Raw genomic sequence first — 72,089 nt, forward strand, 5'->3', positions numbered from 1 at the left:
GATCATGATGAAAAAAGTGCAAACATCTCTCACAAGAACTTTCTACCTAGAAACTCCTAGTTTGGATCTCAGGAATATTCTAAATCATTGTTCTTAAGGGTCAAAATAGAGCAAGCAAAAATAGGCAAAAGTCTTTCAATGGATTCCATATAGTCAAGATTGTACTGAAGAGAGAAGAAACTGGTTGGCTCATTCTGAAAGCACTTGGCCATGTCTATAAATGCCCACTGGCAGGATAACTTCAAGTAACTATGTCCTTCATGACATTTTCCCAGCACCATTCTCAGAAGTGACATCCCAGAGGATCAAGTTATGAACAGAGATGGAGAATCAGTGAGGCCCTATGCTTAGAAGTATTTGCAAATGTATAAAAAAATTTGGGTAGGTAGAAGAACATGTGTACTGAATAAGAACAGCGTGCCTACCTGAACCCTCAGAGATACTCTGAAAAAGCATAATTGCTACAAAATGTGAGATTTTGCCCAAGAGAAGGAGAAATAAAGTATTTTCTGTGTTAACCAATAGCTCAGCATGTAAAACATGATCATTGAGATTTATATGTGTTTTTTACAGCTTATAAAACATTTTAACACAAAGCTAATTTGATTTTCAGATTATGAAACATTTTAATTCAATTATCTCATAGTAGGCTTTCCATAAATATTTGTTACAATGATCTAAATTGAACAGAGTTAAGAATTGTTGCCCATTTAAAACACTTGAAAAAATGGAGGCTCAGTAAGGTTAAGTATCTTTTCTTGTGTCAAATATAAGCTCTTGCATGTTGGATAAATTATTTTACTCTTTTGTGGGTCTTTTAGAAACTATCCAACTTCATATTGTTATCAAGAAGTAACATTAGAACATATGATACACATTCAGGTGAGTATGTGTTACAACTCTCCATCTTAGTAAAAAAACCTGGATTTGATTACTAGAATTAATTTCTATTCCAGAATAGAACCCCTGAAGAATTTAAATCCAAATATTTGAATGATTCATGTATCTGAATCAGTGTGTCCTTGTCAAACAACATTTACCTCATGGCCCAGATTTTCATAATTAAATGAGGTCAAATAAGAATATATCCTAGCATATGTTGTCACAAACATTGGGACTGGCGGTTTGATGTGCTGAGCCCTCGAGCATGGGACTTGCCCTTATGAAGCTCATTACCACAAAGGAGAGTCTAAAGTTGTATGTAATGGTGCCCAAGAGTCTCCCCCTGAGTACCTCTTTGTTGCTCAGATATGGCCCTCTCTCTCTGTCTAACTGAGCCATCTCAACAGGTGAACTCGCTGCCCTCCCCCCTACGTGGGACCCGACTCCCAGGGGTGTAAATCTCCCTGGCAACGCAGAGTATGACTCCCGGGAATGAATGTGGACCCAGCATCGTGGGACTGAGAGTATCTTCTTGACCCAAGGGGGATGCAAAATGAGACGAAATAGTTTCAGTGGCTGAGAGATTCCAAATGGAGTCGAGAGGTCACTCTGGTGGACATTCTTATGCACTATATAGATAACACCTCTTAGGCTTTAATGTATTGGAATAGCTAGAAGTAAATACCTGAAACTACCAAACTCCAACCCAGCAGTCTGGACTCCTGAAGACAATTATATAATAATGTAGATTACAAGGGGTGACAGTGTGATTGTGAAGACCTTGTGGATCACACCCCCTTTATCTAGTGTATGGATGAGTGGAGGAATGGGGATAAAAACTAAAGGACAAATGGGGTGGGATGGGGGGATGATTTGGGTGTTTTTTTTCACTTTTATTTTTTATTCTAGTTCTGGTTCTTTCTGATGTAAGGAAAATGTTCAGAGATAGATTGTGGTGATGAACGCATAACTATGTTATCATACTGTGGACAGTGGATTGTATATCATGGATGATTGCATGGTGTGTGAATGTATTTCAATAAAACTGAATTTAATAAAAAAAAAAAGAAATTAAAAAAAAAAAAAGAATATATCTGAATTGAAAAGCACTGTATTAATATAAGCTGTTATCTGTAAAATGTCTTTCTGTTAAAATATAGAAGACAGCAAAGGATTTCTTTTTTTAAAAAAAGGAATAAAGAATTGTCTGGTCAGCAAAAAAAAATGCATTATTGCACATCTTGGACTCAAAATTGAAAGAAATGTAACTAGTGATAGCACTGTGATTACATTAGACTATATCGCAAAATACAGGCTGAAAGTTTAGAGTTTGATGCTAGAAAAGGCAGTCAAAAGTTGTAGGCAAAGAAACTTCTAGGGATATGGTCCATTATCAGAATAAAAGATTTATTCAGGCATAATCCTTTCACAATATGGTCAAATGGTCTTCTCATATTACAGCTCTTCCTGATGTCTTCAGTTTTTAAAAAGCTGATGTTTTGAAAGTTTTTTAAAGGCACTTGGCATGAATAAAACCTAAATTATATTCAAATTCAGAGGATACTTATTGAATGCTTACTAGATATATAAAAGGCTCATTACTATCCTCATTTTACAAAGGAGAAAACTGAAGTTGTACTGGTTAACATACTTGTCCAAGATGTTGAAAACAATAACTGACAAAGACACAAATCATGACCAAGTTTTCCAATGTTGAGTCCTATATTTACTTCTCTAAACTTTTTTTTAGGTTGCAAGATGGATCCATTTATGGATCCAGGGTGACAATACTAACATTCTTTTGTTCTTCTTATCATCCTTTTATTAATGCAATCATTTTTAATATTAGCTTCCAACTCAGTCACCTCTATTCTGTATTAAAGGACCATTAAGTTTAAAGGACTATTAAGTTACTAACATAACACAGAGATTTCTGATGTTAAGGCATCTTCTTTTTTCAAAAATCACTCCCCAAACAGCAAGCATGAAAGACAAAATGTGAAGTCCTTCTTTGGCAATCAACTGTACATGATTAAGAGATGTCCAAGTGTCAGATTAGCCCAAGAAAATAAGCTGCAGATCCTAAACAAGTCAGATCCTAAACAAGTGATGATGCACTATGAGGTACAAAAACAATAATTGTATCTTTGAAAAAAAATAGGCATGAGGTGCCCAAGCAACAAAGACCAGCAGGAAATAAGCAATGAAGCAGAGAGACATGCCGTTTTTGCAGGTAACAGTCTGTGGGTAAATCAAAATGGAAGACAAACTTCACAGATTACAGAAATAAAAAGGTTTACAAAGGCTTAAACAAATAGCACACACACACACATACGGGCCCATGTGTACCACACAGAGCTTCATATACACAATCTTCACTGTGAACCAGGGAGACCTCCTGCTGGTCTGGAACTCAACTTCATCTCTTTCCCATAAACCTCCTCTCAAAAATGCGTATACAAAAGGCTCACTAGAAAAAATGAACACAGATAATGATTTTGGTAATTTTTTTTTTTTTTTTTGATCTTGGTAATACTTATTGCCAAGAATCAAAGAGCATAAAATAAAGGCAAAGGAACTTAGGAATGAAGTGAAATGATAGAAGATAGTCAAACATGAGAGGCCAAAGCTAAGAAAAGAAGTGAGAGAAAAAAATAGAAGCATTAAAGTAATGAAGACCACATAATAGACAGCACACACACAAAAAGAAGAGAGTCTTAAGAAAACATGGTAAAGAGTAAGGAGGATAAGATTGTAAAAAAGTAACCCAAACTAAAAAGAAACAAAAAGTTTGTCAAAATAGCATAGAGAAAAGATATATTCATAGGAAAAACACCAAGGAGACCTTTCATACATATGATCGATGTTTCTGAAGAAGAGAATCAAACACAAGGAAAAAATAAAACTATGCTTCAAGAAAACTTTCTAGAAGAAAAATATGACTTGAGTCTACAGATTTCTTTCCCAGAAAATAAATACATTATAGGACAACTAACTAAATGCATACATCTGTAATGTTATCACTTCAAAGGTAAAGAAACTCTGGGAAATCAAAAATATTATCTATAAGGCTAAAACATACCAACCTGTTCTCAGGGTTTTCCATGGAAAATTTCAAGAATAGAATACAGTTACACTATGTTTGAAAAATCCGAGAGGAATAGCATGTATTTCAGTAATAGTATTATACCAAACAGCACTATGTTATAAGTATAAAGATAACAGAAAAGCAGTTTTAAACTTGCAAAAACTCAAGAAATTTAAATATAACAAGCCCTTTTGACAAAGCTACTAGAGAAAAACCTAAGTAAATTAAGAAATGAATTTAAAAATTACTACAAAAGATCTGGCAGTGAGCACTAAACTAAGGTAGCCACAAGCTTGATACTAAAAAAGTTATGGAAATTATAAATACAAAATATAATTATTATAAATTATTATAATGTAGAAATAATATAACTGTTAAATGTTTTATATATGTATATATAGGGCTGACAATTTAAGATATCATATATATATATCATATATATGTAAAGTTTAAAAGACAAATATCAGAAGACTCAAAATAGAAAAGTGAGAGAATAAGGGTACAAGGAAATGAAGAATGCTACTTCCATCATTACTTATAATAGGCTTTTAATAGCTACTACTATAATCAAAATGTCAAATGATAACAAGTGTTGGAGAGGATATGGAGAAATTGGAAAACTGTTACACGGCTGGTGAGAATTTAAAATGATGCAGTTGATCTGGAAATAGTTGACAGTTTCTCAAAATGTTAAGTACAGAATTACCACATGACCCAGCAATTCCACTCCTGATATCTACCACAAGAAATGAAAATATATGTCCACACAAAGACTTATACACAAATGTCTATTGTAGCATTATTCATAAGAGCCCACAAGTGGGAACAACCCTAATGCCCATCAATTGAAGAATAGATAAATAAAATTTAGCATAACCATATATGCCAGTTTGGATATGTTATGGCCCCTCAAAAGTCATATTCTTTAATGCAATCTTGCTGGGGCAGACATTAATCTTTTTGATTAGGATGTGACCTCTTGATTGAATGTTTCCATGGAGATTTGACCCCACCCATTCAGGGTAGGTCTTGATTAGTTTACTGGAGTCCTGTAAAGGGAGCTCACAAGCAGAGCAGCTGAGAGAGACTTTTGGACAGACACTTGGGAGCTGACACTTGAAGATGCTTGGAGACGTTTGGAGATTCTAGCCCAGAGTTTGCTCCAGAGAAACTAAGACAGGGCCCCCAGACAGATGTACAGGAGCTGAAGAGGCTAAGAGAGACAAGCCTGGAGATATTTTGGAGAAAGCCATTTTAAAATGCAACATGGGAGCAAAGGACAAGCAGATGCCAGCCATGTGTCTCCCCAGTTGTCAGAGGTGTTCTGGATGCCATCAGTCATTGTTCAGTGAAGGTATCCTCTTGTTGATGTCTTAGTTTGGACACTATTATGGCTTTAGGACTGTAAACTTGTAATCAAATAAATCCCCTTTATAAAAGCCAATACATTTTGGGTATTTTGCATGATGGCAACATTAGCAAACCAGAACACCACATAAAAGAATATTATCCACCAAATAAAAAGAAATGAAGCACTGATACATTATACAACATGAATAAACTTTGAAAAATGAAGCTATCTGAAAGAAGCCAGTCACAAAGATCACAGTGCACGATTCCATTTACATGCAATGTCAAGAGAGGACAAATTTATAGAGAAACAAAACAGAATAGTGGTTGCCTAGGTCTGGGGGAAGAGGCATTGGAGAGAATGGGGAGTGATTGCTAAATAGGTATGTGATTTTTGGGGGGATGATGAAAATGGCCTAAAATGTGGTGATGTTTGTATAACTCTCTGAACATACTAAAAACCATTCAATTGTACACTGTAAATGGGTCAGTTGTGTAGTGTATGAATTATATCTCAGCAAAGCAGTTAAAAATGATAAACTATTGGCTAATTTAGTTTTCAGAAGCAGGGTAGGGAAAAGCACAAGTATACAGTCAGAGAATTAACCACATATAGAAGAATTTTAAAAGTTATAAAAGGGTACTTTGCTTGACTATAAAAAATTAACTTGAAAACCCAAAAGAAATGCATGATTTTCTAGGAAAATAGAAATTACAAAATAACAGACCTCAGAAATGTTAAAAAAAATTTTTTTAATTAATTTTCACATGATTAATAGACAAAGTTATCAAGTAATTATTCACTCCCTCTCCACTAGATAACATCAGGGTAAGTCTCTCAGCTGAGTTCCAGCAAACCTTTAAAAAAAAATGTCTCTCAAGTGCTCTTTAAATTGTTCCAGTGTCAAGAAAACAGATGCTTCCAAATTCTTTTTTGTAAAGTAGGCAAAACATTAATACCAAAATCTGGCAAAGACAGTCTCAATCTCATTAGTATGTTTTTATGAAAAAAAATCTAAACAAAATATAAGCAAACAGTTCAGAAACACATGAATGCAAGACATACCACAGCCAAACTGAGTTCATACCAAAGAAGGTCCAATATTAGGAAATATAATGCATCATATTAAAAGGGGAAAAGTCACATGATCATCTCTGTTGGTGATAAAAAGGCATCTAAGAAAAGTCATTTATTATTGCTTTTAATAAATTTTATTAAAACAGAAATAGAGACTTAAATGACATAATGAGAGAGCAAGTGAGAGATCAACCATCAAGTTTACAAATAAAATACTAGAATCATTCCTATCCAAGGCAGGAGTAAGACAAGGATTAGAGAACATTATCAGGTTCTCTAATAAAAAGAGAATAAATACAAATTTAATATCATGTTGTGTTTGTACACCAAGTTAGTAAATGTAGTAGAAGAAAAGATCCTATTTACAATAGCAAAATATAACCACAAAGGTAAGAAACTAGAGAAGTGAACTAAAGATATATTTACATCAAAGAAACTTTAAAACTTACAGCTGAACCCAGGAGAAGTCTTGAGTAAATTGAAGGATATTATATCTTGTTCTTAGATAAACAACATAATATGGTGGAGATGTCCATTATTCTAAGTTTATTTACTCTAAACATTTGATCTGATCCCAATAAAAATTATCAACAGCTTTTTGTTTTGTTTTGTTTTTTACAACTAGACAAACTGTTTCTAAAGTACATTTGGGAAAATAAGGACTCAAGAATATACAAGAAAAAACTGAAAAGGAAAACTAATGAAGGAAGACTACCCCTAACAGATATTAGAACATATTTAACACCAGGATAATTGAATTATTGTGGTACTTGGCATGAATAGAAAGTCTAGAAATAGATCGAAATGTATACAGAAATTAAGTGTATGATGAGGTGGGCATACAGGATAATGAGGAAATGATGGCTTGTCCAATAAACGGATAACCTTCTAGTAAAAAATAAAGATCCTTGTTCCAGGTTGCTAATGCTGCTGTTATGCAAAATACCAGAAAATGGATTGGCTTTTATATAGGGGGTTTATTTGGTTACAGATTTACAGTCCAAAGGCCATAAAAGTGTCCAAATTAAGGCATCAACATGAGTATACCTTCACTAAAGAAAGACCATTGGCGTCCAGAAAACCTCTGTTAGCTGGGAAGGCACGCGGCTGGCATCTGCTGGTCCTGAGTTATGTTCCAGCACCTCTCTCAGCTCCTGTGCATTCTTGGTTCTTTCTCCCAAGATATTTCTCTCTAAGCTCCTGGAGGCCCTCTCTTAGCATATCCCCAGGCAAACTCGGGGCTTCATCCCTCTTAGCTTCTCCAGAGCAAACTCTGGGCTAGCAAAAGTCTGCTTTCAATGGCCATCTCCAAAATGTCTCTCTCAGCTGCAGCACTGAGCTCCTTCTGTCTGAGCTCCTATAGAGCTCCAGTAAACTAATCAAGACCCATGCTGAATGGGCAGGGTCATACCTCCTTGGAAATAATCTACTCAAAATGTTCCAACCTAATCAACACTAATACATCTGCCTCCACAAGATTGCATTAAAGAACATGGCTTTTTCTGGGGGACATAATATATTAAAACTGTATAGTCCCCCATCACACAAAAATTACAGATGGATAAATTGCCAGACATAAAAAGTAAAACCATAAAATTCCAAAGAAAACATGGATTTTAAAAATAATCTTAGAGGTTATGAAGATATTCTTGGTGTGAAATAAAACACAGTAATCACAAAAGATTGCTATATCTTTCAAATTTTTATTCATAACAAGTAAAAATAAGCAAAGTCAAAGACAAACAAAAAATTGAGGAAAATCCACAATACACACAAAGGGCTAAATTTATGTATACAGAAAGAGTTCCTGCAAATTGTCAAGAAAATGACCTACCATCTGACAGAAAAGTTGGCAAAGGACATAAAGAGACTGCTCACAGACGAGGAAACACAAAACTTGTAGACATTTGAAAAGGTGCTCAAATTCACTGACAATCAAAGATGCAAATTAAGTCTAAAATGAGGTACTATTAGACTGACAAAGATGAAAAACCTTTCTAAAATGCTATATTGTTCAGAGGATGGTAAAATAAGAAAATTCTCCTATTTTGTTGGCAGGAGTTTAAGTTAGTACGAAGACAATTTGAAAAAACCTATTAAAGAGACACAATTAAAAAGATACAATACTGAAGAATAAAATTCTATACTGCAAACTGCTAAAGATTGCTGAAAAAAATTAAATTAAGAGATATACCATTTAATGGATTGGAATATTCAATATTGTTAGGATGTTAATTCTCCCTAAATTGACCTATAAATTATTTTCCTTCTTTCTTTCTTTCCTTCTTCCTTCCTTCCTTTCTCTCTTTCTTCTTTCTTTCTTTCTGGCAGAAAATGACACATTGATTCTAAAATTTATAAGAGCAAAGGACCTAGATTTTAAATAAAAAGAATAAATGGAGGATTCACACTATCTGATTTCAGGACTTACTATAAAGCTACAGAAATCATTGGCCTAAAGTTAGGTAAACAGAAATGGAACAGAATAAAGTATCCAGATATATACCTACTCTTAAACGTACAACTGATTTTCAACAAAGATACCAAAGCAATTCAGTGAGAGAAGAAAGGATTTTCAATAAGTGTGGCTGGATCAACTGAAGAAACAATCAAGTATGTGGGGAGGACTACAAAACATTCCTCATATCACATAAAAAAATTAATTTGAGATGATCATAGACTTATATGTAAAGCAAAAATTAATATATCTAGAAGGAGACATAGGATAATGTTGTTGCAAACTTTGGGTATGAAGACAATTTTTAGAGAGTGCCCAACCTATGGTAATAAAAGAAAAAAAAATATTGGTAGACTGGACATCAAAAATAAAATTACCTGCTCTTCAAAAGACACTGATAAGAAAATGAAAAGACAAGCCATAGATTGAGGTAAAATATTAATAATATTTATATCTGACAAAGGACTTGTATCCAGAAAATATAGGGAATACATACAAGTCAATAGAAAATGATAAAATATCCCAGTTTTTAAAATGGCAAAAGACTTGAACAAACACTTTACAAAAATATATGTATGTATGGCCAATAAGCACATAACAAAGTGCTCAACACCATTAGCCATCAAAGAAATGCAATTTAAAACCACAATTAGATCCCATTTCATACTCATTAATATGAGTGTTATAAAAAAGTCTGGCAATACCAAATATTGATGAGGATGTGGAGAAACTTGAACTCTCATATATTGCTGAAAAGAACATAGAAACCATATAACAGTTTCTTACAGAGTTAAACATACATCTAGCCTCAGACCAAGAAATTCCCTTCTAAATAATTACCCAAGAGAAAAGAAACCATATTTCCACCAAAAAACTTGTATACAAATGTTCTTAGCAATTTATTCCCAATAGCTTCAAACTGGAAATGACCCAATGTCCGTCAACAAGAGAATGGATAAATAAATCATGATATATTAATACAACGGAATACTACTCACTAATAAAAAAGAATGAACTACTGATGCACTCTACAACATGGGTTGAACCTCAAAAATATTGTCAAGCCAAAGAGTAAATACGATATAATTGATTTATATGAAATTCAAGAATAGGCAAAACTAATCCATGGTGATAGAAATCAGATGGTAGTCGCCTGTGGAGAGAATTATGATTGACTAGAAAAGGGCACAAGGGAACTTTGAGGTTATGCAAATACTCTATATCTTGACCGTAGCAGTGAGTTACATGGATGAATGCATTTATCAAACTTACCAAATTTTACACTTAATATATGTGTTTCACTGTGTATAAATTTTATCTCAGAAAATCCAATGGGAAAAAAAAATACACACTTTCATTCAGCAATTCCATTTCTCAGATTTATCCTAAATATATAACACAGTATGTAGTATTCTTTGCAAAAATTGGAAGCATTCTAAATATCCACTACCAACAGGTCATTGCTTAAGTAAATATCTAATATTCATGATAAAATATAATACTACTATGAAGTCATTAAAAAGAATGAGACACCACAATTGATAAGGAATGGACTCCAACATATATAGTGTTAAGTTTGAAAGGTAAGGTAAAGAACAGTTCATATGGTCTGCTATCATTTCTATAAAAAAGCAAAACAAAACAAAAAACTACACAGAAATTATACAAAAGGATACAAAAGAGTGTAGTAACCAGTGCTGCTTCCAAGTGAACTGAATGACTGGGGGACTTAGAACTGGAGAATCTTACTTTTCAAGGTATATATCTTTTTGTATTTTTTTTTTTTGTATTGTACATCATATGCATAGATAGCCGATTTTCAAAAATAATGAATTATTTAGCTATGCTAAAATAACTTGTCACAATACAAATGCACTTACATAGTTTTTAAAAGCAATTCTGACTGTAAGTCCAATGAGAGGTCAAAACTTAGTATTATGGGTGTTCAGAAAGAAAGGGGTGAGCTTATGCACTGCTGGGAAATCAAGGAAGACTTCAGAGAGCAGAGAGGGTTTATGTGGAATTTTGAAACAAGGATCATATTTTGACAGGAGTAAAATAGAGATTAGAGGCACTATCCAGATAGCAGAACTGATAAGGTAAAGAGAGGACTGTGGGAAACCTGGGGCATATTTGGAAAACAGGAAGAGTGGAAACTATGTTTGTAGAAGTAAACGAGAGGCCTTAACCTGATTGCTAAAGGCTCTTTCAACATACTTTCTTGATTTGGTTCTAGTCCACAACCTTGTTTCTTCTAAACTAACAAGACTAGAACCTTTTCTATCACAGAAAGAAAACCAAGAGAGATGGGAAAAAGAATAGAAGAGAGGAATAAAGGAAGACATCAGCAGAACAAGTGTTAGGATAAAGAATCTAAGAAAATGTGAATGGAGTTCATTAGAAGGAAAACTGAAGCAAATTTAAAAACTGAGAAAAATAAAGAGTATAAGAACTTCTTGATTTTGTTGATACAGAAACAGAAAAGAAATGAAAGGTTTAAGGGCAGTACTTTCCTTAGAACCCGTGATATGTAATAAGAGACTAAGGGATAAAGGGACAAAAGTCATATTAAATAACTCTTTTCCATCTGCAGTTACAAATGAAGAAAGTAGATAGACAAACCAGCAATCAGGTTTCTGGGAATGAAAGATGAGGGGCAGATAAAAATCAGAGCTGGAATTAAAAGTCTTTGGAAGTTAAGAAGACACCAAGATCTCATAAAAGCATGAAACCTGTGAAGGGAGAAGAATAGAACATACGGGCAAGACTTGGCAGGCAGGCTCTTGAATTCATTTCATTCATTACAGCTCACTGATCCTGGCAAAAGCGCCTCCTCTAGAAATGAATCACACACACAGAGATGAGAACAGAGACTTCCAGAGCTACTCATTAGCTCACAGTGGGAAGATTGCAAGCTTCCACCTCTCTCCCAAGAGAAGGCCTATCTCAGGATCTGCATCTAACCTAAGTTAATATTTGCTCTGATTAGAAAGACCCTGGAATAGCTCTATCTAGTCTTTCATCTCCCTTAAAGCTTAACCCCTGTGATGTGGTGGTAAGATAACCAAGAGGACGAAAAAGTTCATTCATTCATTCATTCATTCATTCACTATTTGGACAATCATTTATTGGTTACATACTTTGTGCCTGGTGCTCTGCTAAGCACTGGTGAAATAAAGATAAATTAGATTCATTATCATTCAAGCACCTCAGTCTAGTGGGAGAAGAGAAACAAATAAGGAATTATATAAAGCAGACAATGCAAGATGTTAATTGTAAAATCTAGATGGTGGGGATATTGCACATTACTTTCAATTTTCCTGTACTGTTGAAAACCTTCATAATAAAATGGTGGGAAAAAAATCAATTACAGTACAATATGAGAAGTGCTTATTGGCACTTAACCAAACTGGGCTCACTTGATAAGTGAGGAGGTCATCATTTTTCCAATGTTTGTGAACAGGTGCATCACAAAAGCAAGTTCTGTTATCAAGTAAGTTTGGTAAACATTGGTGTACTGGTTTGAATCTGTTATGTACCCCCCAAAAAGCCATATTCTTTTAATGCAATCTTTTGGGGTCAGACCTATTATGGGTGGAACCTTTTCATTAGGTTGTTTCCATGGAGATGTGACCCACCCAATTGAAGGCGGGACCTTTTGACTAGATTATTTCCATGGAAATGTGACTCCTGCCCATTCAAGGTGGGTCTTAATTTGTTTACTGGAGTCCTTAAGAGAGCTGACACACCCAGGTGCTTGGAGATGAAGACAGAAAGACATTTGGAGATGAAGCCCAGAGTTTGCCTCAGAGAAGCTAAGTGAGAACCCACAGACACTTAGAAAGCCCAGGAATCAGAAGCTGAAAGCAATGCAACCTGGAAGCAAAGGACCAGCAGATGCCAGTCACGTGTCTTCCCAGCTGACAGAGGTGTTCCAGGCGCCATTGGCCTTTCTTCAGTATCCTCTGGTTGATGCCTTAGTTTGGACACTTTTATGGCGTTAGAACTGAAAATTTGTAATCTAATAAATCCCCTTTGTAAAAGTCAATCCATTCCTGGTATTTTGCATAATGAAAGCTTTAGCAAACTAGAACAATTGGGTTAAACAATAGCACATGTTTCTTTTCTGCTTTATTGATTAGCACCTCTAAGATGTATGAAATAAAATTCTTCAAGATTAAATATGATATGTAGAACTTTCCAGGCATATTTTACTGTGGGGCTTTTTTCCCTGAGCATTTCTCAGCATTTCTAGTATTTTAAGGAATAGATAGTTGGAAATTCTAAAGTAAAGATTAATTCCTCTGAGCTACTGCTGTCCAGTAGAAATTTAATGGAGTAGTATTATGGCAATGTATACAGGGGATCCTTTTTCAGCTCACAGTCTACGCAGGGATTTACTTTTTCCATGAACAATGGTTTAAAATCAACAATCCAGTATCATACCACAATGATCATTCATAGAGAAATTTGACAATGACCTTAAAAGCCAGGAAGATGAGAAACACAACAATGAATTGGGGGGTAAAACAAAACCCTGAACATGGTGACTTATGTTAAATAAATGCATAAGCAAAACCTAAGGGCTTTCAAAATATTATGTTAAGGACTGTTGAATGAGAAAGGGGCATCCAAGGCCAGGATGACATGGAACACACAGGAGAGGAAAAGCCAAAATGGAATGAAGCAAGTAGCAGAGAAACGTCAGTTGCCACACCAGCACAGGGTCGCTTCATGAAGGAGAACCTGAAATGGACCTCAGAACCCCACAAAAGAGCATTCTGAATTAATGCATAATTAGGACTATAGAGTAAAACACATAATTCTCATATAAGACAACATTTTCAACAAATCCTTTGGTTCTTTCTCAACATCCCAAATTAAAGAACCCATCTGAGTATTGTGAGTGGAAAGCACATGCCTACATTGGTAAGATCTTGCCAGGCAATAACTGTTAAATTTTGCTTCACCAAGTGGGTAAACTAAGTAAATGGATGACTTTAGAGAATGCTCTCTTAACAAGCCTCAGTTCTCTCTTGGAGGGCTACAATTTACATGATAACAGAAGTATTGCAAATGTCACACCTCATTATAGTTATTTTTTCATATTTTCACTTAACTATGAGAATATTTTTCAGATTGCATTGAAATTATTTGTGTATATATTAGCCTTCCTAATCAGTCTGCGAGCTCTTTGAAGATGGGACTGTGCATGTTTCATTTTTGAATCCCATATGCAAATTCTGAAGGCTTAGTATGCTGTTCTAAAAAGCTTGGATCTTATTCCAAGAGCAATTGGAAGCACTAGAGACTTTTAAATAGGGTCAGTTTTTAACAGGGTTAGATTTGCATTTGAAAGTCCTTTGGCTGGACTGTGGAAAGCAGAATAGAGGCCAGGAGCCAGGTGGCAACGAGACCAGTGAGAAGGTGACAGCAGAAATGCAGGTGAGAGGTAAGGAAGGCTGGAACGAGGGCACTGGCATAGCAGAGAGGACAGTTTTTAGGAGACAGAATGGATGGAATTTGGTGACCCAAGAGAGGACATAGATGAAGAAGAAGTGTAGCCTAAAATGACTCCAAAATTTCTAGCTTTGATGATGCCAGTGGTGGGGAAAACTGGGGAGAGAGCCAGGCTGGGGAGAAGAGAATTAACATGTTCATCACTAACAATCCTTTCTCAGAAAGCATGGCGCTGTAGACACACAGAGAAATAGAGACAATCTCCAAATTACCACCAGGCTAGGTTCCAAATGTTTGTTTATAAGTCAATTGCTTAGAATTGGAATGCATTTTTCCAAGAGAAACAATGCTTTAGATCCTAATCGGGCCTGCAGGCCATTTACTCCCCAGTGCCCATAGAGTATGGCATCATTTCTGTGGGACAGGGCACAGTATTGAGGAAAAGCCCTAGGCATGTGAGTAGAAAGCCTAGGACCTGATCCAGGTTCACCACTGACTAGTCTTGTTATTCAGATTCTTTACTGCCTCTATCAGCAAACTGGAGATACAAAATAATGCTCTGCTGACCTAGGAGGGTTGTTGTAAAGCTCAGAGGAGGTGGTGCGTAAGAAAATGCTTTGATTACTGCCCTATAAAACTAAAATCCTAAAACAGTCCTTCAGTTACCTGGTACTCTGAATGGTAACTTATTCTAGATTTCTGGCTTTAAAAGCCAGTTGACAATCAATGATTAAGGACTACAGACTGTTCACTAAGGTTCACTGTAAAGGATTGGAAATAAATGGCACAATTCTGTGTGACGGTGGCACAATATTGTAAGTGTAATTAACAAAACAAAGTATGAGTGTGGTTGAAAGAGGAAAGCTAGAGTCATGTATGTCATCAGAAGGAAAACTAGAGGATAAAAAAACTGGGACTACATAACTTAGCGAAACCCAGAGTGGACCATGATGGTGGTTAACTGTATAAATATGAGAGTTCTTACATGAACTAGAACAAACATATGCCACTATTACAAGGTGTTAATAATAGGGTGTTATATGGGAAAAAATACAATTAATGTAAACTAAGGTCTATAGTTAAAAGTAACACTGTAATATTCTTCCCTTAATTGTAACAAAGGTACTATACCAAAGCTAAATGTCAATAAAAGGGGAATAAAAGGGATATGGGATTTTTTTTCTTCAGAAGAAATGTGAATGTCCTCATATTGACTGTAGTGGTGAATGCATAAGTATGTGATTACACCATGAGCCATTGACTGTTCACTTAGTATGGATTGTATTGTGCATGAATAAAGCTTTAAAAAAAAGCCAGTTGAGAGTTTATTCCTTTAAGCATGAAAACCTTTTTGTCTGAAATACTAGCCACTTTGTAGGCATGGAAATCCTTCCAAAATATTGCTTCTTGTACAATGGGTATTGAACACGAGACTAGGAGCTTAATAACTATTTATTGAGTAAATTGCAGAGATAATGCTGTGACCTTATCTTTTAGGTGGCCATACCTTCTCAGTCTCCTCTGTTGCTTCCTCCTCATCTTCCTCTTAAGGTGGGAAAGCTCATGCATTTAGGCTCCAAACTGTTCACTTCTCTATCTGCAATGACATCCTCAGTGATTTCAGTTTCTCCCATGGCTTTAAATTCCATCCATATACTCATGGCTTTCAATTTTAGGTCTCCAGCCCTGGCCTTTCCCTTGAACTCCAATGTCATATACCCAACTGCCTACTCAGCATGGTCTTTGTATGTTCAATAAATATCTCCAGATTTAACATGAGCAGAAAGATCCTTCATTCTACCCAGAACCCAGACCCCAACTGCAAAACTTGCTCCACTCTCAAGTTGCCAAATCTCAATAAACACAGCTCCAGATGTCCATCTACTCTGACCAAAATCTCTGGAGTGAGGCTTGACTCCTTTTTTCCTCCGAGTCTGTATCCAATCAAGTAGCCAACCCTGGCTGTCCTATCTTCTCCATAAATTCATACTCCAACCACTTCTCACCATCCCCACTGCAACCTCCCTGACTGACCCACCATCATTTGTCCTGTCGATCCTTACAAGAGCCTTCTAACTTTTCCTTCTGCAGTCTATTCCCCATCGAGTGGCCAGTATGGTCACACCTATAATTCAGATCATGCCATTTCTTTGCTCAGAATCCCCCACTGGTGCAGAATGAAATCCAAAATGCTCTAAGTGACCCAGGCAATCTGATCCTTCCTCCCCTGCCCCCCATTCCTCAGATGTAGTCAGCATACAATTTGCCCCAGGATCTTGGCTCATATTGTTTCCTTTCCCCCAAACTCTCCCTTTGATACCTGCAAGGTTCGCTCTCTCACTTCATCCCATTCTCTGCTTGAACTTCCTATCACCGGAGAAGCAACCATGACTTCCCTCAAGAAAGCATCATCATCATTTTCTCTCCCACTGTTGGCCTTTATTTTTCCATACAGCATTTAACATCACCTTGCACTCTCTCTATATGTTTGCATATAATAATTCAGTGATATCCATGATCTATTAATTGCTGCCAGTCTGCAATGAGATACATACAGAAAGAGTGCTTTCAAACTTGTTTATCAATTTGACAGGGAAGTTTATGTCCATGGGATCTAATAATAAAAATTGGGGCTTTTATTTTTTAGGTCTGTTTTATTTCTCTTCAAAAAATATTGTCTGCAAGAGATTGGAAACTTAAAAATAAAAACAAAGAATAAAAAAGTCCTTCACAAAAAATCACTGGTGTACTTCAGCCCTTGGACTGTGAGCTCCAGGAGAGGAGGGTTATTTTACTAAACACTTACTATGTCCCCCAGTCCTGTGCTCACCTCTGGTACTCAAACTTGAATAGGACATAGACAGTCATCCCCTCTTGGAACTCACAGATCACTGGAGGAGAGACACAAGTCAAAACAAATGGTGGGAGAGTGTGAAAGTCCAACAGTGAAGACAAGGGACATACCACTCATGACTTTACAAGTATACATATTCGCACACATGAAAAGAAATCAGGTGTGTGGTAAGTTTAGGAATGGTCCCAAGCAGCCTCTTTTGGGGAATCCCTCCCAATTCATGCAAGTACTTTTGTGCCTCTTCTCTTAGCATCACTGTATCATCAATATAGGGTTCTCCAGAGAATCAAAATCAACAGCACATATACATGTTATAAGAGATTTATCTTAGGAATTGGCTCATGCAACCTTGGAGATTAGTAAGTCTGAATTCCAGGGGGAGGGTGCAGGTTGGGAACTCCAATGAAGGTGACATTGAATTTCCCAGGAGAAGCTGTCTGGTTGAAGTAGAGATAGAAATTCTTCTTTCTGACTGCTGAAATCCCCAGTTTTCACTTTAATGCCTCCAACTGATTGGATGAGGAGACTACCCTCATTGCTAAAGGCAATCTCCTTTGTTGATTGTAGATGCAATCAGTCATAGATACAATCAACTAACTAATGATGTAGATCCATTTACAAAATACCCTCACAGTAACAACCAGGCCAGTGCTTGCTTGACCAAACAGGTGGACACCATAACCTAGCCCCAAGCTGACACATGAAATTAACCATCCCAATCACCTGACAAATTATACAGTGCTTGTTTATTCATTGTTATTCAGTGATATTCAAAGTGTACCTTTCCACCTTTCTGCTTTTCACACACATCATGTCCATGTACCCTGTCCAGAGATGAGTCTTCTGTTTACCACGATGGTCTAGCATAAGGTTGAGAGTTCCTGCTAAGAGGCAGAAACAGGAACAGGAACTGGGAGGAGAAAGCACTGCTGAGATCCAAAAGTTTGCAAATATCTGGCAATGCCAAACTGTAGCTGGGAAACCTTTGTTTACTTCATGTTCTCTGGACCACAGTAAGAAATCACAATTTCTCCTAGCACTGCCTCTTAGAATAGGGTATCTCATTTCATTCAAAACAAATTCACCTCACTCTTTCCATGGTGAGTCTGGAAGTACATTGAAGGCAGGTACCATGTTTCTGATAATTGTCCCCATCTTCCGCACACATCACATACCTGATACAGTGCTGTGCAATCTGAGAGCTGTCAACAATCAGATATTTTAGGGCCATCCCTTTCCTTAAAAAAAAATTATTTGATGTAATGAACAGCAAAGGAAGATGGAAATAAAGACTTACTGGGCAAGGCAGGTTGCATAGCCTTAGATTACATAACCTTCACAGGGGACAGAGGTAGGGAGGTAGGTCATATCCATCTTACAAATGAGGAAACGGGTTCAGAGAAGCTGGGTGAAGAGACCAGCCTTCAAACAATATTGGTCTTATTCCACGGTTTTAGACTCAAGGATGGTACTGGAAAAAATGGGAAGAAAATATGACAAGGAAAAGGACTATTGAGTTCTTACAACCACATTATATTTGGTTACACATATTTGGGCTTCAATGTTCAGTGGCCGAGGCATCAAAAAGAAGGAGGAGGAGGATGTGAAGGAGGAGGAGAGGAAGGAGGAGGAAGCTAATTTTCATAACTTCCAGAAAAGGAGAAAGCATCCCAAAACCTCAAAGGTAAAATTCCTCACATGAGACTTTGAATGAAGGATAATGAGCTTAAAGAGAAAAAAAAAAAAATGTGGCTGTCAACAAATATATTCATTTATTCAACAATATTGAGGGCCTCCTATATATAGCATCAGGCCAAGTGCTGAGCTGCTCAAGACACAAAGGTAAACAAGGGTTCTTGGCCTCATGGAGCTCAGGGTTTTTAAACAAAAGCAGAAGGGACTACCTCTTTACTCAGTAACAATACTGTTATTTTCAACTCTCAAAATCAAAATCTTCTCTCCTGCAAAGCAGCAAAGGAGTCATAATAAATATACTTAAGTCAAATCTTCTCAGAATGCTCCTAAGCTAACATGGTCCAAGGACAGAATATTCTGGAGGGTCTATTTTGACCCAAAGATAAAATAAAGAGCAGAGAATACCGAGTGTATCCCCTTACCCTATCTTTCCCAGATTCCGCTTCTCACAGCCTGGCTTGATTGAGATCATAATTCTGACTCTGCCCATAGACAAGGTTTTCTGAGATGCTGATAGAAGGAAGACCCAATTTATTTATTTATTTTTTTAATATTCTAAAACTTTATTTATCAAAAAATTAAAAAAAAAATTTGAACTAAACAAAACAAAGGAATAAGAAAAACAAATATCCTAAAATAACTACATTGCTTCCAATATGCTCCTACCATACCCCAAGAAAATTAACAAACCATAGACATTCCTGAGCATTCCCATATCATTAAGATTACCCTCAATATCTTATCTGTTCTTATTAGATTATTATATTCTGTGAAGGGGGATCCAATTGTTTTAGATGATAAATGAGTGGCTAGAAGACCTGATACCAAGTTATGAAAGTGAAAATCCAAACCAAAATTTATTCAAATGGCCCAAAAGTAAATTTTATATTAACTTTCTCTTTTCTCCTTTGCTGCTTTAGCCCTCTCACAAGCCCACACACACACCAGCACAAAATACGTCTTAAGAAAATGAACCCGTGATTGGGATATTATGGGTATTATTTGCTTCATTTGAGGCGGTATTTCCTGGGTCATCCCAGACCTCAGTTTACTACTAACTCTAAATATAAATGAATACCTACCACGTGCTAGGCTTTATACTAGTGTTAGAGATGCAAAGATGAATGCAACAAGGTGCCTGCCCTCAGGAAACTTACAATCTAATGGGGGAACTGTGTAAACATAAAATTAAAATATCTTCAGCAAATTTCTATAAAAGAAATAGAACTAAATTGGGGAACCGAAAGAGAGACTGCAGTGATGATTGTCATATAACATATTGCACAACAATAAGTATAATCCCAACTAAAGAGTAAACATTAGAACAAACTCTATATTATCCCTCATTATCAACAAAACAAAGCATTTTTATTTCCTTGTTCTTTTCTGCCTTTTTTGATGTGCAGACATAGTTGATTTTCCCAAAGTTCATATCATTTTAAAAATTTTTGTTTAATGTTATGCAGTCAGAATATCTCTGTTGCTCTGTGTATTTTTAATTACCACATAGTAACTATTTAATAGTCTTCTAAATCAATTTATCAATGTTGCCATAAAAATTTCTCCATTATTGGATAGATTGTGTCCAAACTCTTCCTAATATAAATGACATGGAGGGAATATCTTCCTTTTTTGATGATCACATTTTCCCTAGGACAAATTCACAGGAACAAGATTATAGGTTCAAAATGTCTGAATATTTTATAATTACTGATTCACATTGTCCATACTGTGTTATAAAAAGTTTGAATTGCTCTAGCATGCCATTCTTAATGATCTAGGTTACAGATTGACTGCAAACTCAAGTAGTGTATTATATTTTCCAAACTATAACTAACCTAATAGGTATAAAATACCTGTCCTTTACTGAACTAGAATGGTTAAACATTTCTCAAAAGTTTTGCGTATTTACCTTTTGAGGATCTTCAAATTTTTTTCAACTTTATATTTTCTTTCTATAATAAAGACATTAACAATCATGTTTGTTGTATTTTCTCATATTTTGTTGCCCATTGTATTTTTTTTCCTTTAACAGATATTTTAACTAGATCATGAAATCTGACTATCTCCAACTTTATAATTTAGTGAAATTCTTTTCCATTTTCTGTTATGTCTGATTAAACATTGGTATGAGATATGAATCTAAGGTCATTTTCAAACTAAATGACCAGCTACCTAAAACTATAGATGAATTAATTCTTATATTCTGTAATTCATATTTAATAAGTTTTCTCTTCTTATTTGAGGCTTTTTTATGTTTAATTAGATCACAAAACTTCGCTATTTCAATTATTGCGTATTTTATGTTTTACTATACAGTACATTAGTCTCTTAAATATTCTTTGATTTTTAGGCCTTTTTCAGATGACTTTAATAATCATTTGTGAAGTTGTGTAGAGATAGTGATTGATAATTATTTAAATCTATAAATGCATTTGAAAGATATTGACATTATGGAGTTTAATTTTCTCTCCAAGAAGATCTTATACCCCTCTTTGCTAAAGCTAAAGGTTGTAGCTCTATAATCAAACTGCCTAGATCTAATCCTAACTCTATATTCACTTTATGTTTATTCCATATAAAGTTATACGATTTTATCAGCTGTAAAATGAAAATTTTAACAGCACCTGCCTCACATACTGATATGAACAATGCCTGCAACATGTAAGGAACGCAATAAAATTTAGATATTATTATTTTTGCTACTATCATATATATCCTTATGTTATATATTTGCTACTGTTTGGGGAATATAAACTATGCAAAGCATTTAAAATATTTATTTATAATATTTACTTATAAAAAATAATAATTTCAAACTATATTTATCATAAGAATTCAACTATGTACAAAAACTGAAAGGGAATATTTTCTTTCTGATGGTTCAATATCCAGATCAGAACTAAGTCTGGTTCTGCTGATTTCTTTGTCTACTAATTAGGTTTTTATTTCCCTTGCTTTTTCGTGTGCCTCATTTTTTGTTGGAATTCAGACATTGCATGTAAGGGCAGTAGAGACTGAGGTTTTCATGCCAGAAATGGCCATATCTTTTCTTCTACCAGGACTTTAGTATGGGCGGCTGAGTCACCCTAGCCAAGAGTTTGGCTGGTTTGAGATTGTTTTGTTGCTTTGGTTACCTTTAGTGCATCACTGCTTCAAATTCCTCTAGGCTTACCAGATGTGTAGATTGGAGATTGGTTTGCTGTTCCATCCTCAGCTTAAACTTTTCCTGTAGCAACTTGAGTGAGGTTCTCTTGCCACGCTCTTTTTCCACCCCTAGAGTAGAATACTGTCACGTGTTACTCATCTCCTGCTAGCCAGCTGGGAAGGGGCAGAGTGGTTTCTCTCTAATCCTGGTTCAGCCTGTTTTAAGTGAGGCTCAGGCCTGGGTTCTCAGAGATCCTCTTCCTCTCTCCAATGGTAGAAGACATCTAATGGTTTGGGTTCAGGATAGTATTTTTTTTGCCCCTTTCTTCCAGTAGTCAATTTTTTCTGTCCCCTTCCTACAACTGTAATGGGTCTCTACCTGAGCCCTTAGGACAGGGATTTCTGCTTTTTCTACAGTGGTGGTTGCTCCACTCCCCCAGGTCTCCACTGAAAGGACCCTTTCTTCATTATCTGGGCATCCCCATAACCTTTGTTCTAAGTACCCAGGTGAGGTTCATGAAAAAGAGGCTGTGAAGCAGATGCTAGGATCTGCAGATTCTAGGGGTTCTGTACTCTCCAGGGTAGCCTACATCCATCCTTTAGCAATTCATTAAAAATTTTAATCAAAATCCTACCAGCTTGATCTCAGCACCAGCTTCTTCCCAAGCTCTGCCCCAGGTAAGCCAGCACTCATGTCTTACGTCTTCTTGGAGGCACATGTCTTCCCTTAGATTTAAAACTAGTTGATTGCCCTGCATCCTCAGTTCTCAGATGAGCTCAAGAATAGTTATGATTTGAACATCACCCAGCTTTTTCTTGCTGTTAGGTGATTTGTGATTTTTTTATTTAATCATCTTTTTAAATGCATAAAGTATTTATTTGGTTCAAAAACTAAAATAATATTAAAAGGGTTGTCAGTTTGGGTCCTTTAGAAAGCAGACCCTAAGACATAATTATAAGTGCAAGAATTTTGTTGAGGGGGGAACTGCCTCTGCAAGATAAAGGGAAAGGGAGCAAGAGTAAACAGGGAGAACCTTCACACTACAATACAGATCTGACACCTGTTAAAGGACAGGAAGAAGGAAGAATGACTGGGTAAGAAGAGTCTCAGACTTCAGTGCAGCTGTAAAAATGTCACTGCCAGGTTAATGGAGAACATTAAAGCCAAGATGGGCTATTACAGGAATCCTGTATTGGGCAAAGATGACCGAGTTGTGGTAACCCCTCCATGCTTAGTCATTGGCTGGTAGCATCCCAGGAAAATCATGACTTTAGTATGAAAGCTGCATTGGAAAGCAAAGATGTAGCAACCAGAGATCTGAGAAGTGCCTTTCCATGCTTGCCACAAAAGATAGATGCAGAAAAATTTCACTCCCCTTCCTATCTTTTCCACCTCATTCTCAAACCCCCCAAAGGTAACCATTTTCATTTCTCTTCCTTATTTTTGATTTTTGCAAAATAACCAAATGCAAAGATACACTCACTGTGGTAGACTGATTGCATTAATGACTCCAAATTTCCTTTCTCTCTATAGCCACATGTTTTGTCATGCAACTTAATACTCTTTCTTATTCTGACTCCAGGATTGGTTATGTGATCTGCTTTGTCCAACAGGATATTAGTAAATGTGATGCAAGCAGAAGCTTGAAAAGTGCTTGTGCAACTGGGCTTTCTTGCTCTTTGTCACGAAAACAAATTTCCAGACTAGCCTGCTGAAAATTGAAAGATATATTATACAGAGCCCAGTTTCTTCAGTCATTCCATGTTAAGGCCAACATCCAAATCAGCCAACAACCAGCTGACCCCAGACATGTGAGCAAACAACCAAGATCATAAGAGCCACCTAGGCAATCTACTGCTTACTGCAGTTACAGGAGCAAGCCAAGTGAAAGGTAACTGAGTTCAGCTCTGATTAGATGAGCCTCTCAGATGCATGGGCTAAGAAATTTTCATTGTTTATACAACTGAGGTTCAGGGGTTGTTTCGCAGCATTATTGTGACAGCAATAGCTCACACACACATGCACCCATGCACACACACACACACACAAACAGGCATATATTTTATTTTTCTTTCTTACATAAAAGGTAGCATATGGTTTGTATTGTAAAATATTTACTTTTATTTACCTTATCTATTTTCTTCTTTTTTATTTTTCCTTTGATATTTGAGCAGTTTTAATTTTTGTTCTAGTAGCTGCTATTATATAATGCCCTTGTTTCTTTTATCCTCACCTATGCTTCTACTAGTTGCTTTTTCACCTTTAAATATATCCTCTGACTCACAAATTACCTACAGGTCAATCATGGAGCTTTTTCTACTTTCTATTTTCTCCCTCTCTCTCCTCCCTGTTTTAATTATACTACTCCTACTTTACAAAAATGTATAACATTCACAAATTATTCTTATAATCCTTATTTTGGTTTTAGATCTTGCCCCATACTTTTTAAAGTCTTAATTCTACAATTAAATATATCCAGTGCTCATCAATATACCAAAATTTCTCCAGCTATCACTTGGTTAGATGAAGTTCATCCTCTACTAGAGTCCTCAGGAAGGCCTCATGAATGCAGCATTCCCTGTTTAAAGTGTCTATCTTTAAAGTATGCAGCTTCCATACTTTAAAGTACCTATCAGCTAGATACAAAATTCTTGGCTAACAATTTTTTTTCTTGGTTTCTTGAAAATAGCATTCCACTGTTGCTGTTTGTTTTTTGTTTTTGTTTTTGTTTTTGTTTTTTTGTCTTTTTTAAGTGATTTTGCCTTTTTGCCTGGAGATCTGAGTGATATTTTTAAATTTTACTAGTATAAGCTATGACTCAGAGTTAACTGTTCTGCATTAATTTTCCTAGTAAACAGTGGGCCCTATTGATATATAGATTTAGGTCACTATTCCCAGAAAGATTTCTTGAATTATAATTTCAAATATTAGTTCTGCTCCATTGTTTTGTTTTAAAACTTTGTGAGCTCCAATTATAGGTATCTTTGATATTCTTTGCCTGTGTTCTATATCTATTACCCTTTCTTTCATTATTTTACCTTACATTATTTTATTTTTATTCTCTTGGCTATTTTCTTTCCATTTTCCAATTCCTCTTACAATGTTTTCAGTTGAAACTAGTCTTATACATCCTGAATTTTATCTTCATTTCTTAGATGACTTTGTCTTTGACTTCAAATACTTTTCTGAATTTCTTCAGCACTAATTCCTGTCTTCTCAGGTGTTCTGTCCACTTCAATCTGAGTTTTTTAATTTCTTATTTGAGGAAGTTTTCACACCTACCCACTTAAAGATATTCAATTCAGGTTGAGGTAATGTGTTATAGTTTTCCTATGCTTCAAGATTAGTGTTAGGGAAAGAATTTTCTTTTTAGTTTTGTTTTGTCCTTGTCTTCTGGTAGACTCCATTTTCCAGTCCTTTTGAAATGTTTTGCATTTTTCTGATCAGTAATAACTGGTTTATGTAGGCTCCAATTATAGGTATCTTGGGTTATGTAGGCAGAAGTGATGGGTTTGGATGGCTTACCAGATTACCTAGTTCAAGAATATCTTCTTCTATTACTATTTGAAGTCAGGTCCTTTAATTAGTGACCATTTATTTGGCTGGAAGATGGAGATAAGAGTTTGTGTGGTTTCTTACTTTCTGAATTTCTTTTGTTTCTGTAGAATATTTGTTTGCACAGCTTGCTTCCTTCTTTCCCACCAAGCCTCCAAAAGATATCTCTTCCCTCCAAGTCTTTTCCCTCCTCCCCAGAAGTAGGGGAAAATGGCTACCTCTAGACCTACGTACTTTAAGTCCTTTATGTTTTGATTTCCTAGTAACCAGCACTCCAGTGCATTATGTCTAAGACCCATTCACAGTATCTCACCACTTAGGATAGGTCTTTTTCATTCTGCAAGTGATTTTATTTGATTCCATCAATAACACATCCCACCAGGCCACTCCTTCTTTCAGTGAAGTCTCTTCCTCACTACTCTCTGGCATAGACTTCAGATAGTCTCTGGCATTAGAATGGTCATTTCCCTATGTATTAGTTTCCTACTGCTGCTGTAACAAATCACAACAAACTTAGTGGCTTAAAACTGCACAACTTTATTACCTTACAGTTCTGGACATCAAAAGTCCAAAATGGGTCTCACTGGGCTAAAATCTAGGTGTCAGGGGGCTTTGTTCCTCCTGGAGACTCTAGGAGAGAATACGTTATTTGCCTTTTCCAGATTCTAGAGGCCGTGTGCATTCCTTGGCTCATGGCCACATTCCCCCGTCTTCAAAGTCAGCAAGGTCATGCTGAGTCCTTCTCATACTGCCGTCTCTCTGGTTCTCTTCTCCATCCCTCTTGCTCTTATGTGGATCCTTGTGATAACATTAGGCCACCTAATAATCCATATTCACCTCATCCCAAGGTCAGCTAATTAGCAATTTTAATTTCATCTGCAACCTTATTTCCTCTTTGTCATAACATATTCACAGGTTCCATGGATTAGGATGTGGACATCTATTCTTTCGTGAGGATGATTCTTCTGTCTACCATACCTGATTTACACATAAGTTAGAGATTCTTACATTCTGTATCTCGTGTGCTTTATGTATTAATTATGGTTAGTTTTATCTTCCCTCCTTATTGATGGTATGTTTTTTGGAGGAGATGTGGGGAGATCTGGCTTCAAGCCCAAATGTCCTCTATTCTTTAGAAAACTCCAGAATCAATTATTTTGTCTTTTAGGCTCTGTGCCATTTTGGATATATTATATCCCCCAAAAAGCCATGTTCTTTAATGCAATTTTGTGGGGCAGATTTATTAGTCTTTTGATTAGAGTGGAAACTTTTGATTGCATGTTTCCATGGAGATGTGACTCACTCAACTGTGGGTGATACTTTTGATTAGATTCTTTCCATGGAGATGTGGCCCCATCCATTCAGGGTGGGTCTTGATTAGTTCAGTGGAGTATTTAAGAGAAAAGCTAAGAGCCAACACAGACCCAAACACTTGCTGACACTTGGAGATGCTTGGAGATGCAGACAGAAGGATGTCTGGAGAGCTGGGCTAAGAGATGAAGCCCAGAGTTTGCTCCAGAGAAGCAAAGAGAGTACCCCTAGATGCTTAGAGAGAAACGCCCTGGGAGAGAGAAGGACACACAAGAACTGAGAGAGAAGATCTAAGACAGAAGCCCAGAGACATTTTGGAGAAAGTCATTTTGAAACACAACCTGGGAGCAAAAGACCAGTATATGTCAGCCACGTGCCCTCCCAGCTGACAGTGGTGTTCCAGACGCCACTGACCATTCTTCAGTGAAGTTTCTTCTTATCGATGCCTTAGTTTGGACACTTTTATGGCTTTAGGACTGCAAATTTGTAACCAAATAAACCCCCTTTATAAAAGTCAATCCATTTCTGGTATTTTGCATAATGGCAGCATTAGCAAACAAAAACAGGCTCCTTTAAGACTTTGTACTTATTCTATAATTCTATTTGCTGTGTTCTGTTGGAATTATGCCTTTATGTGTCCTACCAGACCAAGAGATTTATCATGGTGAAAGGTTATTTCTTATTCACTGTTGTTTATCTATCACCTAGCATAGTATGTGATAAATGTTTTGTTATTGTTATCTACATTAATTACAATGTTAATTTTTATAGCTACTATTTATAGTATGCACTTGACACATTATTATTAATGCTCACTAAAATTCAATGACATAGGCCTTATCATGCCCATTTTATAGAAGGGACTGAGACTGAAAGTGTGGTCAAAGTCACAAAGTCAATCAGTGGTAGTGCTATAGATCTGGGTGTTCATTAGGTCTATTTGACTACAAATCTTAGGCTGTTTTCACTTCTTCCTAATATCTTCTTGCAGAGATAGAGAAAGGAAAAGTGGGGCATTGTTGGAACAGCCTATGAAAGATTCCAGAAGTGTTTCAACTCTATTGTTCCCTCTTTCTTCCATCATGTTCCAATAAAATCATCATCGTTTCCCTAAAGGTCAGGAACCTCTACTAGGTTGGCAAATATGAAACCTTCAACTAGTGTATAATCTTGGCAGTGGGGACTTGGCACTTAGCATTTGTTTAGAATAACAGGAAGCAGGGCCTTGATCATTTCCCCAAGAAGAAAGACCAGAATAACTCTGGGGGCTGTGCAGATTCTGGATATATGCCAGAGGCCCATGGAAGCTCCCAGCAAAAGCAGTCCTCGTACATGCAGGGAGCTAGAATGCTCTGAACAGTTAGTGAAGTCTTCACAACAGGCATAGAGAAGGAAGACAATTCCCTCTCTTCTAAGGAGCTGACAAAAATTGCTGCCTTGGCTCAAGGAGACCGATATTGAAATACAAAAAGAAAAAAAAAAGTTACTAAGTGAAAATTGATTTTCATGTACAGACCACCAGGAACCCACAGATTTCACTGATAAGGTGGGAAGGCAGACCTAATTGGCAGAGTAACCAGAGAAATAAGTGCCAAGCTCATGCTGACTAATTACTTGTGGGCTGGACTTGGATACCAATTTTGCAGACCTAGGGTGACACTGAATTGGGAGGGGCCAGGGCAAACAAAGCAAAATCTTGGAACTTAAAATGGAAGCACCTTCAGTTCTTCTGCCAAAAACGTCCTTGAGAATTGTTTGCACTTCTTAAGGGAAGTGATAGCGTTACAGCCCTGAAAAACAATCTTGTAACAGGTCTGATGCAAAGACCATTGGTCCTTAAGATCTAACGTTGACTCTTAATAGAAGGGGATACAGACCTAAACAAAGTAATATAAAGGAATTAGAATTATATTATAGTTATTATCTATATTATCGATAATATAAATTTTTATATCTACTACTTATACTGAGCACTTGATACATTCTTACTATCGCTCACTAAAATTCCAGGTACAGGCAAACGCTGGCAATGGCAAGCACTAACAGGACTTAGGAGTGCCAAGCAACTTTGCTCAAGTGTTCTCACAATGCTCGTATTAACCAGATAAGATCACATGAGCCAGGATGACTTGAGAGAAATGGACTCTGAATTCCACTGAAGCCAAAATGGCAGAGTCAAGACATAAGGGACTGTGGACTGACCGCACAGCTCTGACCTGTACAACAGATCCATGACTTAAAAGCAGCCATTTCCTTCAGAACACAGCAATCATGTAGCATCTCCTGTTAAACTAACAAAGACGAAACCAAATGAAGACAGAGCAGACAAAAAGAAAACCTCTCTTGGCCCCACAGCTCCTTCCAGTCCCTGCCACATTATTCTGATGAGAAGGATTGACTGCTCTCACTCTCTGCTTTCTAACCTTTCATTCTCTAATAAAAATACTCTCAGCAAGGTTCCATCCCCACCACCCCACCCAAACCACCCATAGTAAGGCCACCAATTCCCTCCACATGGATGACGACAACGGGTAGTGTTTTGCCTTAAGCTTGCTCAGTTTCTCTGCAACATTTGCCATAGCTAATTGCCTCCTCCCTCTTACAACATGTAGATTTTTTTTGTCTTCTGCAGCAGCAAACTTCCTGTTTTGTTTTGGTCTTGTTTGTTTGCTTGCTTGCTTGCTCATTTCTTTATTAAATTTTCCCTCCTATTTCGCTTGTTGTTCTTTCTCAGGCATTTTTTCTGGTAACTCCTCGTTTTAATCTCCAAATGTTGGCATGCCCAAGGGCTCATGCTTCAGCTCTCATTTCTTCTCCTTTTATATGCATGCCCAAGTTATGCTTATCAGTTTCATAAGTAAATATCATCTACCCTGTCATGATGCTTAAATGTGAATCTCCAGTCCCAACCTCTTCCATAGCTCCACCTGGTTATCTAATAAGCTTCTCAAAATCCCCATCTGGATATCTAATGGGCTTCTTAAAATTAATATGTCCAAAATAGAATTTTGATTTCCATCTCACCCCTGTGTCTGCACCCTGCACCACCCCACACTGTTCCTCTTCAGCGTTTCCCAACTCGGTAAATGGGAACACTTCTCAGGCCAAAACCCTGTAAGCCATCTAATGCATGTGCCAAATCATATTTACCACCTCCACATCCACACCTACTACCCTAGCTCGAGTCTCCATCTCTCACATGAGCTACTATGTGGCAACTGCCTCCTGACTGTCCTTCTGCCATCTTGTCTCACCCTTGAGGTACTCACCGACTACTCCCAAATCCAGCCAGAGAAATCACCTTCAAGCATAAGTTGGGACATCCCCTTGACTGAAACCCTCCAAAGGCTTCCCATCACACATAAACTCCAAATTTTTGATCTTCTTAATCATAACATATACATAACTAACACTCCTGCCCCCTTCAAGGTTTTGCTCAAATGCCTGTCTTTAAGGATGGTTATCTTGACTGCCCCATTTCAAATTGTAATCCTCCATTCCCCCACTCCTAACTCCATTTATCCTGAGCTATTTTTTAATGGCGTTTATCACCATCTAACATACTATATAATTTTCATATGTTTATTGTTTAAAATCTCTTTTCCTCCACTAAAATGTAAAGTTCCATTAAGATTTTTGTCTGTTTTATTCACTGGTCTCTCCTGAAAATCCAGGTAAATGCCTGGCCTATAATGAGCACTCAACAGATACTCACTGAATGATGACAACCACTCTGCAATGCCCTGGTGGCTATGCCCTGCCTACTTCCCTGACCTCATCTACTCTCACTCATCTCTGTTCTCTGCTCCAGCCACACTTGCCTTCCTGCTGTTCACTGAAGATACTGACTTCATTCCAGATCCATGTGCTTGCTTTCCCTTTGCCTGGAACAAGCTTTGCTCATATCTCTGTAACATCACATACTTCCTCACTTCATTCAGAGATGATGTTCCAGACCTTCCAATAGAATATGTGCCTTATGGTAGATTATATCACTACTCTTCAAATACCCCTGGTTCTTTCCCCAGGGTGTCCCACCCAGTGGGAGGATTATACATGTCAAGAGCAATCATTTAACTTGCTTTGACTAATGAAATTTGACAGGTATGATATGTACTGCCTCCAGGCAGAAGCTTTAAGAGTCAGCCTGTGGATTCACTGTGTCTCTCTTTCCTCTGCCACCATGAGTGGATATACTCCATCCATATTGAGAATGCTCCATCAGTCTGGATTCTGTAGTTAAAGCATGGAAAATGGCTGTAGCTGACTTATGGTGGACATGCAGGAGGAACAAGGAATAGGCTTGGTTGTTGTAAGCCATTGAGATTTGGGGGCTTATTTTTACTGCAGCATAACTTAGTCCATTACCCTCCATAACATTTATCATCATCTGAAAATATAATACACATTTATTTTATTACTTGTTCAATATCTCCACTGGAATGTGAATACCATAAGAATAGGAATTTTGTTCATCTTGTTCACTGTATCATTGTTAATTAGAACAGTACCTGAAAATGCTTATTATGGATTGAATTGTGTTTCTCAAAAAGATGTGATGAAGTTCTTCTCCCCCATAACTGATTTGAAGATGCGGTTGTTACAAATGGATCCAGGCAGGTTAAAATGAGGTCACACTGGAGCTGTGTGGGCCTCAAATCCAATATGGCTGGGGCTCATATAAGAAGAGGAAAATTGGACCCAGACAGAAAGACAGACAGAGGGAACAATGCCACATGATGACAAAAAGGCAGAGAATTCCATGGATGGCCAGCAAGCCACCACCAGAAGCCAGGAGAGGAGCATGGAGCAGATTCTTCCCTGCAGACTTCAAAAAAGCACAGCCTTGTCAACACCTCAATTTTGGAATTCTAACCTCCAGAACTGTGAAACAATAAATTTCTGTTCTTTTAAGCCACCCAATTTGTGGTGCTTTGTAACAACAGCCCTAACAAACTTAGACAGCACTCAATAAATATTTACAGAAATCATTAACAAAACTTCATGCCCTTGGATAGCTAATGTTGTCTGCTCCAATCTGTGTTTAGGTACTTGGGAGATTTTCTCTTTCTTAAGGGGAGGAGTGCATCGAGAATGCTAACCCAACAGTTTCTCTCTGTAAGAATCACCATCCTCCTATTCTTTCCCCCCCTGCTCCCCCAATAGTAGAATGGTACTTGGGATATGTTCACCCCTGCAAAGGGGAGATGAGAGAAGGTGGGTCTCTCCCCATTCTGACCCCCACGAACAGCAGAAGATGTGGTTCTTATAGCTGTAAGGGTCCCCCTCCCTAAGAACCTCATGTTTACTTAGCCAATCCCACCTTCCTGCTTAAAGGAGATAGTGGAGGGTTTTTTCTTCTATAGAGAGGTATACAAAAGTCCCAAAGGGAAGAGGGCATGTTGCATTTGCTTTGGGCCTGCTGAACATCAAACTTTCTGTTCCTCATCTGTAATAAAGCTAGTAGTTCTCAAAGACGTTGTTTAGATTCAAAAATAGAACCAAAAAAAAAAAAAAAAACATTAATTTCAGTTAATTCTAAAACATGACCAAAGAGAAAATTGCTTGTTTATTTAATATGATTATAGAAACCTGACTCATAAAGCCTCGGGAAAGACAATGAAAACTGATTTCTCCTCTCCTTCTCTCCCACTTCCCCCCCTGACCCAGTGTTCAAAATGCTCTACACCCTTACCTTCAATGGACTTCATCCGGTATGGCACATCCCCAAGGAGAGGGAACTCAATATCCAATCTTTGGATAGTTGTAATTGTCAGAAATTTCTTCCTTGAATTTAGCTGAAATCTGTTCCATAGCTTTTCATACATTGTTCCTAGCTGTAATCCCTGACACCCCAATCAGTCTAATCCTTCCATGTAGATCATTTATTTGGAGGGTTGGAGGAGTCAAGGTCATTTTCCTGGAGAAAGGAACATCTAAGAAGATTTTTTTTTAACACTATGTGGTAATAAGTCATGTGAAGAAGGGAAAGGCCTTGAAGGAGGCAAAAGGAACACCATGTGCTCCCACCTAGAAACAAGAAGGAATGTGGCAAGTTCAAAAAGCTAGAAGATTTAATATGGCAGAAGGACTGGTTCTGGGAGGGCTTGGGGGAAGAAAGGGGAGTAGAGAAGTAGGATGATGAAGCACCTGCAGGTCCTCTTAAGGACTCTGGATTTTACTTCAAGTATGTCAAAGAACATTGAGCCACTCGAAGAAGGGAGAGGACTGATATACATTTTAGTGTGTATCAATACCATATTGTCTGTATTGTGGAGAATGGGTTAGATGTGGAGAGTGGACAGGAAAAAATCGGGGAGGCCTTTTCGGAACCCTTGCAATAATTGATTTTCAAGATGGTGACCTATGTGGAGCAAGTGGCTATACAGTGTGTTGTGGGAACACAGGCACAGGCACAACAGAGGCTACCAGAAAATGATGACTTGATTGATTACACACCACACAGTGTCCAAACGAACAGGGAGAAGGCTCTCACCCTGGCCAGTCCCCCAGGGAGGCTAGCTGGTCGGGTGAGGGTTGGTGAATGGCAGCTCCATATGTCTCTCTTCGCATCTGAGATGAGGGACCAGTTGTGGCCAGTTCTCCAGGGAGGCCAAATGCCTCAGCAGCTCTGAATGCCTCTCTCTGAGTCAGAGATAAAGGACACCTGCACTGACCGAGTGCTGAGCTTTTCTATACTCCAGGAGGAGGGGGCTCTGCCAATGAGCAACCTTTGTGCCCTGGCACACAGCTGGGACTGGTTAAGATTTAACATCTTCCTGGCTGCCTGCAGTCTCTTGAGAAATAGAAACATGATGGCCACTGAGTGTGTCTTTGACTTCCCCAATACGCTGAGCCAGGAAAATAATGGTGAGATAGAGAAAGGTGAGCAGAATTTAGAGATTCTTAGGAGCCAACATTGATAGGATTTGGTGATTACTGTATTTTCCTTTCTCTTTAAGACTGTTCAACAGTTTTATACAGACATTCTTTCAGAGCTTTAGGATATATTTTGTTGGTTCTAAAGCTTGGAATTGACTTTGCAAGGCCAAGGCTTCTGTACCGTCTTCTCACCTCTTTGGGCTTCGGTTTCCCTGAAAGAACACTGCTTGTTCATCTTATCTATAGCAGGCCAGGGAATATTCTCCTTGTAGAAAAGAAAAAACTCAGAAAGGAGGTAAGGACACTACACCCCTTTCTCCTAGGATGACATGTTTCTCTAAGCATATGCACATAATTGGCAAAGAGCCAGAACAGGACTCCCTGTGGGTGGGTGGGTGAGGTGGGGGTGGGGGTTGTCAAAAAAAAGATAGAATGCAAAAGTGTAAAAGTATTTGTTTTCTTTTATATCGTCAAACAATGCCTCAACATCTGATAAAAGATTACCAGATGGCATGTAAATTGAACAGTATTCAGGCTTCCTTCGTCTCAGTTTTGGAAGGGACAAGGTTAAAACAGACCTGGATTTGAATCTCAACTATCTTCTCCTACCAGCAGCATGACTTTGGACAGGCCATGAATTTGCTCTATCCCACCATTTCGCATGTGAAAATCACAGTGAATAATGTTCAGCTCATATGATTGAGACAGTTAATGAAGGCAAAACGCTTAATACAGTGGTGACTGCTACAGAATCAAGCCTCAATAAACAGTGACAGTGGTGGGTTGTTGTTGGTAAAAATTGCAGGGTTATGTCTTCTTCAAAAACCCATTCTACCTACTACCAAGAGTGTAAGTTCCCACTAAGCCAAAACCTTCTTAATTTTCTTAGGGTCAACTCTAGGCACCCTGAGGAGTTGTGTTTTCTTCTGAAAGAGGAGAACTGAACCCCAGTGGTCTTATCCTCCCAGATGTGTCCCAGGACCTCACTTCTATCTGTGAATTCCAGGTGCTGCCATGGCCTGGACACTTCCCTGCCTACTAGGTTCCTAATAGTGCCTTGTCTGTCATACTTGTCAGCTCTTCTGAGATCCTAGCTCTCCTGACGGGTCATATCATGCTTCAGCTATCTCTTAGGCTGCCTCCAATATTAGTTTCCTTGAGAGATCCATAATCTAGCTTCTCTTCTAAAGCTCTAGGTCCATAGCCTCTTCCTTGGGAGGAAAAACAGGCTATGGGGTTAGCATCCAGAGGCGCTTAAAATGTAAGAGGTCAGAGTACCCAAAACATCAGTAAAATAACACTGGCTTAGATGTTACCCTAATCTCATTCTGCCTCCACTCTCTTGGAGGCAATGCAATGCAGTGGAGAAGAGGCCAAACTTGGGAATTACGCAGACTTGTGTTCAATCCCATTTTCTAACTCTGAGACCTCCCTGGGTCTATTTGCTTGTCTGCAAATGGGACTAACAGAAGTACTTATTTCTTCATGGGTTTGTTGTGAAGATAAAGAGATAATACATTTAATGTGCTTAGTAGAGTGTCTGTCACATAACATGCACTTAGCTAAAGGAAGTTTATGCTGCTATTTTTATGACTATATTATGATTATTTTTCCTAGTGTCTTTGGGCAACTAGTTGGAGTCCAGTTCGATTCATGGCCTGTAATTCACAGCTCTTATTTTCTGCCCATAAGTGAAACCTCCTAGAAATGCCTATCTCTGCACCTCATAAGTGACATCTCCTAGAAATGCCTATCTCTGCACCCCAACTCTACACTCCTATCTCTGTAAAACCCCAAAGGGATCAATTGCTTCCAAACCCCAAACCATGGCAGCATGACTATAACTTGTATTTGGTGTAGTAGACAAGTACTCCACAGCCTTGTTCTCCTCAGAACCTCACCTCCACCCTAGATGATAAGCAGAGTAGGGTAAGTACTCCTATTTAGAATGCAGCCAAGAGAGAGTAAGTACCTTGTCTATGGTCACACAGCCAAAAAAGGGAGCAGAATCAGGACTGGAATGAAAATCTTACAACCCCCATTCATGCCTCTTAACTATTAGATTTGAGCACCTCTACTCAGAATCAACCAACAATTTGGCCCAGGACTTCTGAGTCTGATGGCCTCATAGAGAGTATGTACGTCAACAGCCTGCATGTACTAGTGATACCTGGTCTCCCTGAGAAACCAGAGCAAAGAGGAGAGAAAAGGAAGAGAGCAAGGAATTTCAGTGCTCCAAAGACCTTAACATGCCAACCTCTCATTTTCTAGATAAGAAAACAATAACTCCCCAGAGGTCATGCTAAATTCATAGCAGGCCAAGACTAAAATGCAAAGGAGAAAATTAATTTAGGAGCTGACTTGAGAAAATCCATGGAATCCTCATTACCAGGTTTCAGTACTGTCATTAATTCAGCTAACATTTACTGAGCACCTACAATGTGCAAGACCCTATACTAAATGCTGGGATTCAGAGAAGGAAAAGATGTGATTCTTATGTTGAAGATACTTACAGTCTCTCTTTCTCCCTCTCCCTGTCTCTCTCTCTCTCTCACACACACACACATACAGAGAGAGACTCATGCATATTTATAAGAAATACTAATTGAGCAATTGGTGTGAGCAAAGCACCATACATTACATATAAGCACTTTACATTTTTATCTATCCCATGAAGGAAAACAATATTATTATCCCTATTTTATAAATGAAGAAACTGAGGTTTTGAGAGCCCATGGAATTTCCTCAAGGTCTAAGTAATACAAGTAGGATTTGACACCAGACAGTCAAATTCTAATGTCCATGCTCTTAATCACTACTTAGTCTCGTGGAAAAAGACTAATTCCTAAACAAAGAAGCATCCCAAAATATTACCAAGGGAGGAAAGACCAGTTCTGTCTGGGAAGTGGGGATGGGACTCTCAGCCCTGAGAATGGCAAAGTCAGGCAGCGGTTATGGGTATAAAAGAAGGCATAAGAGAAATTTACAAACCAAGCTGCTGGAATTCACTGCCCACTATCCAGGCAGTATCATTCCCTTCTCCTGAATTTTTCAAAGCAGCACTTCTTGATGAATCAGAAGCAGCCCCAGTCAGGATGACGGCAAATAGGGCACTAAAATAGGAAAACCAGGAACGGGAGTTGGCAAGGGAAGGGAGGACATCAAAGCAGCATGGAGAGAGAATTTAGTCTCATTGCTAGTGAAACTGTTCTTTATCTTTCAAAGCTGGAATAAGCAATCCAATCCATACAGTATGCCCACCCCCCTCAAAAAATCGCATTAAGAATCAACTGGTACAGGATTTATTGATCTGAATTGACAGTGAACTTCACAAATTCATACAAAAGAGTTTTCTCATTATAGAGTCATTTAGAGGACTTGTTAGTTCAGAACATTCATCGTAAAGTTCACCTGCATTATAAAAAACAAAAGGGCAGAAAATGTACAAAATGGAGTCCAGGGTGTAATTTTTTTTTCTGTCAACTTGATTTTTTCAGCATATTCTTTCAGCCACATTTCCTTCAATTTAGTAGACAAAGCCAAGAGAAGCCACCTTGACATTTTTTTTTCCCTAAGAGGCAGTGACAGAAATCTTTCCAGGGTTTTTAGCTGGTCAAAACCTGAATGCAAGAATTAGAATTGATCAATAGCTGATTCCAGGGGAAAATCCTGGCTTTGCCTGCAAGTCTCCCCATGGCCCACCTCCGTGAGGCAATGAGGTGGTCTGTCATCCGCAGAAGGTCACTTGTTGGTTCTCAGTGTTCATACGCAACATATACTCTACCGCCTACTCCTCTGCCTTCCAAAATATAAAACGTGCCCTCAGCCAAAAATACAGAGCATTGTCAGGTTGGTTCAGCCCATTCTATGCCTGTGGTCTGGGCCCTGTCAGAAGCCCCTGAGCATTTATGGAAGATATTCATAGTGTCAAACCACTTTGGGCCTTTTACCATCAAGTCAAGGAACCACCAGAAGGCTCCACATTAGGACAATCACAGATCTGCCCTGAGGTTCCCTTTAATAACACAACCATGGGTTTTGTGGGGGATTCAGATCAGGACGATCCATTTTACTTCCCGCTGTATTTATCAGAGTAGGCGTCAAGGGCACAGGCCTTGCCGTCAGCCTGCTGAGTATGATCCCCGTCTCTACTGCTTACAGGTTATGCATCCTTGATAAGTTATTTAACCTCTCAGGTTTTAGTTTCTCCATGTGTAAAATGGGGATAATAATAGCATCTAGCTCATCTCATTTAAAGAGATGAATATATGTACATTTACACCAACTCCTAGGTCAATGAATACAAGTTATTAGATTTAATTATGGTTATAAAGATTGTTGTCCAGGACATTGTACATTACGTTATTTCATGTCTCTGATATTGGGTCCTCCATGAAAACTTTTCTTATGAATTTAATCTAAAGAAAATGGAGTGTCCGCTGAGAATCACTGCTTTCTCATGGTGAAAATCTATGTAATTTGGCCTGGTTCCAGTTTGCCCTGGCAGAAAGGAATCTCAGATCCAAATAGGATGAGGGCTTCTCTTATTGCCCAAGGTGCACTTATTTGCTTCACTTCCTTTATATAGAGGTCTGGAAATCCTGTTGTAGAATGCTTCAAATTCATGTTTGGAAGAGTCTACTGGACTATCAGATTCTTAAAAGCATGGTGACTGTCGTTCCATTTGAACCCCCCACATCTAAGTGTCTGGCACAAAATAACTGTTCATAAACATATATTGATTTGCATATTTGAGAGAACTGAAGAGGACAAAAGATGCCCAAAAGATAGAGCCTGGAATGTGATTAATGTTATCTGAGGCACAATGAAAGAAATCTGTGCCCTCCTCAAAATCTGTACCTTTGTGTTTGCTGCAATTAAAAGCACTTATCTCAATGTACACTGAGTACCTGTTTTATCAGGGTAATGTGTTCCTGGAGGGACCTCGTCCTATCCATCTTTCTTTCCCTCCATCTAGCATGGTGGTTAGCACATTTGTGGAATGGGCAATGAATAGGCATGCAAATGAATAAATGAACATGAGTAATAGGGGTCAGAAAATTATCCATAAACAGTGAAATAAAACTTACACGTCACATCAAGCCCATCACAATTATAATGACTCAAAGGTGCAATCAGTATGAGTTCAAGCTGTTCTTCACCAATGGAAGAGAACGATAAAAAGAAAGATACAGAGGAGGGAGCAAGAAGACTTCTCCAACCGCATTTATCCAGTCAACAGTATTTATTAAGCACCTACAATATTCAAAGCACTGCTGTAGACAGTGGGTTAAATAGTGAAAGAAACAGACAAGGGATCTGCTCTTACAGAGTTTACATTCCAGGAGAGGAGACAAAACAAACAAGGAAACAACAAAATAAGTAAGATAAGCTTAGATAATAAATGTTTGAAAAAACGTTACAGAGAATGACTGTGTGTGCAAAGGTGGGTAAATTTAGATAGTGTGTCTAAAAAGGCTTCCCTGTGACCTTTATTTGAGTACTTCTCTGGTATAAACTATAAGTCATTAGTTACGATTATCTGTTCCAATAGTCATCTCCCCACCTCCAGTCCTTGACAGACCTGTAATATCTTAGGGCTGGAAGTATGGTGTATCTTAGTCTCAAGTATAAAGCATAGAGTCTGGTACACACTAGGCCCCAGGAATTTTGCTGGATTGGGTTTTGTTTTTTTTTTAAGGAAGTATTTCTTCAGACTCTGGGGACCCAGAAGAAAGAAAAACTATTTTTTCTTGGGAAGGCAAGTGGCCACTGAAGTCAGGAAAAACTACAGAGAGTGGTAAGGAAAGGCACAGAAACCGAAAATTACATGCCATGTTTGGAAAATAACTAGTAGTTCAGGGAGCAGCTTGGCATGGAAGTCACTGGAAGCTTAAGCAGTAAAGGCTGGCTGTGGTGAGGTTATGAAAGGCCATCAATGTCATACCAAGATGCTTGGACTTTCTCCTACAGGCACTATGAGAGCCACCAAATATTTTACAGTAAAAGGTCTGGAGGTAGAGAAATCACTCTGGTAGCTGAAAAAGAAATGGAAGGAAGGAAAGAGACAGCAGGCAAGAACATCAAGGTAATGGCAGCCACAATGGTATGGCTGAGAAAAGAGGAAGCTGGAGCTGGGCTGCGACAATGTGGATGGAGAGACACACTGTAGATTCCAGAGATACTAGTGAAATAGAACAATTGACCTTGGGGACCAACTGCATCTGAACAATGGGAGGAAGGGACTGATAACAGTGGCTTAGCTTAGGGAACTTCATTTTCTCATAGTTAAAATATGCAAGATTGAAATACATAAAATGTCTTAAGAAAACAGATATCTTGAGCAGGTGGCAATTCTGTCAACAAATATGCAACCACTTTCTTACATCCTATATGAGAGGCTGACTCAGGTGGCATCCCAAACCCTTTCTGGGTCAACAACCAGCATGGACCTGGCTCTCAGCTGGCCAGATTGATATGGTCTTTACATCTAAGGATGTCAAGCATTGCACTGTGCAGACTATCTCTGATCTTCACAAGGAGAGTTTGTCTGCACAGCAGTGCCTTGCAACTTAATATTTTGCATAAAAATTCATGAGGTGCAGTATCCATTTCAGCTATGTTATAAAGTAGTAAAAGGAAGAGAGAGGGAGGAAAAGTAAAAGTTCAGCCTTGCACTCAGATAGGGTTCATTTTTGAGTGGTGATTGCAAGCCATCCTTGGAAATTACAGATGCTACTTGGTTCACTATTATTTTGCAGCATCTCCAGTAATCTTCCGTGATCATTTATAACAGCATGTCTGATGACTTTCAAAACGTAACGGGAAAGGGTACTTCTGTGAAGCATGTCTACTCAAAGGAAAAATCAATCTTGGCTGCTGAGGGAGTGAACTTTGTCCTACTATGATTAGACAGTTAGAGATTTCAGCATATAAAAACAGGAATGGCAGGGCTCCAGTCCTCAAAACGTATATGTGTGGATAATGTGTGTTCCAATTGCTTGAATGGTTTGGGATTTCTCCTTTCCTCCAAACAAAACACAACATGTCGAGAATCCAAACTGGCACCCTCCAATAGAAAAGAATCATGACCTCCATAATAATAACCAGTAATGTTCATATAATGCTAAGTACATTTCACACACCTAAGCTGCTAATGATCAAAAATGCCTCACACTTTCCAACCTTCATTTCTTCTCTGACAACCATTCCCATTTCCTGGAATGTTCTCCCACAACATCTGTGCTCCTACATTTCCAAGGCAAGGTCAAAATCATCTTCTCCGTAAGAACATCCCTGGTTATTTTAAGCCTTACAAGTGAACAATATAATGTGTGAAGATCTCTGAAAGCCATTGTGGTGTGATGGAAAATTGATATTTAGAATCAGAAGACTTGAGTTCAAGTATTAGTTTCCCAATTTATTAGCTGTATGGCCTGAGCTCAATATTTTCACCTAAAAACAGAAGACAAAATATTATCCACCTTGAATGATTTTTATGTAGATTAAAAGATGATCCACATAAACCTGTTTTGTAAACTGAATTGATTGCATAAAACTTAAATATTAGTATTTTACTGGATTAAATAATTTATATAAAACACATAGCCCAGTGACTAGCACAACTTCTCAATAAATGAGAATGATTATTATACTTAAAGTTTACTTATTGTTTCAATAAACATGAATTAAGCACATACTATCTACAAGACACTGTAATGGATCTAGAAACTCACTCATCTAAATAATTTTTATAGAAATATGAAAACATTGTAGTCATGAATATATGGTATAGCATTGTGATCAGGAGTAATGGCTCCAAAGGTTCAAATCCCAGTTCTAATTCCTGGTAGCCGTGTGATCTTGGGCAAGTTACTTAACCTGCTTGTGCCTCAGTTTACTTCTCTATAAAATGGGGAAACAACAGATCCTTAAATATAGGGTTGTCATAAAGATTAAGTAAATTAATCCACGGAAAGAGCCCAAAACAGTGTTTGCCACATAGAAATAGCTCAATAAATATTAAGTATTATTATAATATTTTAGTGAGACTACCTCATAAATAAAATAATTTTTCTTGTGAATCAAAAATATTGTAGTAAAATATACTCAATTAGTAATTCTTTGACTCCATCCTACTGCTCTGCCTCCATTCTTGTTCTCTTCCAATGCAACCTCCAAACACTAGCTCTTAGAGTCAACTTCCTAACGCATCAGCTGATCATGTTAAAAATGTGCAGTGGATCTATAACATGCTTTTATGAATCTTCCCATTATACGGCTTCACTTGTTCTGTGCCTGCTCCTTCTACAAGCCCATCCTGGTTACCGAGATTTAATCCCTCTCCTCTAATAACCTCCAAGGGCTACCCATTTTTAATATGGACAATACATCTTTTATCAGTTTTTCATTAAGGTGCTATGCAAATTCAACTTCAATTCCAGTTTCCTAGCTCTTTCTTCCAATCAGGTCGCTGCCCCCAACCTCTTCTATATGGAAATTCTGATGCTGCCATCCATAATTGCCTGCCCACTCATAACAAGTCATTTCCTTTCAGACCGTCCTATCATTTGTCCTAGCGATTTCCTTGTCCTCCCTCTCCCTACCTCCCACCAAAGCCCATTTATCATTTCTAGACTCAACTCAATTGTCATCTCCTCTAAGAAGGCTCTTGGGACGTTTCGGTCAGATTCAGTCATTCTCATAACACTTTATACTTGGTAGTAAGTCTCTAGAATATGTGCTTCCCAAAGCAGACTTGAGTCAGTAGATTTTGGCACCTGGGTGAGATCAGGCACCTAGTAAAAAGAATATTAGTCTAACTTAATATTTGGAGGGCCGTACTGTCTACATAGGAAGACCTGAATGATAGAATCGTGGAAATCAGAAGGCACCAAGATGTCAGATGCTATAGATTTGGGGGGTTAATTTTTTCCTAAAAATAGTGAAACTTTCCAAAAAGCAGTATAGCCATTTTAATAAATGTCAGTAACACTGCATTTGCTATTTTTAAAAAAATACATATTTAGTGTCTGTAAAATAATCATCTCTATGATGGGTGTCAGAGATATAAAGATATTAAATTAAATTAACCAGATTTTCTAAACCAAAAAATGTCTGCAGGTTATAAAAGCAGCAGAATAGCAATAATGATAACAATATATTTATCATTTACTGCATAATTATGATGTCTCAGGACTATACTGTAGTGCATTAATTACTTCACTTAAATCTTGCAATAATTCTGCATGGTAGATATTTTTGCCTCCAATTTGCAGATGAAGAAAACAAGTCCTGGAGAAGTTATAACTTACGAAACAAAAGTCAAGATTTGAACCCATGTCTGGCTGATTTCAGAACTTGTAATTATACCATCAATTCTAGGAATAATTTCTACCTTGACGACATAAAGTTTCTGATTCAAGGAGTTCTCAGTCTGGATACATATAAGTTCCAAAAGATGAGCAAGGAACATTTGAAGACTTTCTGAGCTTATCTCTTAGCCTCCAGCCCCTTTTATTATAAGAAATATGGACTTTATTTCTGAGGTTGCTGTCTTTGAAAGTTGCCCCAAATCAAAGCCACATGCCCTCTTCTCACAGAGCCATCTTCTACATTACTTCTAAATATGGAAAACCATTGAAATAAACACCATTTCAATTATTGAAAAAGTTGATAAGATCGACCTGGGCAACGTGGGAAAAACCTGGAGAATTCAGCTGAGAAATTCTCTTCCCATTCTGTACGGTCCCATTGCAATGAAAGTTGCTGAGCACAAAAATGATACATGCACAGCAAGATTTTTAGAATATAAATCCAATATCAGTGTAAAGATAGATAAGAAAGGCAGGGAGATCAGCCTAGAGAAAATATTGTGCAGTGGCAAGGAACTGGATAATTGGTAGTAGAAATGGGAAAAATGGAGAAATTAGAAAAGAGGAATAAGCATGTAGTAAATATCTAGAAAATGGGGGAGAAAAGTAAAAGTAGAAACCAAGATTGATTCCCAGGCTGGGGTAAAGATGGTGACTTGTATTTAGATTACTTTTTTCTAAGGTGATGAAAAGGCAGCTAACTGAAATGTCCACACATAAGTTATGGCATAGGAAGTAGGAAGATACGAGTCATTGAGTATCAACTGAGAGAACAAGAGTGGCTGAGATTTTGGGGGAGTCAGTTGAGAAAGAGCTCAAGGATAAAGCTTAAGGAGGAAGCCTTGAAGCATAACTCCATTCAAAATATCCAGTCATTCAGTCATTAGAAAATGTTTGCGTACTACATACGTGCCAGACACTGTTCAGGGTCCTGGAGATACGGCAGTGAGCTAAGTCCCAGTCCTCCCACAGCTCTCAGGATATAATTATATTGAGACAATTAAGGGACGAAAAGAAGGAGGCTTAATACAGCTTTTTGTCTTCCACAATTATAATTCAGCAGAGAGCATCCAAATGCATGACTAAAGAGACAGTAGGGTGAGAATATCATATCATTCAGAAATAAGGAGCTAAGTGCATGGGGCATGGAAAGGAATTGGGTAGATGGGGGCATGATGCAAGGAGGGTGCCATGGGAGACTGTTCTTTGTTATTAGCCTTCAGTGCTTTGGGATTTTATATGTGTTCATGTCTCAGTTTCACAAAAAAATTATTTTAAAGCAAACAAACTATTTTAAAAATAAAATAATTTGGAATATATTTGCATGCACATATATACACACATACACAAATCCTAGCATTTGATTCTAGCACACAGAAAGACCAAAAGAACAAAATAGAAAACTCAAGAAATAGACTGAGATAGATATATAAGGGAATTTATGACAAAGATGGCATTTCAAATCAGTGGTAATAGATTATTTAATAAATTGTGATGAGAATTCAAGAAGGAAATTTTGAATAGGAATTGGTGGCCAACTATCTCAAGTTACAGTCTATCCTTCTTACCAAGAACTCAGAAAAATAAAAACATGCATGTCCAAGGTGTAATGATGCCAAAGTGTGTCTCTGAAACCCATCTTGGGAATATTAGAACCATCCATAAGAAAGGATGAATGTGACTGAAAATTGAAAAGTGGGTCTCTTAAACCCCTTTAGGGTGGATAATGACAGACCTGTCAAGGCACTGTCTTTGGGCACTCAAATAAAGTTCCAAAAGTGGAAGAGCACATCAGCCAGAAGGGAAGAGAAAAGAGGGGCTGATGAAATACAAACTGTGGCTTGCCTCAAGCAGTTTTTAAAGAGGAATGTGTATATTTTAAGAGGAATTTGATCCATATGTTCCCGATTCTTTTACATTCTACAAAATGTTGGCACATAAGAGCTCTTTGATGTCTAGAGATCTCTCGAGTTCTTTTTATGAGACTTGTTAAGCCATATCACTTTCAAATTGGAAGTTGTGTTTGACCCAGAGTAAACAAGCTCACACACCAGCAATCCAGAGTTTGGGTCAAATAAGAAGAGACACAAAGCTCAGTAAATATGTAGAACAAAAAAATGATTTCCTTCCTTGATTTATGTGGCCCACATGTAAGGGGACATGAATCAGTTAAGCACAAAACCAGATGATAAAGCAAGTACATAGTTTTTAACCCCAGCTCTGTAGGCAGGGACAGGGGGTGGGAGAGTGCTTGAAGAAAACATACTTGATAGTGGGACATGTGAAGCAATCATAGACTAAACGATATTTTTAAGAAATGTGAAGGAAAAAATTCTTTTAGGCAACATTCAACCTAGAAATTGTTTCATCTGCCGAAAGCCAGGGAGAGCTATAAAGACTCTCCCATCACAACAGTGCAGAGAAAGAGGCATTTTGTAATAAGAATTTTACAAAGCAAGTTTGCCTGAAAGAATATTCTGCCTCTGGCATTTTCATGGATTTGTGCAATAGTAAATAAGAAAGAAATCATTGGAGAAATAGAAATACATGACGAGATCTTTAGTATATAGATTGAACCTAAGCAATTTCATTCATAAGGATTAAAAATGATGAAACCAGTATTGAAAATCTGCCAAGCAGCTTCTGTCTTTCCACTGCAACAGAAAACAGACACAATCTGATGCAACTGCAAGGATGGCTCAGCCATCTACAGCATGAGTGTGGCAAGAGGCACTGGTGATGTATTATTCTGCATTATGGTTATTTATTTTTTTTAAAACGATTCTCTCTTTCTGTAGGGTGCTAGATGTTAGTAAGCTCTTTTATTGGTCGTTTCTGGGATGCCATGTTTTATAAGGGAGAAATATTTGCTATTTTTAACGTTCCACTACCATCTACTGAGGGTGGGCTCTGGTAAATGGAGGGTCCTTTATTTGCCAAAACTGGTTTCCAAATACCAAAGCACTAGGACAGAGATAAACTGCTTAACAAAAGAGAGTTGAGGATAGGAGACCACCTGGGAAAGACAATAAAGGAGCCAGAAAGACTGGGGAAAGGGTGGGCTAGAAGAAACCTCTTTGATAATAAGTATGGAGAGACGTAGGCAATAAACATATCTTTGACATTTTTCTGAATCACCTTTCAGTGTGACCCAGTGTTCTTGATGAGTTCCCCATGATTCTATCTCAAGTAGAATCTGACAATGGAGTAGATTTTTGTGTCAAAATGAGAATAGAGCCAAAAAAAAAAAAAAAAAAAAAATCAGGCCATGCAGATGCTAAAGGCTAGGGTTATCTGGCTTACATTTGAAAAGAACATTTTCTCTCCCCATCCCTTGTTCAAGACTCATCCCACTTGATCTTTGATAGGTGGAAAGATGCATACCCAAAGGAAAGTACTATGAACCTGGAAAATGAGGGAGCCCCATCAATGGCATTGAAATCCACTCCTAAAATCTAATCCAGATCATTGCTCTCCCCACTACGTGAGATCTGACACCCAGGGTAGTAAATCTCCCTGGCAATGTGGAATATGACTCCCAGGGAGGAATCTAGACCCAGCATTGTGGTATGGAGAACATCCTGACCAAAAGGGGGATGTGAAAGGAAATGAAATAAGCTTCAGTGGCACAGAGATTCCAAAAGGAGCTGAGAGGTCACTCTGGTGGCCACTCTTACGCACAATATAGACAACCCTTTTTAGGTTCTAATGAATTGGAATAGCTAGCAGTAAATACCTGAAACTATCAAACTACAACCCAGAACCCTTGAATCTTGAAGACGATTGTATAAAAATGTAGCTTATGAGGGGTGACAATGTGACTGGGAAAGCCATAAGGACCACACTCCCCTTTATCCAGTGTATGGATGGATGAGTAGAAAAACGGGGGCAAAAAAAAAAAAGGCACCCAGTGTTCTTTTTTAGTTTTTTTTTTTTCACTTTAATTTTTATTCTTATTATTTTTGTGTGTGTGGTAATGAAAATGTTCAAAAATTAATTTTGGTGATGCACACACAATTATATAATGGTACTGTGAACAACTGAATGTACACTTTCTACGACTGCATGGTATGTGAATATATCTCAATAAAATGGAATTACAAAATAATCTAATCCAGAATATCACCTGTGGCATGTAATGCCTAACACAATGCCTGTCATATAGTAATACTGAAAGAATGAATGAGCCAAGAAAGTGATCAGTCTGATGTGAATTGACAAGGGACACTGGGGGCCACACACAAGTAGATCTGCAGATGCAACAGAACAAGATGAGAACAATGAAAAGAGCATCCTGCTACTCAAAGTGTGGTCCCTGGATGAGCAGCACTGGCATTTTCTGGGAGCTTATTAGAAATGGAGAACCTCAGTCTCCACTCCAGACCCAGGAATCTGACCTTGCATTTTAAGGATGCTCCCTAGTGATTGGTGGGCACATTAAAGTTTGGGAAACAGTGATTTAGATCATAACTAGGATGGACCACACCAAAGCCACACCTGATTAGACAACCATCACCATCATAGTGAGGAGGGATTTCTAGTTAGTCCCACCCCGCACCCCCCACCGTGGGGAAGTCTGCACATTATTTACCTGTCACTCTGAAGCATGAATTCTGTCTTCAGCAACAAGCTTCCTCTTGTCTTCATAAATTCCTGAGTACATGCCTACCTTGTAGATATTGTGGGTTCAGTTCCAAATCACAATAAATCAAATATCGCAATAAAGTGAGTCACATGAATTTTTGTTTCCCTGTGCAAATAAAAGTTATGTTTGTTCTATATTGTAGTCTAAGTATGCAATAACATTATAATTTAAAAAACAATTAATTAAAAATATGTTATTGCTAAAAAAAATGCTAACCATCATCTCAGACATCAGCAAGTCATAAACTTTCTGATGGTGGAGGGTCTTGCCTTGATGTTGATGGCTGCTGACTGATCGGGGTGGTGGTTGTTGAAAGCTGGAGTGGTTGTCGATTTCTTGAAATTAGACAGCAGTGAAGTTTGTCTCATCTATTGACTCTTCCTTTTATGAAAGATTTCTCTGTAGCCTGCAATGCTATTGGATAGCATGGTAGAACCTCTTTCAAAATTGGAATCAATCCTCTCAAATCCTGCCACTGCTATATCAACTAAGTTTATGCAATATTCTAAATCCTTTGTTGTCATTTAAACAATGCTCACAGCATCTTCACCAGGAGTGGTTTCCATCACAAGAAACCACTTTCTTTGCGCATCCATGAGAAACAACTACTCATCCATTGAAGTTTTATCATGAGATTGCTAAAATTCAGCCACATCTTCAGGTTCCACTTCTAATTCCAGTTCTCTTCCTATTTCTACCACATTTGCAGTTACTTCCTCCACTGAAATCTTAAACTCCTCAAACTCATACATGAAGGTTGGAACCAACTTCTTCCAAACTCCAGTTAATGTTGATATTTTGACCTCCTCCCATGAATCACAAATATTCTTAATGGTATCTAGAATGGTGAAACCTTTCCAGAAGGTTTTCAACTTACTTTGCCAAGATCCATCAAAGGAATCACTATCTATGACAGCTGTAGCCTTATGAAATGTATTTCTGAAATAATAACACTTGAAAGTTACAATTACACCTTGATCCATGGGCTGCAGAATGGATGTTGTATAGGCAGGCATGAAAACCACATTCATCTCATTGTACATCTCCATCAGAGCTTTTGATGATCAAGTACACTGTCAATGAGCAATAACATTTTGAAACGAATTTTTTTTTTCTTAGCAGTAACTCTCAACAGTGGGCTTAAAATATTCAGTAAACCATGTTGTAAACAAATGTGCTGTCATCCAGGCTGAAGCAGAATAGATTTAGCATAATTTTTAAGGGCCCTAGAATTTTCACTTCCAGCATTGGCTTTAACTTCAAGTCACCAGCTGCATTAGCCCCTAACAAGAGTCAGCCTATTCTTTAAAGCTTTGAAATCAGGCATTGACTTCTCACCCTCTAGCTATGAAAGTCCTAGATGGCCTCTTCTTCCAATAGAAGGCTGTTTCACTTATATTGAAAATCTGTTTAGTATAGCCACCTTTATCAATTATCTTAGCTAGATCTTCTAGATAACTTGCTGCAGCTTCTATATCAGCACTTGCATGTTATAGAGATGGGTTCTTTCCTTAAACCTTATGAATCAACCTTTGCTACCTTCAAACTTTTCTTCTGCAGCTTCCTCACCTCTTTAAGCCTTCATAGGATTGAAAAGAGTTAGGATTTTGCTCTGGATTAGGCTTTGGCTTAAGGAAATGTAGTGGCTGGTTTGTTCTTCTATCCAGATCACTAAAACTTTCTCCATATAAGCAAATAAAGCTGTTTCGCTTTCTTATTGTTCATATGTTACTGGAATAGCTCTTTTAATTTCCTTTGAGATTCTTCCTTTGCATTCACAATTTGGCTGACCATTTGGCACAAGAGGCCTAGTTTTTGGCCTATCTCAGCTTTTGACATGCCTTCCTCACTAAGTTTAATCATTTCTAAATTTTTATTTAAAGTGAGAGACATGTGATCACCTTTTCATTTGAAGACTTAGAGGTCATTGTAGGGTTATTAATTTGCCTAATTTCAATATTTTTGTGTCTCAGAGAATAGGGAGGCCTGAGGAGAAGGAGAAAAATGGAGGAATGGCCAGTTTATGGAGCATTTATCAATTAAGTTGACTGCTTTATGTGGACACAGTTTGTGGTGCCCCAAAACGATTACAATAATAACGTCAAAGATCACTAAACACAGACCACCATAACAAATATAATAATATGAAAAAGTTTGAACCATTGTGAGAGCTACCAAAATGTGACACAGAGACATGGAGTAAGTACATGTTGGAAAAATGGTGCCGATGGACTTGCTCAATGCAGGGTTGCCACAAACCTTCAATCTGTAAAAATCATAGTATCTGTGAAGTACAATAAAATGAGATATGTTCATATAGAAGAACTTACAGGGATACTTTTATAGAGTTATTTCTCATTCTGTTGAACTCAGAACACATTTGTAGTAATCGAACTAGTAGCCCGGGAAAGAAACTTGTGTTGACCACTTACCATATGCCAGAAATTCTGTACATATGATCTCTTTTAATAATGACAACAGCAACAATAAGAAGAGCTAGCAGGTGCTGAGTACTTAGAGTGTGCCTGGCATAGTTCTCACGGTTAACGTGCTCAATTCTCTCAAGAGCCCTACAGCACAGATTTTCTACTTACCCCTAATTTAATCCTTCTTCAACACTGTGACATGGGTAGTTTATGCCCATACTACAGATATGGATATAGGAGGAAACAAAGCAAAGAAACTTTAAGTAGTTCCGGCATTCAAACTTAGACCTAATGACTCCAGTACTTGAACTCTTTCCATTAAATCATGCTGCCCCACAGTAGCCAAAGTAGATTCAAAGCTAAGCATCCCTCTGTCAGTAAGGGGGTCTACTTAGGACCCATTGCTGATGGGTGGGCCATGCCCAAAGCAGCAACCCCAAGAATTCTGATATCTGATTCATTAGAGCTTGAAGTTATTTTCCATGTCAGTGTGCAAGATGATGAGAAGAGAAGTCACACTGAAGTTATTCTGTCTCAAGATGAGAGAAGATGAAGGTGGGTTGTGCCCACTTCTCCACACCTGTAGTTCACCACCATCCTCATTCATTTCCTCTGGGATCTCTTGATGAAACTTGATGCAACCAGTTCCTTGCTCTCCGTTTCAGTTTGCTAATGCTGCTGTTATGCAAAATTCCAGAAATGGACTGGCTTTTACAAAAATTTATTGTTACAAGTTTACAGTACTAAGTTTCCAAACTAAGGCATCAATAAGATGATACCTTCACTGAAGAATGGCCGATGACATCCAGAACACCTCTATCAACTGTAAAGGCATGTGGCTGGTGTCTGCTGGTCCCTTGTTCCCGGGTTGTGTTTCAGAATGGCTTTCTCCAGAATGTCTCTGGGCTTCTGTCTTCGCTCCAATCTCTCAGTTCCTGTGCATCCTTGCTTCTTTCTCCCAGGCATTTCTCTCTAAGCATCTGGGGGTCCTTTTTTAGCTTCTCCAGGACAAACTCTGGGCTTCATCTCTTAGCTTAGCATCTCCACACATCTTTCTGTCTGCATCGCCAAGCATCTCCAAGTTTCAGCAAGCATCTGAGTCTGTGTCAGCTCTTAGCTTCTCTCTTCAACACTACAGTGAACTAATCAAGACCCACCTTCAATGGGTGAGGTCCACACCTCCCTGGAAATAATCTAATCAAAAGTATCACCCACAGTTGGGTGAGTCACTTCTCCATGGAAACAACCAAAAGTTTCCACCCTAATCAAAAGACTAATATGTCTGCTCCCACAAGATTGCATTAAAGTCTTTTTGCTTTGTTTTGTTTGGAAATGTTTTGTTTGGAAATGATTTTTTGTTTGATAAAGTAATTTTAAATATAGATAGATAGATGATTGATAGATAGATAGATAGATGGATAGATAGATAGATAGATAGGAAACAACTATGTTCTAAGAGAGAAAATGTGTTTTAACAACACAACAAAAAAAAAAAAGGCTTTTGAGGGGACAAAATATATCCAAACCAGCACACTCTCCTTCCAGGGACTGTCTAAGGCTGGGAACTCTAATTTCTAAGGATGAGTCTTATTTCAGCTTCTTCCCTTGTCCCAGACCAGTTGCTCCTGGCAGTGCAGCAAAGAAGCTGAAGCTAATCATGGAATCCTGGGGGATCAGAGGAAGGGACCTTGCCAAAGAGTACCCCAGGTGCCAGAGATGAGCAGGGTCCTGGAGCCTGAAACTGAATTTACTTCACCAGTCCATATTCCTCTTAGCCTGGTTATGAAATAGGGTTTGTTTTACCTTAGCTAAAAGCAATAGCAGGTTCACCAATCAGGGTACAGCTTAGAAATGCTAAATAAGAAAATTTTATCCAAACCTTGTGGTTTTATAATCTTTGTATTATAGGCACTGATTGCTAAAGGGACCCACATGACCCTGAAACAGAAACACACTCTACAGCTTGAGATCCCAGCTCAGACAATTCTATAAGCTGGCACCAAACTCCCCTCTTATGAAATCACTACTTTCAGTGAAAGCTTTTTTAAAGTTAAAACCAACAGTGGGTGGATAACAGACACTCTACACTATGCAGAAAAATCATGTTATTCCAAACTCCCCAGCATCTCCAATAGCACATACCCTCACATCACTTACAGTCCTAAGACTAGTTCCAGTCCAACCAGACTCATTCATTACTCCCCAGTTTGTTGATGGAAGGGAAGATGATGCAGTGAGTTCAGATTTTGGAGGCAGAACAATCTTAATTCTAATGTCAGCTCCAACATTCTACAGGGGATTTGGAACAAGTCAATTCACTTCCCTGAGCCTCAGTTTCCTCATCATAAAAATGTGGATAGTAATTGAAGCAGACACTGTTTGTGCCCCACCCATATCCCCTTGGACCTTCCACCTGCCAGCATCTGTACTTGTTTGACAAAAGATTTCCCGTTTGTAGAAGCCCACTCTGCCCACCAATGGCAGGCCACAGTACCAGAGAATTAGAATACCCCAGAGAGAAGCCTTCAACCAATGAGTGATGGGAATTGGTGTATGACATACCCCAGTTCCCTCCCACCAGTGGGGGATAACTCTCAGAAGGATGTTTCACACTGGCTCCCAAAATTGCCCAGCAATATTATGTCCAGTTGCCCACAGTGATCACTTGCTTGATAACACAGCCTTAATGACTGCCTTCCCTTCCCTATTCATTGCCCCACTCCTCCACCAATGATTCCTTGGATCACCTCCCAAATTACCTGCTTGCATTTGAATCCTTGTCCCAGGGTCTGCTTCTAGGAAAACCAAGCTAAGGCAATAGAATGTACCTTGAAGAATTATCTTGTGGATTAAAACCATGTAGATTAAGAACTTGGTATAAAAATGGTGGTTACTAAAATAAACAAACACGTTTCCATTTAAAATGGATTAAAATATTTGCAAAGGACAGTGATAAAACAAGCTGTTGCCTGCTACTAGAAATATACAGTTTCCTTGTTCATATAGTAATGTAATTAAAATCCATTTCAACAAGGGTTAAAATGAGTTTTTCTTCCAGAAAAAAATGGGAAAATAAAAAAGAAAAGAAAAGAAAAGAAGGAAAAGAAGAGAAAGGAGAAGAAAGTTTCCTTTTCCTTGTTCAAATTCTGATTCCATAATTTACTAAGAGTGTGACCTTGGACAAGTTTCTAGAGTGTATATTAACTGCCATAAAAAGTTGCAAATTGTGGAGCTGTGAATTCTTGGAGAAGATATATAATATCTCTAAGCCTCAGCTTCCTCATTGGACTTGTTCAAAGTCACAAAGGTATTTGGTAGAGCCTGGAGTTGAACCAAGGTAGTCTGAATTGTAAGCCTACAAGTTTAACTACTACTTGTACTACCTCCCTCATGTGAAGTGCATTTAATCACCCAGCTGGGACCTGCATTGAAATCATTCAAACATGAAATTTTTAGGGAATAAGATGCTTTTGCATTGAAGTTAATGCATTTTCTGAGGTTTCTATAGCAACAAAAATCTAAAATCACCTCTGGTGGTATTACTTACAAAAGAAGAAAGACATTCCTGCTGACCCTTTATCAAAGAATTTGTTGCCTCAAGATAGGTCTAGCCAAATGGAACAGAATTGTGCAATGGATTCTCGATGATGCGATTGCTCTGATTGACTGTGAGTGTTCTATATTCATACAATCAACAAATATTTTTGAGTGCTTATTACATGCTAAACCAGAGACATTAAAATAATGTTGCTCCTTTCCTCAAGGAACTCCCAGTCTAGTAGAAAAGGCAAATGCATTACCCATATCAAGACACCATGTGGTGCAGTTGGTGCTATATGAAAGCCACGTGCTCAATGCAGTGGGAGCAAAGCGAAGACAAAAACTTGATTGGCTGGAGAATCTAGGAAAACTTTGGAAAGACGTCAAAATTAAGCAGGTATTTCCAGATAGAGCAGAGTAGAGAAGAGTGCATTCCCCAGACTGCGGGAATGGCCTGAGCAAAAGAAAAGTGGCATAAAAGAATGTGGCAGAATCTGGAAACAGAGAACAGCTTATTGTGAAAACAGCTTAAAACTCAAGCAACGAAGTAGCAGGAGATGGAACTGAATGTTAGCAAGTGCCAGGTTGGCACCTGCCAGGTTAGCAGGTACTAGGTTGTGATGATGGCATTGTGGTGATGTGGCGCTCCAGACTCAGGACTTTATTCATCCACCAGTGGGAGAGACTTCAGAGGGTTTTGTTTTGTTTTTTTCCCAGGAGAGAGTGAGGGGATCAGATCTGTGTTTTGGATACAAGAGTGGCCAGCAGCGTAGTGAAAAAAGCACAGGCCAGGGGTAAGAAAGCCTGGCTTTGAGACTCAAGCCAGCCACTCACCAGCTGTGTATCCTTGGGCAAGTCACTTAATCTGAGCTTGTTCAGCTGAGTTTGTAAAATGGCGATGGTAATACTACCTCCCAGTATTGTGAACAGGAAATGAGATAACATAGGTAGGAAAACTCGGTCAAGCACAAACACCACCATACACTATCAGGAAGTATGATTGTTGTTACCATCCACCTATTTTTCTAATGTTCTATGACACTATTAATCCCATCTGTGGCAGACCCTGTTTTGCACATTCTGTCTCCAGGGAGGCCAACTGACCAATTTTTCCTGAGACTTTCCCCATTTTAGCACTGAAAGTTCTGCAGCCTGGGAAGCCCCTCAGACCCTGAAAACTTGGGATGGTTGGTCACTCCACAATTCTCAGCCCACTTCTGAGCTCACCTGTACACTGACAGTCCTCACCTGAAGCACCTGCATCTCTCTGCTTCTCTGCCTGAGGGCGCCCATGCCTTTACCTCCCCCCACCCCCACCTCATGCACTGCAGAAGTTCACACAGCCCAGGCACAGAATAGCCTAGAAATGCTGGGGATTTTACACTCATCTAATGAGGGATGGGAGCCAGTGCCTAGAAACCCCAGTGTCCCTGTTCCTCAATGGAATGATTCTGATTAGCACTCCATATCGTTCCTCAGAGGTCCCCAGCAAAGATGGCACCCAGTGGCCCACAGTGGCAAACCAATCATTAACAAATAGTTTATTGGTTTTCCCTCTTTCCCCTCTCACTTTCCCTTTCCGTCATTTGAGCTTCCTAGGATTAACTCCTAAATAAACTACCTACACTCAAGGGCTTGTCTTGGAGTCTGCTTTCAGTGGAGCCCAAACTAAGATAACACCTACTCGGGTGAGTCATTCAATTCCTTAGGGACATAATGTACAGTTAACGCAAGTTGATGCACCCTTCAGGATCCATTCAAACAAGTTCACCTGCATGACAGAATTCAGTGTGAAAATCCCCCAGGAGAGTGAGTGGCCTAAGAGTGGTCCCTGGTAACTCTGGTGGTGCTCCTTCATTTTTCTAGGGGTCAAGCTGGACTTCATTTTTAAATTCATGGTGACCAAGTGGAAGCACCTGCAAAAGCAAAGCTGAAGAGCTTGCCTCCTACGCTCCTCAGCATCCCTCTGTGATGACTCACAGGATGTTCTTCTTTGCCTTCACATGTCACAGTGATCCCTCTGCTACCTTCTCAGGATTCTATGAGGCACAGTCATTAACTGTGTCTACATTAGAAATGTGGCTAAAAGCACTGTCCACCAGACCCTCAGTAACTGTCACAGAGGATTCTACATGAGCAATGTCTCCCAGCACAGAGTTAGGGAGTTTTGCTTGATGTGACTGATTGACACTTTTCTACTCAGGTCACAAGAGCCATGATGTTGATTATGTCTTCTTTTTTCACTCTTGTCACCCCAAGCTCAGTGCCAAATATGAAGTTCACCTACGGTCAAACTCCATCAACTCTCCCTGTAATTCAGTTTGTGCTCTTTCTGTCAACAAACTTCATATTCTACTTCTTTTCGCCTTTCTGCACTCTTCACTCTGATTCATTTCTTCCTTCTAATGTTTCTATGACAAGTGATCTTATATTCAAGTGTCTCAAATCTTTTGTGGAGTTCAGTCAAAAAACACTTTGAGACTGTCCCACACTTACTTTATGGATAGAATTTAAAACTCTTCACAGTTGCCTACCTGGTGGAGAGAGGGACAGGCTGAGGAAACAACTGAACAAATAAAAGCCCTCCAGTGTCAGTTGTTCCAGCTGTTTTCCCTAAGGAAATACTCAGGATTACAAAGAAAGAAGCACAGGGATCCCAAAGGTTTGTTTGATTTGAGGGATCTAGAATGAGCCAAACTGCTGTGCCTGATGAACTGTTTCCTTGGGCCCCTGACGCTTGACTGTGGGTATAGTGGTTGCCAAGTATTTCTGCTCCAGAACACAGAAGCAGCCCACCAGTCTTTTTCCTGCCCACATCAGAAACAAAAGTCCTATCTTCACCTAGCAACACATCAGGATATCTAAAAAGCTCAGCCCCTACTTACAGCAAAAATTTCCCAGAAGATTACTACTGTGTGAAACACCTGGAACCACCAGCTATTCTGTGATGATGACCAAATCACACTTTGTGACAAGTGTTTCCTGTCTCAAGAATACAAGAATCTCGTGGTGTATGGAGTAGAAGAGGCTGCTGTGAATTACAGGAACTTATTCCAGGAAATGTTGAACACATTGAAGGAGAAACTTGAAGTAGCTAAAAGGATATTGGCTGATGAGCAAGAAAGAGTGGTGATGATTCAGGGAGAGGAGCAGAATTTTAAAGAGATGATTCAGTCTGAATATAGGATAAGGTTCTGGTTGTCGAATGAAGAGAATGAGATGAACCTCTTGAGAAGGGAAGAATGCATATTCAATCTGAATATGACAGAAGCCAGTCTGAATCACCTGATCAGGTTTGCCAGAGAGCTAGAGGAGAAGCCCCTGGAAATGCTAAAGAAATGAAACAATTTGGAAAGAGAGAACACAAATAAATTGAAGCAGAATGAAATCAGGGTCTCTGAACAGATCAGCAGCCTCCAAAGGATCACCACAGAGCTAGAGCAGAAGTGGAAGAAGTACAGAGAATGTGCCTTAGCGTTGCTCCAGAATGCAAGATATTGTTTGGCAAGGAGAGAGTCACTACTGCTTCAGTGTCTAGAGCCTGCCCATATCACAAATCTGAGTTTTTGCCAAATAACAGGAATGAGCCAAATGCTAAGAGTATTCTAAAGACATACAACTTTGGATCCTGAAACAGTTCATCCCTGTCTAGTCCTCAGATCCTCAGATAATCTGAGGATCTGAGAAGTGTGAGATTTGGAAATGTTCTCCAAGATGTACCTGATAACCCAGAGAGATTTGACTTCAGTGCCACTGCGTTGGCTGTGGAGAGCTTCCCCTCAGGGAGCACTGCTGGGAGGTGAGTGCAGAAAAGGCTACAAAGAGGCAGCTGGGCATACACAAGGACTCTGCAGGCCAAAAGGGTGACAGGCCTCATGCTCCTTCTTGCATGACTATTAGCCCTCAGTCTTCCTTGGTGTGAAATCCAAGGCCAAGAGAGGCCAGAAAGTTGTAAAAGCATTTCTATAAAAGACATTTTGCATTTGAGTTAGAACCCAGTTCAATACCCGAGCTTTTGCATTCACGTGGCTTTCAACCACCATTTAGTGGAAGAGGTTGCATTTAAACCAAGTCATGAACAGAATATTGATTAGAATGACAAATGCATTTGCAACATAGGATTGGGAAATTAGCATGGAAATGTAATCTGGCCTCGGATTAACTGTGGTTGGTAAATCTAGGTTAAGGACTGTAGAAGTAGTTCTTAAAACATATGCAGAATTCATTTATTGGCTCTGGGGGCTTTTTTGTGGATTTTTCATGATTTTCTATGGGTGGGATCATGTCATCTGCAGGTAGGGAGGGTTTTGCTCCTACCTTTCCAGTTTGTTTTTTGTTTATTTTTCTTGCCTGGCTGCTTTAGTGAGAACTTCCAATACAGTGCTGGGTGGCAGTGGTTGACGGTGGACATCCTTGTCTTGTTCCTGATCTTGGAGGGAAGTTTCAGTCTTTCACCATTGAAGGAGATGTTAGCTGTGGGCTTTTCATACATGCCCTTTGTCATGTTGAGGAAGTTCCCTTCTGTTCTAGTGTTCTAGGTGTTTTTGGTCCCGGGTCTGGGTGGGGGTGGGGGGTTGCTGGATTTTGCAAAGTGCCTTTAAATCAGTTGAGGTAATCATGTGGGTTTTTTTCCCTTGTTATTTTGATGTGATGTATTGCATTGATTGATTTCCTTGGGTTGAGACAGACTTGCATGCCAAGGATGGATCCCACTTGATCATGGTGTGTAGTTCTTCTGATGTGCTCTTGGGTTTGTTTTACTGGTGTTTTGTTGAAGATTTTAGCATCTATGTTCATGAGACATGCTGGTCTGTGGTTTTCTTTTCTTGCGGTGTCTTTGCCTGGCTTTGATATGAGGGTGATGGTAGCACAACATCGCGAACATAATTAACAGCCCTGAAATATACAACTCAATATGATTAAAAGGGGAAATGTTAGATTGTGTATATGGTAACAGAATAATTTTTTTTAAAAAATCCATGGAACTACATTATACAAACAGTGAACCGTAAGTTAAACCATGGACTATAGTTAATAGCATAAATATTAAAAAGTGCTATCATCAATTGTAACAAATTTTCCACACCAATGCAAGATGGTGGTGGTGGGGTGGTATATGGGAATCCTGTATTTTATGCATGATTGTTTTGTAATCCCACAACTTCGCTAATAAAGAAAAACAAATAAATAAATAAACCCTCTGAGAGTCTATAATGCCAGTGTTATATTCAGCACAAGGAATAGGACGGTGAATGGAGAGGCAGGGTCCCTAGCTCCACCAAGCTTACTTCCAGTAGGAATGAGATGGAATATATATAAATAGATTTATTATGTGATAAATTCTTTGTAAAACAAAATTTGTCTACCAAATGGGAACATCTTCTACCAGAAGAAAACATAAGACTTCTGGCTGGGCTGTACTTCATTCTCAATTCCAGTAATTCATCCCAGGATCTTAGTACAATTACCTCTTCATTCTTTCTAAAGGGTTTCTTTTTATTCCAGATTGTCCTCTTTTATTGGGTTTAATAAATTATTTTGTGGAAGAGTCAGAATTCACATAATAATAATTAACATTTTATCTAAAGCCCTGAAATTCTGGCCCCTATGTTGTATTGTGATGATTAAGTTCATGTGTCAACTTTGCCAGGTTATGGTCTAGTTGTTTGGTTAAGCAAGCACTGGCCTGATTGTTACTGTGAGAAAATTCCCTGGATTTAAATCATCAGCAAATTGGTTACGTCTATAGCTGATTATATCTACAATCAGATTGCCTCCAACAATGGGAGAAGTCTCATTCTATCATTTGAAGGCCTTAAAAGGAGAAGTGATTATTTCAGCAGTCAGAAGAGAGAATTCTGGGATTTCATTGAAAATCTTCATAAGGAATTTGGACTTGCCCATCCCCACAGTTGTGTGAGCCTATTCCTATTAAAAATCTCATAATATTTACATAATATATAACATATACATATATGACTCCTGCCAGTTCTGTTTCCTTAGAGAACCCTGACTAATACATGCATAGAGTTTCTCATTGTGAAAAAAATTTTTAATTCATCTTAGGAACAAGTTCTGAAAACCTGCAGCCCAGTGCTCAGGCTGTTAATGTATAATGTGCTGACTCAGGGTGAGAGGTAATGGCCAACAGACTAAGATAGTGACAAGTCTTTCCATTCCTACACCTGTGCAGAAAGTACCGCCTCAGGTAGAACAGTTAATTCAGGTCTGGACCCCAAACCTTGAGTAGACACAGACAATCAGAGAAAAAGTAGCTGGGATGGCAAGACCCTCAAAATCATGCCTTAGAAGGAACTGATGAAACGGCTGGGGACATTTAGCCTGGAGAAGAGAAAACTCAGAAGAGAAATCCAGTCTTTAAATGTCTGAAGAGGTGCTCAGTTTGTTATACATGACCTCAATGGCCCAAAGGAGGAACAATGAGTGGAGGCTTCATCTAGGTACAAGGAAGAACTTGCTTATAGACAAGGGTCATGGAACCACACGAGCCTGTGAATTGCTGTTCCCCAGGACTCAGCTGGCTCCTCAGCTGGCTTTTTTGTACCTTGCAACAAAAGCCAGGGAACCACTCTGCTTTTTTTTTGTTGTTGTTCTTTAAAGCTGCTTTGGAAGGTAATGAGTTCCCCATTATTGGAAGTAATCAAGTAAAAGGTAGGCAGTCCTTGGTGGGGATGTTGCTGACAAAATGTGCATCTTTCCCAGGTATCAAGCAGAGGGAAACAAGCTCCTCCCTGTCTTCTCAGTCTCTGATTAAAGGACACACTGCCTGTCTTCTCACTCTTTGGAGAAGCTTTCCCAATTTTTCTAAGTACATTCCTCTCACCTCCCATTCCAACACATTTCTCACACAAGGTGGAACAGATGCCAGGGTAATACTGGCTAAAAATAAAAGCAAGAGGGGGGAAAATCTAGTTTACAATAAATATCTCAGCAAAAATTTTTTATTCTGAATGGATTTAGCAGCAAAGGAGCAGCTGCTGCCTCTTTTGTGGTTCTTCTTTCTCTCACTTTTATAACCTGATTAATATGCCGATCAGATTTTTTGTTATCAGGAGCAAGGGATATTAACCTCATAAAGTGTGTAAAATGTGTCTTATTGAATAAAGAAGAAAGCATTCATACATTGGTCTCTTTGTTCTTTTTTATTTCCAACTGCATTGAGAATCCAACCTGTCAGAGAGGACCATGAGTCCTTCCAATCTGCTGACCCTCCAGACCCTCAGAGGAACATATTGACATTCTCATCCTTGCTTCAGGGGACCTGTTAGCAGCATCACAAGGTCCTCCACTGAGCCAGGGGACAGTGATCCCTCTGAGGCTGTCTCAAAGGACCCCAAGCCCTAAGGAAGATCTTGATACTCCGTTTTGTTTTTTTTTTCTTTCCAGCCCTTCAAACCAGAGACTAAGACATTGGAAATGCTGGCCCCAAGTGACCACACTGATTTCTGAACATTACGGAGCTAGAGAATCATTATGGGGCCTTCAGGCATCCATGAAGCAGGCATTAATTAAATACCTGGTAGGTACAAGACACTCTGAGAAACCTAAACATAAATAAGATGTGGCTGCTACTCTCAAGAAGCTTATGATCTAGAAGGGAAGAAATGGTATGCACACAAATAATAAAAGGCAAATGGAGAACGGTTAAGGGCCAAAAAAGCAAACAGATAAAATGAAAGGGGACTTAGAGCAGGGAAGTAATATTTCCATATCATAGATGAGAGGAGACGTATGTTTAAAAAGGAGAGAGTAACTTCTTGAGGAAGGTGACATGTGGTCAAGTCTTGAATAATGGGTAAGATTCGGACATGTGAAGAGAGGAGGAAAGTGGTGGCAAAAGTGAGAGAGGAGGGAAAAAGCAGGTATAAAGACAAGGGTGGGGAAGCACAGGACATGTGCTTTGATTACTAAGTAAACAAATTGAACTAAAGCATATGGTAGAGGAGGGAAAAGAATGAGAGAATGAGATAGAACTCTCAGCATTTACTTTCTATGACTCCATCATGGAGTATTACACCCCATAGTTACTACTCCACCCTGTTGACTAATGGATGCCATTCATGCCTGAATATCTTTCCAACCCTGCTCCCAAATCAGGATGGACCTAACGTCACCTCTAGATTGGAGATCCTTCCACATTCTGCCCCATTGAAGCTTCTGTTGCACCAAATCTATAGTCTCCTTCAAAACAGTTCAACAAACAAATATACGTGTGTGTATGCAGTGTGAGGGGAGTATGTGTGTTACACTTACTGGTAAAATGTGGACAACTGTTGGATCCAGCTGATGGGCATATGTGTGTTCACTGTTCTTTCTGCTCTTTGTAATTATAAAAAAGTTTCCAAAGCAAAGATTTAAAATCATAAAAATGATAAATGACTAAAGCCTGACATAGCGGCCTAAGAATCGCCAGAGGACGTCATTCTTAGCAGTGTCTGGTCAGGTTTGCTCAAGCCTCAAGTTTGTGGATAAAAAAAAAAAAACAAAAAACCCAAGTCCATGCTGTGCTTGGACTGGGGGTTGCTGGGACCCCAGGTCGCATCTCTGTGAGGCCCATGGTGCAAGCTCAGAGTTAACAGGCAACAGAATGCAATCATGTGTGGGAAGCAAAAAGAACAGAGCAGTTTGCCATTTGTTCATTTTCACAAGAAGTAGGCACTTTCAATGGCAAAAAATATTCATGGGGTTAGGAATCAGCTTGTTTGGTAAACTGCAATTAGTATGAACTGTGTCTCCTCAGCTTCTGGAAGAAGGATAAATATAGATGTCGATATTTTTTGTAGGAAGACAGAGCCCTGAGCTTCTATTTTAGGATCTCAGAAAAGATGCTTTTGTAAGGGGCATCATGGCCAGGAAGGAAAGCCTTGGCTCAAGACCCATGCTGTAGATGGTGGGGAAATGCTGCTTGTTTAGGCTTGCCCTCTGAAGGCTGCAGGGCCCAGAAATGGGCCGGTGGCACTCTCTGAAGAAACTCTGCTAGAGAGGCAGGAAAGTGCAGAGGTGAAACATGGACTCTCGGAGCCAGACAGCCAGGTTTGAATCTCAGCTCTGCTACTCACTAACTGTGTAATCTAGTTGAACACAGCTTACTCTGTCTGTGCCTCAGTTTCTTCATCCGTAAAATGGAAATGATGATGAATATATGTAAAGCACTAACTGTGGGATCCGGTTCAAAGTAAGTAATGTATATGTAATAGCCATTATTATCTTATTTCTTAAAAATTAAAAGGGAATCACATTCATATGATATTTTTAACTAATCTACAGACCTTGCTTGAACTTCTCCAATTTTCCCCTTCCTGTCCTTTATGCTGGTCTAGGATCCAATCCAGAATCCCACCTTGCTGTCAGGTCTCCTTAGACTTCTTCAATCTGGGACAGTTCCTTGGCCTTTGCCTTTTGAAGCCCTGGCACTTTTAAAGAGGACTGACCAATTATTTTTTAGAATGTTCCCTAACTTTTGTTTGATCAATGGTTTCTGATGTTTAAATTGATCTCATGTATCTCAGAAGTGATGCTGTGCTCTTCTCAGTGCACCATATCAGGAGGTACATGACTTCAATTTGTCTTAATATTGGTGATAATAATTTTTATTACCAGGGTAAGGTGGTGTCTTCCAGGTTTCTCCATTTGGAAAGCTATATTTCTCCCTTGTAACTAGTAAATATCATGTAGGGAAATACTTTGCGACTGTGCAAATATCCTGTTTCTCATCATGCTTCTACCCCCTAGACTTAGCACCCACCAGTGATTCTTGCCTTCCACCATTATTGCTGTGGTGTTTGCCTAATAGTGATTTTCTAATTCTGTCTTTCCTACTACATTTATTTATTGGAATTCTGATTCTACTTTAAGGAAGAGCTGTCCTTTCTCCCCTATTTATTTATTCAATTATTTATATCAATATAGACTCCTGGATATTTACTCTAGTCCATGAATTAAAACCCATTTCCTTATTTATTTCTTCTGTTGCTCAAATCATCCCAGATTTGGCCATTGAGAGCTGGTTCAGATTGGCTCATGTGTCTTTTTTAAAATTGCATGAAAATTAGGAAACAGAGTAAAGGGGACACAAGAACTCTACCATTTTTTGCAATTTTTCTGTAAGTCTAAAATTATTTCAAAATAAAAAGGTTTTAAAAAGTTATAAAGGTAAAAGGGTATGTAAAGGATGATTTCTGAAGTGCTGGTGATACTCTTTTATTATCTGCTGGAAATATATTTTTTCATCTGGGTGCTGGATATATGAGTGTGGTCACTTTGTAGAAATTCAAGCTGTACCTGGATGATTTGCATACACTCCTCTATGTTTGTTTTTCTTTGATAAAAAGTTCAAAAAGAGGTAATGGAACTTCATAAACATAGTTTGATGAGAATTTAGCTGTAAAATATATGGCAGCAGGAAACAGCATACAGGAATTCCAACAGAAGGACCTGTTATCAAGTTTCAGTTGATCCTCAGTGGTAATTGGGGAGTTCCTTAGTGAGGAGTACCTTAGAGCAGGTTCCCAATGGGGTCTCACTCAGACCCTTCTTCTGCTGTCATCCTCTGAGTCACCTGGATTTCCCAAAGTGATCCAGACTGGTTCTGTCCAGCTGGTCACTTCCTTGGACCAGAGCTGATATTTTACTTACAGGTCTCGGTTTCTCTACCTGCACTCCTGGGATGCCCCATCTCTACAATATACACAGTCTGCCTTGCACTGCACCATCCTCAGAAAATGTTCATCAGTTGCTCTAAGTGGATTGACATAAATTAATTGGAATTTATTGCCAATTCCAATTAATTGCTTCTTTGTGTTGCCACTGCCCTTTGTCCATGTCTCTATTTAAACAAGAATTATATTATTTCTGTAGAATGTGAACTCTTCAAAAGCAAAGAATCAGTATTCACAATACCTATGTCTCCAGTACTTGGTACAAGGGTTACTTACATAGCGGACAATTTACAATAGGTGTGATGAACTGAATAACATTACACAACCTGGGAAAATTTTGGCAATATTACAAGTGTAAATTTCCTGATGTAAATAGGTTATGTTGATGCAAAAATGTCTACTACAAGGTTTTTTTTTTTTTTTAAATGTCTTCTATCTGCAACAATGCAGGGCTGTTATATTTTTACCTGTCTTTGGGAAGAGTGTGAGTGTTGTCTGGAAGAACTTTCCCCATTACTCAGAATCCTTTCATTTGTTGCTGGCCCATGCCTCTCTCCCCTGGCCAGCTCCCGTCCTTCCTGACTCCAGGCTGTAAGAAATGAAGGCCTGTTGTTTCTGGACCATAAGGCTATGAGCTATGCTGGGGCACATGGCACATCTGATTAGACGCCACTCACGGCACCAACACAGGTGGCACATAGAAGCTGACCAGTGAGCTAAACTGGTCTGTCAGCTGGGGCTATGATCTCTTCTGAAGGCTTGACTGGGGAGGGATCTGCTACCAAGCTTACTCACATGGTTGTAGGCAATATTCATTTCTTCGTGGGCTCTTGACAGGAAGCTTGCCATATAGTTCTCTCCATGTAGCCCCTGGCTTCATCAGGGCAGGCAAATGAGAGGGCCAGAGGGAAAGTTTTGACAAGGTATAAATCAGTCTTTTATAACTAAATGTTCAAAATGACTGTGCTGGTTTGGATATATTATGCCCCCCAAAAAGCCATGTTCTTTAATGCAATCTTGTGGGGGTAGATTTATTAGTCTTTTGATTAGGGTGGAACCGTTTGATTGTTTCCACAGAGATGTGACTCACCCAACTGTGGGTGATATTTTTTATTAGATTATTTCCATGGAGGTGTGGCCCTGCCCATTCAGGATGCGTCTTGATTAGTTCACTGGAGTATTTAAGAAAGAATCTGAAAGAGACATTTTGGAAAAAGCCATTTGAAAAGCAACCTCGGAGCAAAGGACCAGCAGATGCCAGCCACAAGCCTTCCCAGCTGACAGAGTTGTTTCAGACACCATTGGCCTTTCTTCAGTGAAGGTATCCTCTTGTTGATGCCTTAGTTTGGACACTTTTATGGCCTTAGAACTGTAAAGTTGTGACCTAATAAATCCCCTTTATAAAAAGCCAATCCATTTCTGGTGTTTTGCATAACGGCAGTGTTAGCAAACTGGAATAGTGACATACTATCCTTTTTTTCATGTTCTATTAATTAGGAGGTAGTCGCCAAGACTGGCCCCCTTCAAAGAGAGGGGATTACACAAGAGCATAGATACTAGGAGGCAAGAACAATTGCAACCATGTCAGAAGATGCCTATGACAAAGGAGATTGAGAGAAGACAATAAAGCATAGGTAGCTTTAGAAATCCTTTCTAGAAACTATTGGTTGGTCTCCTTCTTCATTTACATTGGCACTGATGTGCACCCAAATATAGCTTATTTTTTACTACTGACAGAAGTAGTAAGAAGTGTTTTGGTGGTTCAGGATCATTGCAAGTCATGTAATGAATTTCTCAAAAGTTGTTTCTGTGAACTCCCCTCTTGATACATGACATCATCTCTAAGCACTCCACTTTTCATCAATTCATGACTAATAATCATGTGAACAAAAATAATAATGTAACAGGTTATAACTCAATTAATAATCTATGTGTTTTGGTGTATTTCTCTGTTTTTCTGCTCCCTCACTCTTAGCTGAGGGCCATTTTCCCCCACCCTGCCCTCACCAAAACAGAAATAATGGCTCAAAGAAACAACTGGTCTAAATCCAAGACAGAAATTTTTGTATGCATGCTTTCCGAGTATGTTTATTTGCTTTCCTAAAGACTACATTTGCCTGAAGATGGAGAAAGAGAAATGAGGAGGCAGAGGAGAGACTGAGATTGGAGAAGAAATGGAGGGAGCTGAGCATCAGGGACAAGACTGACCTCTCAGCTTGAGGGCCAGGTGGGACCAGCACCAACTGGTTTTAAAGTATGGACACTCCAGTGTCCATTGTTTGAAATACTTGTAGGCTCTCTGAATAGATGCTAGAGGCCTTGGACACCTTTTGCAGGAGAGGGAGCTTGAAAGGAAAGCCTTACTCCCTGACAAAGTGGAACCTAAACAAAACATTTGAGGATTATAACCCCTATGAGGTGAGACAGCAGGAAAACATCACCTGTGTTTATAATTGTATCAGCACCAACAACAGTAACTACCATTTCCAAAGCATTTTCTTACCCGTATTACCTGGATAGCATTATTTCTTATTCACACAAAGTTGGGTCAGTAGCCCTCCTCCATCTTGTAGTTATGTCACATGGAACATTGGCCTCCATGGTCAGAACACTAGGAGAAAGCAGAGATAGAGGATATAACGGCCTTGACCCAAAAAGACCAACATTACCTCTTCTCACATTTCATTGCCAGAATTAGTCATGTGGTCAGACTCGAACTGCAAGGGAGAAAAGGAATGTAGAGGAGAACATGGTTGTTTATTGAGCACTTACCCATCATCCTGTATAGTCCTTGGAGAATCACTGAAGCTCTAGGATTTTAAGCAATGTACCCAAGATCGCAATGTACCCAAGATCATATAGGTAATAAGTGATTTTAACCCAAATTATTTTTCTATGTTCTGTACTTATTTACATCTCAAATTCTTTGATATGGATTGCCTTCTTTCTGTTTCACTAAACTCTACCCTTCATAAAACCAAAACGCTGCCCAACTCCACAAGTACTGTCATTCTTACCCAAGCTCAGACATGCAATTGTTAGAAACCATTCTTGTAAGCCCAAAGGAAGCCATATTATGGTCTAAATATGGTACCATTCATTCATGGATACTGAAAAGCATTCATAGCTAAAGACCTCAGTCTGTGTGAGACAGAAAAATATCCAAGGTTTCAAAGGGAAGGAAACATTTATTTCATGTAAAAAATTTTAAAACATTTTCCTGGTCCATCAATCACAATGACACAGGCTTTAATTATTCAAAAAGAAATTTTATTTCTGGATCAAAGATTTGGATCTTTCATCACAAAGTAAAAGTATTGAGACATCCACTTTGTTGAGTGTTCTATAAGATTTTCTCTGACCTTACAAGAATTTAACACTCCCTGAGATAAACTGGTGCCCAGGCCTCCAAATAGAAAGGTTCTACAATCTATTTTCCAGTAAGGCCATGCTAACCCACAAATCAGATCATGTCACTCCTCTGCTTAAAATCTTCCTTGGCTTCCTTGGTGAACACTCTTTGGTTGTCTGCTCAATTACCAATCTTTCCCCCTTCTTCCTGCCTAACAAGACCCTGATTTTGTTCAAGCACTGGACAATGACGTTTTCAGGGAAGGTAGATCCCTCCCAAACTCCAGAATATGACTCAAGATACTCTGTATCAGTCATTCCCATTCAGATGCTTCCTTTTCTATCCTCACTGCAGACAGCTAGGTATAGGCATGTGGCAGAACTCTGGTCAGGGAGATTTAAGAGAAGTCTTTTAGAAAAATTCCAGGAAAATTGGTACAAACTCAAGAGGGGAGTTTGCTGGAACTACCACCTCACCCTTCTTCCTACTTTGAAAGTGGTTTTGTAGGAGGTAATACTTAAAGCTACTTTACCCATGTTGTGATCTCTGGCAGAGTGCTAGCTCATCAGCAAAACTATTTACTCTTCTTCCTAGCTTCTCTTGAAGGTAGATATAACTGAGTTCTAGTTAGTTGAATATGAGGCAAAGTACTGTACACCACTTCCAGGGTTAGCACATAAAACTCTCATGCAAATTCCTCCATACTTTTCCCCTCTCAGCTTAATGAAAATCAATACAATTAGTCAGAAGATATATGCTGAAGCTGGTGGATACAAATTAAAAACCACTTGAGTAAGGGCCACCTGCTTATCAGGAAACCTGCTTTGGATCTTATAAAAGGAAGATACAAACTTTTGTTATGTTAACCAACTTAGAATTAGAGGCATTTTCTATATAGCAGCCAGCATTACCTTAACTATATATGACCATGAGGCAAAAGTCCTAAGAATGGAAAGTTAGCAAGATAAGGGTGCAAGACAAAGAATAGAAAGATCCGAGTCTTTGATGCCATTGTTGAAATGCTGCAGCAAACTTCCTGGAGTTAGTTATTGCTAAACATCTTATCCTATGGGAAAATTAAATGTCTTTATTGCTATGCCGATTTGTATATTTATGTCCCCCAGAAAAAAGCCATATTCTTTAACGCATTCTTGTCGGGACAGACGTATTAGTGTGGATTGGGTTAGAACCTATTGGTTCAGTGTCCACGGAGATGTGACCCACCCAACTGTAGGTGATAACTCTGATTGGATAATTTCCATGGAGGTGTGGCCCCACCCATTCAGCATGGGCCTTGTTTAGTTTACTGGAGCACTACATAAGCTCAGATAGAAGGAGCTCATAGGGAACTGGAGCTGAGACAGACATTTTGAAGACAGCTGTTGCAAGCTGATGCAGACATCTTGGAGAACGCCATTTTGAAACACAACCTAGACACAAGCAGATGCCAGCCACGTGCCTTCCCAGCTAACAGAGGTCTTCCGGATGCCAATGGCCTTTCTCCAGTGAAGGTACCCTTTGTTGATCGACACTTAATGGCCTTAAGACTGTAACTGTGTAACCAAATAAACTCCCTTTATAAAAGCCAATCCATTTCTGGTGTTTTGCACTCCAGCAGCAGCATTAGCAAACTGGAACAATTGCTTAGCCACTGTCAGCTGGATAGTCTGTTATTTGCAGCATAAAACATTCCTAATTGAATGTTTTAGTGCCTAAAGTAATAAATAAATAAACAAACAAAAAATGAATAAATAAATAAATAAATAAATAAATAAATATTGCAAGGTCTTTATCAATATGATCTCAATCTCCCTTTCCACCTTCACCTTAACCACCATCCTGTTTCAGGTATCCTTACTGCATACTGAACTACAATTTGTTTTGGGATTCACCATGGACTATCATGAATTGTGTTGATATTGCATGTGTTCATCCGTCTTCCAGAACTGTTCTTCCTCCCATCTTCACGGAAGTTATCCTGAAAGATCTCAACTCAAATATCACCCTGTCCTGCATTTTTCACTCCAGCATGCAGAATTAACTTTTTCCCATAGGTGCTGGGAAGAACCCCTAGCATGGTCTTTAGATGCTGTTTACTTGCCAGTTTCCTGCCTGCCTTCCTTATTAGACCAAAGTCTTCCTGAGGGCAGAGACTATAATTCTTTTATTTCTGCTTATACCTGGCACAGTCCCCAATACATTGAGGATTCCTAATAAATACTTATTGATTGAAAGGAAACATAAAATGATGACTTGATTTGTTTTTCAGCACTGACAGGATCTTTTAAAACTACCCTCTCCATTCTCCACATTTCACTGATAAGGAAAATGATACACTGAAATGACCAAGAAGTTAGTGTCAGAACTGGCAGAGAACATAAACTTTCTTATTTTCAGGTCACTAAGAATTATTTCCATTTTCCAGTTTCTAGACTGAAACTATTTTTCAGTTTGACACCTTATTCAACTCTCATGACATGGCCTTCCCCCAGCTCTAGCTTTACCAGGCACAGAAATAATTTTCCATAAATCCTAGTATGAACTCAAGGAAGAAGAGAGACATGTCAGACAGTAAAAAGAACACATGCCAGCTTGGAAATCAATCATCCCTGGGATCACATTAACCTAGCAAACCCTGCCTCACCACAGACTTCCTGGCTTACAATCCAGGTCCTCCACCACTGGGCCTAGAAGCCATCCCTGACCTTCAACCAGAAAGTCTGGAGCTTAATACCCTGCAATATTCTGACCAAACTCCTCTCGTAAAGGCAGCTGGAATCTGTCTTCTGGGTCACCAACCACTGTCTGGTCTCCTATTTGAGACTGAATAGACGATGCAGGAACACAATAATGCCATATAATTTGACCACATCCTGGAGACTCCTGTTGGCCCACCCACCTAAGACTGGAGCCCTCTGATACTGAGCTCAGCCTGTATGCTCTCTCAACTCTCTGGCTGGCCGGGCAACAACCCAGTATGATGAATTCATCCAAGAAGAGGAAGGGAAAGGAGTGGCCTTAAGATTCACCTAGGCCAACCTAGAGTCCTAAACAAGTCACCATTGTTTGACTTTTACAAGGGTTTTGTCCAGAATCAATATTTATTCATGCATTCAACAAAAATGTATTGAACATCTACTATGTCCCCTAGATATCAAAGATATGGTGGCGAACAAGACAGATACGATCCTGCCCATGTAGTATCTATATTATAGAAAGGACAGGCAAGGAATAATCAAACCACAAATGCCCATATAATATAATTTCAGAAAATACTGGGTGCTTTGAAGAAAAAAAAAGCATAGTCAGGGGATATTGGAATATAGACTGGGGGTAAGGTCTTTTTTAAATAGGTGGCAAGTGAGGGCCTTTCTGAAAGGATGACATTTGAACTGATACCTGAAAGAAGTAAAGGAGGACGCCATGCAAATATTTCAGGACAACCATTTATGCCCTGAAATGTTTCAATTTAAATATATTTTCTTAATAAAATTATTAATAGTAATTTATTTTATGTACACCCTTATCCCAGTTTGGTAAACAAATTTTACAAGTTGGGAAATAAATTATATCCAATAACCCTAAAAATCTGGAGGAAGTGAATTCAAGGAAGAGGAAACAGTGAGCGTAAAGGCCCTGAAGTAGGATCGAACTGAAGTATTTGAGAAACAATGAGAAGGTTGACATGGATAGAGGAGAATGATGGAAAACAAGGGGAAGGGCTATGAGGGGTCATGGTAAATATTATCAGTCAGAGTTATGCAAAGAAACAGAACCAATGGGAGTTTATAGATAGACAGACAGATGATAAATATAGATAGATAGATAGATAGATAGATAGATAGATAGATAGATAGATAAGGTGCATAGATACATAGACAGATGACAGAAGATAGATAGATAGATAGATATAGATAGATAGATAGATAGATAGATAGATAGATAGATAGATAAAGTGCACAGATACATAGATGATAGAAAGATAGATTAGATAGATACAGATAGATAGATAAGGTGCACAGATACATAGACAGATGATAGAAAGATAGATTAGATAGATATAGATAGATAGATAGATAGATAAGGTGCACAGATACATAGAAAGATAGACTAGATAGATATAGATAGATAAGATGCACAGATACACAGATGATAGAAGATAGATAGATAGATTAGATAGATAAGATGGATGGATGGATAGATGGATAGATAGACAGACAGACAGATAGATAAGATGGATGGATGGATGGATGGATAGATAGATAAGATGGATGGATGGATGGATAGATAGATAGATGATAGATAGATAGAT

The 72,089-nt window shown here is 38.6% G+C and overlaps 1 pseudogene; it reads left to right on the forward strand.

Annotated features, from left to right (window-relative positions):
- The first annotated feature begins 33,235 nt into the window (after positions 1-33,235).
- LOC119545341 lies at positions 33,236-57,668 on the forward strand (annotated as a pseudogene).
- The last annotated feature ends 14,421 nt before the right edge of the window (positions 57,669-72,089 follow it).

Source organism: Choloepus didactylus, chromosome 10 (assembly GCF_015220235.1).
Source record: "Choloepus didactylus isolate mChoDid1 chromosome 10, mChoDid1.pri, whole genome shotgun sequence".
Lineage (NCBI taxonomy): Eukaryota > Metazoa > Chordata > Mammalia > Pilosa > Megalonychidae > Choloepus > Choloepus didactylus.